This window comes from Hyperoodon ampullatus (genome assembly GCF_949752795.1).
Source record: "Hyperoodon ampullatus genome assembly, chromosome: 18".
NCBI classification, from domain to species: domain Eukaryota; kingdom Metazoa; phylum Chordata; class Mammalia; order Artiodactyla; family Ziphiidae; genus Hyperoodon; species Hyperoodon ampullatus.
Genome location: NC_136931.1, coordinates 42,012,896 through 42,076,454, shown reverse-complemented (window position 1 = coordinate 42,076,454; position 63,559 = coordinate 42,012,896). Strand labels below are relative to the sequence as shown.

General features: G+C 51.1%; 1 protein-coding gene across 1 annotated transcript; it reads right to left on the bottom strand.

Annotated features, from left to right (window-relative positions):
• Nucleotides 1-4,792: 4,792 nt before the first annotated feature.
• On the bottom strand, nucleotides 4,793-29,953 carry VSTM2B (V-set and transmembrane domain containing 2B; the record flags this gene model as incomplete). The annotated part of the gene is made up of 5 exons (XM_079723592.1): nucleotides 4,793-4,881; nucleotides 26,361-26,835; nucleotides 28,095-28,124; nucleotides 29,135-29,319; nucleotides 29,872-29,953. The coding sequence occupies 5 exons, from the start codon at nucleotides 29,951-29,953 to the stop codon at nucleotides 4,793-4,795; spliced, it is 861 nt and encodes a 286-aa protein (XP_079579718.1).
• Between the last annotated feature and the right edge of the window lie 33,606 nt (nucleotides 29,954-63,559).

Below are 63,559 nucleotides of genomic sequence, written 5' to 3'. Positions count from 1 at the left end.
ATTCATCACTCCCTTACTTTCCTTTTTAGATTCTTTATCTCTTGGTTTTAGCTGGATTTTAACTTTATAAAAAGAGTATTATACTATATGTAATCTTTTGTAATTTATTTTTTTCAACTAATAGATGCTGAGATGTAGTTCATCCACTTTGGCTCTTGTGTAATATGCCATCAGCGTGTTCTACAGCAGATTCAGCCATTCTCCTGCCTGTGGGGACTCGTCTGTTTCCAGGTTATGTGAATGAGTCTGCCGTGTACTTTTGTTTACATCTTCCCTGAGCCTATAAACCTGAGCGAGAGTTTTTGCCACTTAGGAGTGGAACTCCTGGGCCACAAGGTATGTGGATGTTCAGTTTTAAGAATTAGTGCCAAAGTGTTTTCCAGTGACGTTAGACCAATTTACCCTCCTACAATCAATGAGTAAGAGATCTTGTGATCCACATCCTCTCTAACACTTGGTACTGTCAAACTTTTTAAATTGTTGATAATTGAGTGGGCATAATCATTGTGGCTTTGATTCACATTTCTCTTATCACTTTGAGGTTGAACACCTTTTTATATATTTTCTGGCTGTATTTTCTCTTCCATGATATGGTGGTTCATGTCTCCTGTCTAATTTCCCATTGTATTATTTGTTCTTTTTTATTGATTTCTAGGAGTTCTTTATACATGCTTGATACTAATCCTTTGTTGGTTGTATTTCATAAATCCTTTCCACTTTCTTTACGGTGGCTTTTGAGAAATGTTCTTAATTAGAATGCAGTCAAATTTATCCATCTTATCTCTTATAGTGACCACTTTTGATGTCTTATTTAAGAAATCCTCCCTGACTTCAAAATCTAAAAGATATATCATCTATATTTTCCAAGAGTATTACTTAGTGATAAGAGCTATCACTTATCACTTCCCCCTTAAAAAAATTAGATCCAGGGAACAAATCTGATTTTTGTTGGTTTTTTTGCTAGTTGCTGGCAGATTAGACTTGGTGTGAAGTCATATTTTCTGACTTGAAATGTATTTTTAGTACTCCATGGCTCTTTCTCATTTAAAAGGGGTCACTGCCAGTGTTGTTTCTAGACTTTACCTCGTGCTGTGTTTGCAGCCACAAAATAGGATGGGTCCCTCCTAAAGGACATGGGTTTTCCATGCATTCTAGGGCCCCTGGAGTCCCAGGGACGAGATAAAGTTTCTTCTGGGCTGAGGAAGGCAGGGAGCTCTGCAGGGCAGCAGCATCACTGTGCAGCCAGGTTGGCTGAATTGGTGCACAGGGTGGGTCACTCCACTGCTGCATCCTTTCCTTCCTCCCTCTGGAAGGAAAGTGTTTAGAGCAGCAGACTGCTAAGCAGTCACGTGCATGGACACAGGGAGCAGATGCACTGAGCTTCTTGCCTCTTGTTATCCAGAAAAAGAAGGGGTTGCATTCTCTGAACCCTGGCAAAATGGATGCCAATGTTGTCTGATGTGGAGGTGGGCCTGTATGGGGAAGCAGTGCAAAGATAAGTAAGAACGGGTACCCCTGCCTGCCTGTGTAAGAAGCACCTTAGCTACAAGCTCAGCTCACAAATGGCTTGATTTGTTATACTCCAACCAAGGCCAGTCTTGAATCAGTCAGACAGAGCTCTTTGTTCTGACTCAGAGCTGTAACTAAGATTGTGGGGTGGCGATAGAATCAAAACTCAGAATGCCACTGGCTCTGGTCACATCATCTCCTGTCAGACTGAGAGTTCCTGTCCCTCCCCCAAGGCTGTGCCCTGAAATGCTGCCTGCTGTCTGAAGGGCCCATGAGGGTCAGCAACAGGAGGTGCTGTCACAGCTGTAGATGCGGGGACTGCTCCCCAACTTGCCTGGCTCCCCCCTCACCTCCCCTACTGCCCTCCTCCCCGCTCTCGCTCTGCCTCCGGCTGGGGTGGAGTTTGCCCTGCCATCACCTCCCTCTTCCCTCCTGCCTCCACGCCCTCATTTTGGTGTTGGTTGCAATGCTGACAGTCCCTTCAAGCAGCGTGGGTAGTCCTCACAGGCTGGGACCATAGGTCCTGAATCACCCACAGTGTGTCCTTCCCAAACTGAAATAAATTGCCTTGTCCTTGGACCCCTATCTGTCCTGGGCTGGAACCAAAATCCAAAGGAAAAGGTGGTTTGGGTGGTGAGTCCAATCCCACCTTTTCCCTTTTCAGTGGTGCTTGGCTCTCCTGGTTTGTATGCATCCCATAAAATTCAATGCAGGCTATCCAGTCTTTGTCCTTATCTTGGAGGGCGGCATAAAGGACCCCAGTGAGCATGTGCCCAGATCTCCATCTGTCTGCTTTGTGGATCTGCAGGGGCACACTTCACTTCTCCCTCCTTTGAGTCCAGGGCACTAAACTAGCAGGGATGCTGGGCCATGGGTGTCCCAGGGTCAGAGGGATTTGCTGTTGCCTCCTATGGACACTCATTCCTCCTTAGTCTGACTTCCATTTTCATCTATGGGGGGGCAGTTAAGCTCCCACTTTAGGGAACTTGCCAAGCCCCATCATGACTTCCTTCCCAGAAGTCCTTGATCGCCAAGGAGAGACTTAAGGGCTTGTTCCTCTGGGTGCGAGACACTGCCTCTCTGTGCTGAAAAGGGGCAGCCCGTGCAAGCAGTTCCCCAAAGCACACCTGCCTCCTCTTTCCCACATGCATCACACCAGGACCAGTTGCTTCCAGGCAGGAACCTGGCTGATTGCACGTAAGCAGAGGGATCTGGTTTTGGTGATGGAAAATGGCTCCCTGGCTCCTGGCTCCTAGCGTGATCTGGCACAACATCAGCCCATCACTGACACATTGCTTCCATTCAACCTGGCCTCCAGGAAGTTCCTTTTTCTTTGTAAGCACAGAGGGCCTGTATTTAACATGACAGCCCGCTGCAGTATTGAGTTAACTATAAACAGAGATGATCCTTCTGGACAGAATCACTACCCGCCAGACAAAATGATTACATTTACAGCTCAACTGGTGCTGATCAATATAAATGAAATGTGAAACAGCTTAATGTAGCCACCAGAAACAGCTGGCCCAAGGTTGTCTTCTCACAGGTATCCCAGTATGTCAGCTCCACACTGGGGCTCTCTGCATATGTAGGATTGTCCAAACTTACTTTTATTTTCTCTCTCCTCTCAAATAAATATGGCAGTACCTTGCCAAATCAGTAGGGCTAGGCTTATGCTGCAATAACAAACAACTCCAAAGCTCAGTGGCTTGAAACAGCCAAGGTTGATACCGCATCGTGCTGCATTTCCAGTGCTGGCCAGCAGAGGAGGCTCTGCCCATCATAGAAACTTGGGACCTTGGCTGGCAGAGCATTTACTGTCTTGAAAGTTGCCCGTCACCCTATCAGAGTAAAAGAATGCTTCTTGCATTAGCAAACCGATGTCTGGGACTGGAAATCATGCATGCCCCTTCTGTTCACAACTCGCTGGCCAGAGCTGGTGACACGGCCCCACCTTCTTGGTATCCCATGCAGGATACCAAGAAGCACAGTCCTAATCACGTGCCAGCCAGTGAAGAGATAGAAATGTTTGGTGAGCAACATCAGTGACAAGCACATTTGTTTAAAAACTGGCTAGGTTTTAAACGAATCCATGGGATCTGGCGATTTAATGTGATCTTGTCATGGAATGACGAATAACAGCCCCCAGGGCTTGTCTATTTCTTTAAGACATGTGTAACCTGCCCCAAACACACACATTTCAGAGGCTCAAAGCAATCTCTGGATGCATAAAGAAAGAGTGTGGAATGCCCCACCTTCTCCCCAGATTCTCTCCTCAAACTAGCAGTGAGTCCAACAACAGTAATCACACCTGGGTGCATAAGCTCTAACTGGGCAAATGCATTTGCACAAAGAGTTAAGCCAAAAGGGAAAAGAGTGGTTCTTGATCTATGTCACACCTCTTCCCAGGAGCTCCTTTCCTTCAGGACCCAGGCTGGGGGTGCCTTTCACTCCTGGTTCCATGAGGTTCCCTGTGCCTAGCAAAGGCTGGGCAAGCACTCCGGTCTACTCAGTGTGGCCTTGGCCAGGTGCCCTGAGCTGTCCTCCAGGCTGGGCCACAGCCAGCCGAGCGTGCAGCTGGCATCAAAGACCATGAGGTCACGGCATTCAGCATTCGGGCTGCTTTGGGCACCAAGGCTTAACATTCATACATGTCTGTAGAAAGGTTATTTCAAAGTTGTTTTTTATTCAACTGTTATTCAGCATTATACAATACAGTTTATAAACAAGGGTCTGACCTTGCTTCCAATCTTTATTTAAAAATAAATATTATTGACAGTGAATTTTAATTATGATAAGATGTATCTTTTTTTTAATCAAAATGTCTCAAAAGAAATAATTTACTTTAATAAAAAAAGAGAAAAGCCCCCAAAGGAAAAAGTAAATTAAAAATTTCCTAAACACAATAATCTACTAAAAATATTTTGCTTTGTCAGAAAGGCTTTGACCCAACATTTTTACATAGTATCCTAAAGATAACTGCTCGACAGTTCGTGCAAAATGAAGACTTGGAGGAAAAGTTTAGAAAAGAAAAATACATTAAAATAGAGAAATCATTGATCCCATGCATACTGCATGGTGCAAACTCCATCTTATTTGGAAACTAGATGCATTATTTTAGGTGGTCTACATTTGTGTAACTTCCCCCAAAATATGATTTATTTATTTTCCACATGGACTTGGTCATGCTTCTCTGAGTCTGTCTGTGACTATCTGGCGACGCAGTCCTCACCCAGGGACTGGGCAGCCACGAGGGCCCACTCAGGAGTGCAGGACGGCGAGTCTGTCAGGGGCCCACCAGCAGGCGGAGGAACTTATGTACAGCTAACAGGAGCAGGGACAGGAGCGGGTCTGTGGCGTAGTTAGGGCCGGTGCCTGCAGGGGACGAGAGAGGCACAGGGTTAACACTTGATTCACCAGAACCCAGCGGTCTACGCACAGACGGGGAAGGATAAACCCTCCCCCGGCTGGGCTCTTGATGTCAGCACCCAGCTGGTACTCAGCTGGCACGCAGCTGCTCTGCGCTCTCTTCCTATTTACCGACCGCACAGGAGCTCACCATGGTCAGACACAGGGGTGCCCCTGCCTCAAGGGCGTGCACTAGATAGTAGATCCAAAACCCAAACATTATTTTAGTTGAATAGGAAGACACTATGCTCCCTCTCCACCCCCACCCGCAAGACTACGCTGCAAAGTGGCCTCAGTGTTTAAGGCCCAGCTCCCCACTCCTCTAGAGAGACTCCATGGTTGCACACAACTCCAGCCCCTCCAACTCCTGCCTGAACTGCACAGTTTTGCATTCACAAACATCCCGCTTGAGGCATCCTGATGTCTGTGCGTGAGTCCTCTCCACAAACAGTCAGTCCAGCCCTTGGGGTCACAGTGGGGCGCTCAGCAATCACTGGCTGGTGGAGGTGGGTGGGCCAGGGCCCCCCAGGAGTGACCCAAGCACTGTCCTGGTGGGAGGTCACTCCCATCTGCTCCTTCAGTGTGGCCTCTAACCCAAGCCTCTGGCCCACGACTGGGACGGTAACATCGTGTCTTCATCCTCCTCACCTGGGCTGCCTGCTCAGCTCCCCATCTGTCTGTCATAAGGTCTTCATCTGGTTGGAAGGCCTCCTGTGTAACTGGGCGAAAGCCTACCCATGAACTCCAGGCTTCTCACCTGGGAGTGGGATGATCCCTCCAGGGTTACTGAGAGGAGCCGGTGTAGAAGCACTGTGCACACCCCAGGTACTGCCCAAACCCTGGGGACATCACTACTAACTTGCATAGAATTGGGCTGCCTCCGTGCCCCGCCCTGCTCACCTGCAACGTATGGAGGCCTCTCCTCCCTTCACCCCACCTAGCCAGCTGGGCTGGAGCTCCGTACCTGGGAGGAGAGACACAGGAGGCCCTTCCCTGTGCCAAGCAGATGGTACAGAGGTTGTGGCCACTTCCACTTAGCCGCCTGCAGGAGCTGCTGCCAGGCCGGCCAGATTTGTGGCTTCTCTGACAAGGCTGGGACTGAACCCACAACTTCCTCCCCTTTCCAGGTGGAAGAGCCATTTGTCTTTTCTATCCAAGGTGTTTCCCTCAATCCCAAGTCATTCTTGTGTCCTGGGCCCCAGTCTCCCCTCTGTACAAGGAGGGGGTTGGACCAATGATCCAGGACCATTCTGGCTTGAGATGCCAGGATTCCATCTGTTCCTTTTCAAAAAACAAGGGTTGTGTTTGAAGATCCGAAATAAAAGAGGGCATAGGCCATCCGCTGTGCCTGTCTTATCCAAGGTCAATCATTTCTGCACATAGTTCTGAGCCCCCACTGAGAAGCACAAGGACAGGAGAATCCAAACGTGCTACCTTCCCTTGGGGTATTAATTTTTCACACAGTCGTCACTCCTGGCCCTCCGTGCAGCTTGGCCCGAGTTGACATCCTGCCTGTTGCCATCTGTCACGGGGGAGGACCATGGTGTGGTTACTCCAAAGACCTGGGTCTTCTTTTGCTGTTCTTCCCTGACACGTGTCTCTGGGAAGGATGAGGATGGCTGCAGTGACAGACTAGTTGATGGAAGGCCAGATGCCTGGGTGGATTCACCGAGGCTCAGATGCATGCAAACAGGGATGCAGCCGGCAGAGCACTGGCTCCTGGGCACACAGGGCTCACGTGGCCAGACCGGGCCCACTGGCTTCCACATCTCCTGGTGCCGATCTTTTTGCTCCTGCAAACCCTGACACTCAGGCCCGTGCAAGCGAGACAGAAACAAGCACGTGAGGCATTTAAAAGCAGATGTATGTGTGCAATAGAACTCCAGATCCTCAAGGCACTCAGGGGCAGGAGGCATGGCAAATGGGCTGCGAGCCAGGCAAGGTGAACACTGCAGAACCGTGGGCACAGGAAAAGGGAGGAGAAATTTTAACTTGCCTCCAAATACTGTTGACTTGTCTTTCCCACTATTACAATCTCACCTACTCACATTTAAAATTTTTAAAAATTGCACAAGACTTTTAAAAGACCCTGGATTGAAACAACCAGCCTGCCACTGTGCTGGGCCAAGGGGGAAGCAGCCGGGGCTTGGAGGATGGGACTGGTAGCTCCCAGAGGCCAATATCTGGGGAGGGTGGACACCAGGGTCTTCAGTGTCTCTGCTGGTGGATGTCTGGGGGTGGGGGGAGCTAGGTTTGGCTCCTGGGTGGTACTTCATTCTCTCTGTGACCCAGCATCGCCATAGAGGGGACTAAGGGAGGTGGTGTGGGGCAGTGGGCTGGCACCAGGACAGCTTCCAGGCCAGGTTGCTGTGTGACCTGGGCAACACCCTTCACCTCTCTGGGTCCTGTGGCACACTCCATAAAATGGGCATGTGCATATGCATGGCTCCATGAAACGAGTATGTGCAGGGCATGTCTCACCAGGTTGGGGTCCAGATTAGCAAGATCGCAGTGGCAGACTGGAAAAATGGCTACAAATGCCCCATCCTCCCTCAGCTACTTGCCCCCAGTGTCCACACTCTATGATAATGCCCTCACACACTCACGCTGGGGCTGGCCACAGGACTTGCTTTGGCCAATGAATAGTTTCAAATGTGAAACAAGCAAAGGCTTGAAAAGTGCACTGAGGCTTCCCCTTTCTCTGTGGCTCTTGGAACCCACTGCCATGTGAAGAAGACTGGGCTGGCTTGCTGCAGTATAAGAGCTAGGAGATATCCTAGCAGAGGTCCCTCTAGACCAACCAGCCCCCAAATGAAAGGGCAGATGACCACAGATGCATGAATGAGCCTGACAGACACCAGCAGGAGAAACACCCAGCTGACCCACAGAATCATGACCTAAACAGATGACTGTGGTGTCACACCAAAGCCACCAAGGTTTAGGTCTTGTGTTACACAACAAAAGCTCATTGATAGATACAATCATGTAAACAAAAGGGCCTCAAACAGCCTGGAAGTGAATAAAATGTCAATGAAACAGGCAACACAGTTCCTTTTCTGAAAAGTGTGGGAGAAGAACCACTTTTGAGGGTTGTCCTCCTTTTAAGAGAAACATTTTCCAAGATAGAATAAGCAGGGGAAACTATCTCCGCAAGCATTTGTTTTCAAGACCGACCGGCATGCCTGGACCTCAGGGCAAAGGAGGACTCAGGTTTTGGAACCTCTTGCTACATCACTCATCGGATACCCAAATGAGCCAGGACAGACCAAGGAAGACAGGCTTCCAGGCTGCTCCTGGAGGAAGAGGGGTCTTCACATCAGAATGGGTTAGCATGCAGGAGTCTGGCAGCCCACTGTCCCCCTCCGCACATACTATCCACTTGGAGGGCCAGTGACAATTGTCTAGCACCTGGCTGTTCCCCCCACCCCTCAGCATCTGCTGCCCTCGTCCCTGTTCTCACTGTTTCTTGGAGCAAGCTAGGACTGCCCACTGCTGTCCAGGGCTCACCTCGACCCTCCAGGGCAGGGGCCAGGAGGGTGCCTTTGGCTCCTCAGTTGAGGCAGGACCTCCTATCTTGGCCTCTTTTATCAGGCGGTATGGAGAGGTCTGTGTTCCTGGTGTTCCTAAGGACATGGAGGCTGCTGTGATGACTGGTTGCTAACAATATATCTATTGCCTCCTTCCCTAAGGAGTACTGGGGGCAGCTCTACAACACGCAGAAGCTTGCTTATGTCACGGTTAAGCTGGAAAATCAGGCTGCTTGAGAGGTAAGGGAAGCACCTGATGGAGTAGTAGCTGATTCACTCTTTATATGAAACAAATATCACCATGTTGTTAAGCATTCTTAAAGAAATCAAAGCTGCTCTGTGAATATTAACTTTTATCATGTGGATGGTGAGTGGGAGAAGACTCACGGCAGAGCCATTTAAAAGGAGCTCCCCAAAATGTGGGCTCACCCAGACCCATGGGCACAGCAAAGGCGCCAGTCCAAGCAGCGTCCACTGGAATATCCTGCTTCTCTATTTACCCAGCAATGGCAAAACTCCAAAGACCATGTTAGAAAACAACAGGGAACCTCTGGGGCCATTTATCACCTAGTGATGAAAGTGAAGGAGGAGGCTTGGCTCCAGCCACCCTCTGGGATCCTCACTTTGCCCACATTGTCTGGAGGCCAAGCCTGTGAGTCTGGTTCCTGGGGGGATGCAGAGGTGGTAGTTGGACACACCCACTCTGGCCTGGACTCCTACAGGCCTGGGGGCACTGAGGGGACCACTCCCACTCTGCAGGCATCAGGATCATGGTGGGCTGCTCCCCAGCTGACCAGTGGGGATGGCTAGCCAGGACAGACACTGCCCTCCCTCCACCTGCCCAGCCCACGCTTCTAGGATCATGGATGGTTCTCTTGGTCTCAAGGGTAACTCTGTCCCGGCTGTGGTCTGCAGCACCTGTCATGCAGACTGTGGATAGGAGAGAGCTGTAACCTCTCCGCTTCCCCACTGCAGGCCTGGGAGCTGCAGCCGAGGGGCCACTCTGGGTCAGGAGTTTGAAAACAGTGCCCCTCAGAGTCTGGTGTTGCTCAAAGCCTGTATTTTTTTGTTTTGTTTGTTTTAGCTATAGCTTAAAAACTAAAAATTGATTTCAGGTTTGAGAAGAGTAATTAAAACTAAGACACATCTGAGGTTTGGTTCTACATGCAAGAATGGCTCACAGGCTGATTCTGCTCTTGTGACCTAAGCAAATTTGGAGGTTCACTCTGTGGGTTTGCCCTTGTCCCCTCCAGCGCTGCTCTAGGATATTCCCATGTTGAGTACAGGTAGCCAGAAAAGAACTAGCCCAGTCTCAGTGGACAAAGCCACTCCACCGGTTAGCATGGATTTCCTAACATCAGGACTATTATGAGGGTCTGGAGGACAGATCCCTCCTCTGTGTCAAGAAGAGCAAGCCCACTTATGTCCATTCAGCATTTTGTGCTGTCATGACATGTCTTTTGAATAAGGGCTTTTTGGCTAAAAATGCTAGAAAACCAAGTGGAGTGCCCTAGATGAGGTTCTTTCAGCGTGGATGTTGGACTCTATTCCTTTCCCCCTTTGCTGCCATCTGAGAATGAGAGAAGATGGCCACCTCCCAAGCGGCAACAGTCTGAGCTTGGCTGGCCTTTATGGGGTGGACTTGGACATCCACTTACCATGGAGACCACGGTTTGTCTGCCTGGGGCAGCTGGGAACAGACCAGCTCTTACACCCTGTTCCCATCACTGGCCCTGCACCCCCAGCCCTGACCCAGCTCCATCCTGGACCCACACTGTGAGTGTGGTGGTGGCCAAGCCCAGCCAAAGAGGAAGGCTCCCCTTGGAGCTTCCTGGGGCCAGGGTACAAGGAGTCTCTCTGTGCGTTTGCAGGGGCTTGTGGAGTAGAACAGAGAGAGCTCTTAGGAGTCATCTTGGCTATGGTTAAGCACCATGCCGTTATCTGCAGGGGAGATGCGTAAGGTCACAGAGCCCAGGGGCAAGAGAAAGGCACCAAGTCGCCACTTGAGGATTCAATCTGGACTGCAGAAGGGTCTGACTTGGTGCACACAGAGCTCTAAAAATTGTAAATTATAATCCAACATGTAAAATGTGGGAGACTTCTACCTAAAAGCACAGATCCGAATGTCTACTGGAAAGGCCCAAGACACAGCAGCTCTGGGTCTGCTTAGTCACCAAGCTACACGACAAGCAGCTGTCTTCTCTGCAGGAATCTCCTTCTCACTGCTCTCTCCTGACCCCCAGCTGGGCACAGGGAGGCTGCCAGTTACCTCCCTGGCCCCCTGTGCAGTCGGGCTTCCCTTCCCAACCCGCCTCACTCACCTCCATCCCCCACACTTGGCCCTTTGTGGCTGACTGAGTTTGCAACCTCTGAGCCAGCTCTGGTGTGGGATCCAGGGGGCCTGGCTTTCAGCCGACTTCATCCCTACACCACTGTGTGATGACGGGGAGCTAGCCCTCCTTGCCCTGACATTCCTGGCTTCCTGATGGCCACCTGCACCCATCCTACTCTGGCTCTCTGCCGTCCCCTGGATGCTGTGCTGGTTAGGCCAGGTGGCCCAGCCACAGCTGGGTGGGAAGATGCCACCTTGCAAGAGGCTACTTCCATTGTTGATGTTTTAATTTAAGCCTCTTCATGGATATTTATTCAAAGGGAGTCAGCAAGGAATAATCAAGCACTAACGGAATTAGACAGAATTAATTTCTGCCATAAGATTAATGTGCGCTGGTAACTAGGGCAGAAACTAGGAGCAACAAATGGCCTTGGGTTTTAAAGGAAATTGGAAGTGTGGGATGTGGAGATGCAAGAGAAGGGATGAGATGTGGGTCCCTCAGTCCTGTGTTGACCCTGCTCTGCTGGCCTGTCCTACCCCAGCCTTAGGCAGCTGGCTCCTGGGTTTGAGAACAAGCTGTCCTCCTGGTGGGTGACAGCATGTCTACTGGGAGTGATGCCCACAGGGCAGCCTCCTTGTCTGGGCAGTGGGAGGAGCCTGAGTGCTCCCGGGCTGAAAGGGGGCAGACACAGGGGTCGCGCCTATTTTAGCCACGCCTCACTGTACCCTCTCCCCTGCCATGGCCCCAGTGCAGCAGTGACCTCTTAAAGTGTTTTCCTGCCTCAACTGACACCCCGTGCCTATCTCCCACCTTCTGACGCACCTCGATAACTATCCTTAAGGGGCAAACCTTCAGTGGGTTATCTCTGCCCTCAGGAGAAAGTGCTACCATGTCAGTGCCACAGCTGGGGCTGCTTCGTAATCCTCCCCAGCAACCTCACCCCCACTGCTCCTCTGCCACCAGTCCTGCGCTCTGATCCACTGTTCCCTGCCAGCACCTCGAGTGCACTCCAGGCTCACCCTGCAGAACCACTGAGTCCTCCTTTTCCTCTGTCTGGGTCTGACCTGTACCTCAAGCCTGGAACAAGTGCGCCTCCTCCAGGCAGCCCTCTCTGAGCACCCAGACACGGAGGGCTTGGCACAAATGAATGTCTGTGTTCATGTGGCCCTTGCCCGTGTCCCCTTCTCCCCCAGCCCCATAAACGGCTTCCTCACATATCCTACCTCTCCAGCCATGGTGGAAGCACACATGCCAGAGGGCTGGCCCCAGGCCCCCTCCCCTCCTCTGCCCCCAGCAAGCAGCCCCACCCACATCCAAGGCTCAAGTAGACCAAGCCAAGCACTTTCAGGATAATGATAGCAAACCTGACTAGCTCCTGATAGGGCCAGGCACTGTGGCAAGCATGTTACTTGAAATCCCATTCTCTTTACTGCAGGAATTACTATTTTATCCCTATTTTACAGATGTGAAAACTGAGATCCAGAGAGGTAAACTGACTTGCCCAAAGCCTAGGGTTGATAGATAAAATACAGGATGCCCAGTTAAATTTGAATTTCAGATAAACAACTGATAATTTAAGTATATGTTAATCCCAAATATTGCATGGGACATATTTATACTAAAACGCTATTGACTGTTTATCTGAAATTCAAATTTAACCGGGTGTCCTATAGTTTTATTTGCTAAATCTAGCAGCACTACCAAGGCCACACTAAAATAAATGGCAGATTTGCAACATGAACCCAGACAATCTGGCTTCTGTCCACATACCTAACTACCACACACACCAACTCTCAGGGATGAAGAGCCAGAACTCTTCTTCCCACAGTGCCTCAGCTAGACCACAGCTCCAGGCTGCTTCTAAGGGAGAGAGCATGGGAATGAGATTTTTTTTTTGTATTTTAATATTTATAATGGCTTTTTAATGTGGTCAGCTTTGTTGCTAGCTCCTTTCCAGCTTCTTAATTCCTTTGAAATGAAGTCTTGCCCCAGATGATCCTTTAATTGTGTCACTTAATGAAAATGGTTCACAGGCCTTTCCCTACAGTTAGGCGGCTGGTGTCTGCAGGGCCAGGGGCAGCCCTGACCATAGTATCAGGGTACTTCCCAGGCAGGGATGGTGTGGGGTGTCTCTCTCAGTTCTGAGCCTCGTCTTCAGGGAAGGATCTCCCACCTGCCCATTCATATTCTTTAAACTTTGAGGCTGCGGGATGCAAATAGGCCTGTGGTTCTTGGTGCCAAGAGAATTCTTTCTTTTAACCCTCTCAGGAGGCTTTGGGAGGTAGGAACCACTATGCCCTTCCACAGGTGAGACAGAGAGGTAAAGTGACTTGCCTAAGGTTGCACAGCTGGTAGGCAGTAGAGGAGTTATCTCTAGTTTACTCCCTGGTATTTTTGAATCAAGTCCAGGATGCCTTCCTGACCCTACCCTCGGGGAAAGTTCTGCCTCACCTGCCTCCACACTTGCCTCAGGTGCCCCAAGCTCCAGGCAAACTGGGCTGCTGCACAGAGGCCACATGTGCCCTCACTTTCGTGCCCCCCAGGCCTTTGTTGGTGCTGATAGCCCTTTCCCATTCCCTCCTGCCCAGAGCCCACCCATCCTCCGAGGCTCAGCCCAGAGACACCCACAAGGTGACCTCCAAGACAGCTCTTAATCTGTCGGCTTCTCACCACCCCCACCGACCCACATTGCCCCAGGCCCACCCCTGCCCTGGTCCTCTAACCCTCCCTCTTACCACATCAGCGCTCAGGTGGGCAGCGCAGTACTCCTGACTGGCTTCTCCACAGCCACTAACCCAACTAGCCAGGCAACTGCTTAGCCAGAGGCCAGAGTGCCCTTTTCAAATGCCAAGTACACATCATACCCCCACCCCGCCAAACCCCTACAGGCTTCATCTAGGCTGATGACCTAATTCCTCACTGGGTCCCTCCTCAGCATCCCCTGCACCCTTACTTCTCCCTTCCGGGTCCAGCATCCTTCCACACTGCTTACCCACTGTCCTCTTATTCACCACCTGCCTCTCCCCTCCATTGGGCTCCCTCAGACACCACGTCCTCTTTGGCCCTGCTGGAGGCTCCCTTTGTCCCATGGGCTCTGGAGCAAGTCACATTTATGCTGGGCTGTGTTTGGGCAGCCACTGCGGCTTACCTTTCGACTCCTGTCTCCTCTGCCAGTGGGTAAACCCATCATCACCTAGTACTCTGCCCACACCTGCAGTGCTCACAAAGTGTTTGTTGAACGAATGAATGGGAGTCTTTCTTAGACTCCCCCAGCAGTCTAAGCAGGCATGATGTGCGCCAGGCATCAGCCAAATGTTTCATGTTTGTCATCTTAAACACAAGCTGTATCTTCAAATACACACTGGGGCTGGAGGCCCATCGCTATCTGACCTTTCAACTGCCCAAGACTGTGTGCACACATCTCTTTGTCTACCTTTTCTCAAATGAATTTCACCATTTTCCCTTTATTCCAATTTGCTCATTAAATAATTTTTGTTCTATTATGCCACGTGCAGCTTTATAAACCACTTCAAATTTTTCCCTTAGGAGAAAAAAATTACATAAAAATGTATTTGTATATTTTGTATAATTATATTTGTATAATTTTGTATAATTTATATATTTATCTATATGCATGTATGTGTATATATATATATATATATATATATATATAAATATTTGGTGTAAATCAGGTGTTTTAAAATCTTTTAAAGCAGTAGAACTCCTGGGGCTTCCCTGGTAGCACAGTGGTTGAGAGTCCGCCTGCCGATGCAGGGGACACGGGTTCGTGCCCCAGCCCGGGAAGATCCCACATGCTGCAGAGCGGCTGGGCCCATGAGCCATGGCCGCTGAGCCTGCGCGTCTGGAGCCTGTGCTCCGCAACGGGAGAGGCCACAGCAGTGAGAGGCCCACGTACCGGAAAAAAAACAAAAAAACAAAAAAAAACAGTGGAACTCCTTTTTCAAGCTAAATGCTGCATGGAACCCCAATATTTAAAACCATTAGAGGGGGAACTTCCCTGGCGGTCCAGTGATTAAGACTCTGTGCTTCCAGTGCAGGGGGTGTGGGCTCAATCCCTGGTTGAGGAATTAAGATCCCATATGCCGGGCGGTGTGGAAAAATACCCACACAACAGGCCCCCCCCAAAAAAAATAGAGGCAGAACTGCTCTGGTTGAAGCTGGAGGTAGGGCTGGGGGCCCAGGGTTCCAAGGAACAAAGTTTGGGAACCACTCATTAGAGATTCTCCAGGGCCCCTTCCAGACCTAAAACTCATGGACTTGTAGATGCTGGAGTGCTGGTGTGCCCATTACACAGATGGGGAAAGGGAGACCTGTCAGGGCTTCAAGTGAGTGGTCCCTTCCCCTCTTTGGGGCATTGCAGCCCTGTTTAAATCCCACTTGTCCCCTCCATAGCCTTTATGTCCCTCGAGGCAGAGTGTGCCCCAAATTCCCCAGGTCAGGCAAACAGTGAACACTCAATTAATGCCTGCTCAGTGAAGCCTTCTCTCTGCGTGGGTCCAGGCCTCAGACTCCCTTGTCCCACTCGGTGGAGCTGGGCCTGGCCAAGAAAAAAGCAGGAATGACAGACTGGAAGCCCAAGGCTAGGGGAGAAGGGCTGCAGGTCCCTGAGGCCAGCACAGCAAGGACACAACAGCAGTTCCTTCCTCTAGCTTCCACCTCGGTGACACCTGGATATTTCTTTCTGTTTCACACTGAGGACTTTTCTTCGGAAACACAATTTAACTGAAAAGGTTAACACATTTTAATTACCCAGGGATAGTGCTCTGAAAATTCTATAACGTGTGCTCATTAAATAAAATTAGCACAGAGGAGCTGCCCAGGATATGTCACGCATTAAAATATGACTCTGTAGAATAGAATGCATTATGAATTATTGCCTTGTGTATTTTTTGTTACATTAGTCTTTAACATGACTACAGTTATTCATCTGCCCACCTGGAGATATGATTTTTTAAATGCTTGAAAAAATATATCTATATTAACTTTTACATGGCCAATAATCATCAAGTCTTGGCCAGGCTACATCCACCAGAGTGCCCGGTGTCCAGCAGAAGGAGGGGTCCCCTGCTCCTGCCCCTCACCAGCGTGTGACAGAGGTACCTTCTGAAGATTGAGGGATTCGGGGACCTGGGGCAGGCTGGGGACTGGCTGTGTCCCCTTGCTCTACCCATCCTTTCTGTGGCCTGGGACGGCAGGCAGAAGCATGACCTGGCATGAAATTCTGGGCCTAGCCAGTCTGTGCCATGCCACCACCTGGGACCTTTCTCCTTGTGGCCTCCCATTCCTGGAGGACGTGGACTGAGTGTGCAGGGTGCAGGTGCGGGAAATGTGAGCCCTAGGCGCGTCTGCAGCCCCAGCCCCACTCCTCCTGCAAGGCCCATCTTGCATGCCGCATGCACTCAACTTCCCATCCGTGTTTCATGCACATATCCACTCATCCTTCTTTCTATCCCCCATTTACCCATCCATCCACCCAGTCACACCCTTTTCCCACACATTCCTTCCATCCATCCACCCATCCACATGTCCATTCATCCTTCCTCCCACCCACCCCCAACCTCAGTCATCCAGTCACACATCCTTCCCTTCACTCACTCATCAGATACTTGTTTTGCTATCCATCCATCCATCCCGTCACTCAGCCATCCAAACGTTTAGTCCAAGCCCTGCCATCTCTTGGCTGGATCACTGGCTCTAAAGTGGTCTCCCCACATCCACTCTGCTCCTACCTCTCCATTCTCCACAACTGCAGCTAGGGTGTCATTTCAAAAAGCATCATGCCCTGCCAGCCACTTGCTCCCCATCCATTGCCAAAAGCCAAAGCCTCCATCTCCATGGGGTTTGACCCCCGAACTACTCTTGACTTTAATTTCCCCCTGCAACCCTTCTTGCTCTCTCTGCCTTAGCCATAGTAACTCTTCGTCAGGCCTTGCCACAGGATCTTTGCACATGCTGTCCCCTCTTCCTGGAAGGCCCTACTCTCTCTCTTTCTCAAGCCAACTCTTAATCATCTCCCAGATTATGGCTTAAGTGTCATTCCCTCAGGGACCCTTTCCTGACTGGGTCACGTCCCCCTATTCTTAGTTCCCATAGCCCATGGGTCCCTCATTTAGAGTGCCAGCAACAGCTGCAAATTTTTACTTGCTATGTGACTGTTTGATCAATGTCTGTCTCTCCGTCTTCTGACTCCCAGGACCTTGTTGGTCTTTTTCACATTGTGTTCTCAGTGCCTAGCATATTTCTTGCACATAAGATGCTCAATGGACATTTTCTGAATGAACGAGTAAATGAATGATTGAACAAACCAGTGCCAGGCCCAGTGGATGTGAATGTGGGGTGGTAGGGATACGGACATGAGAAAGAATTGGGCCTGCCTTCCCAAGGCATCAGTCTGGATGGGGTGCTCAGTCAGGCACTGACTCCAGGACAGGAGGGAAACGTTGGGGGCCTAAGAGAGCAGTGGGGCCCTTCTGAGTGCTCAGGTTGGATGAGACCCCTTGGGCTGCAGGGTCAGGAAGACTTCCTCCCTCTGTGGAGTGATCCCCCACTACCAACCCACCCTGGCTGCACCTTTTCTGAGCCCCTTTTGTGTCCCAGCTGAGCCCTGAGTTCATTCTCAGAGTACCTGCTGCTCAGTCTGGCCACCACTGTTGGGCCATCAGCTCCTCCCTGAGGCAGAGGTGGGCTCTACCTGATGCCTTGGGCAGCCCCCACCCCTTGGCCCTAGCCAGACCAGATATAGTTAGCTAGGAACCCCTACCCCAGCTCAGAATGAGCCGTGGAACTATGTCAGCTCCATCTCCCCGGGGGTTTATTAAGGATCTTTTCTCTGGGCTAAGCGGCATTTGTGTGATAATCAATTGTAATAAGAGTCACTGTACCGGGACTGACATTGCAGCTGGGCTTTCCTGGCTTAACGAAAACAGAGACCTTCCTGAGGAGAGCCGAAGGGTGGGGGCGGTGGTGGGGGGCAGGAGAGGGAGGGGCTCTGGATCTTTGGCTCTATGCATCGGTTAAAAGCAGGCAGACCTCCTTCTTGATGAGCCTGCAGTGCTGCGTGGGAGGGAGGCTCATGTGGGGCCTGAAGGGGTCCTGGCCTCCTGGTTCTGCATGCAGCCCGCTCTTCATCCTACCCTCTCCCCATTGGTCCCTGGGTGCCAAGCAGCACCTTTATTGGCAGTCATCAGGCTGTGAGCCACAGCGAAGGGATCCAGGAAGGTATGGATATGAAAGACAAAATGCCAGAGCACGTGGAAGACAGTGCAGGCTTGAGCCTGCAACAGTGGCCCGAGCCCCGTCACTTGACACGCCCATCCCTGCGGGGCACCCGGCCTCCCCACACAAGTGGCTCCATCTCGTCCCAGTGAGGAGGACCCTGGGCACCTCCTCTCCACTTAGGCCAGCCCTGGAGGCTCTTTGGCTGCTTGACCATCACTAGGGGGCCAGGTGCACAGATGTGATGGTGCAATGTGCAGGTGGGACACGAGGAACCATAGTGAACCTGTCCTTGCTCACCAAGGAGCTCCTGACTCATGCAAAATAGCCGCAACCAGACAAGGATGAGGACGTGGCATCATCCCCATTTCCTTTCCTCCCCCCTCCAAATGGCACGGAGAGAGAAAGGACAAAAATAGCACCTCACTGAGCCACTGGCAATCTGAGGACATTTTCTGTTCTGAAGCTCCATCAGCTCCTCTCCTCACCTTTAGCCCCATGACATGTACAGTGCATGGAGGGAGACTCGTCTCAGAGCGAAGTCTCAAGATCGGAGCCCCCAGGCCAGCCCTCAGGCCTCATGAAATGACCCTGGACAGTCAGTGCCATTCCCACGAATAATGCTGATAATAAGAATCAGCATCTACTGAGCATTTTCTAGGTGCCAGGCCCTGTGCTAAGCTCCACTCTTTCTGTGGATTACCTCCTCTGATCCTGCCCCTCGCCTTCTGGCATGGGGCACTGGTGCCATCCAGATGATAACGGACGTGAGAACTTGCACGTGGGAGGCAAGAAGCGTTGGATCAGGATTCGAATGCAAGCAGCTGGACTCACGTGGAAAATGAGAAGCATAGTACTTACGAAGGGTGAGAGAATGAGGCATGTACTGTGACTTCTGGGTGGCTGGAGCTCTGTAAGTCCCAGAAATAGGGAGATGGGTTGGCCTTCAAACCCTGGCTTGCCTACTAGCCAGCTAGCTGAACAGCTAGCTGAATGTGTGAAATGCAGAGGAAGAATTAAGCGGTTGGAAAAGTGGTAACACTTTCTCCTGAACTCTTGTCAGCCTCTCTCAGGTTTGTTTTGTTTTTTCCACCATAATGGGTGGCTCCTTTAAGAGACCTTGTCTAGGCCCTGACTGACCACGGTCTCCCCCCTTAACAGTGCTGGGTGTCCAGCTGGGTGCACTCGGGAGGTGCTCTGTTCACAGCTGGCCTTCACACATGAGTAGCCCTCTGGAAGGGTGGTCACTTCTGAGATGGACGGAGCCGAGCCCGAGGGCGTGGTTGAGTGGGTGAATGGTGGGCCCCCCAAAACATTCTCCTTGAACCACAAAGACCAGAAGCCAGTCCAGAGTAGCTTTGATATTTCAGCCTGGGGGATGGTAACGATGGAATGGAACAACCAGTACTTTCCAGAAATAGCCTCACCCAGGATTGCCGATGCAGGGACAAGGCTTCACACGGCCTGCCTCTCAAGGGCTGTCTCATGGAGGGCGTGGCGTGAGAGGAGGCCCGAGTAAGGTCCCGGCCGGCCTCACACCCTCGCTGCTGCTCAGCACCCCTTGCAGCTGCTTGCACGGCTCTCTGTTCAATGGCAGCTAAACCCTAACCCAGAGGAGGCCGAACTGGGTAATCCATGTTGTATTTATAGCACACCTTCCCTGAGAACACCAAAACCACCAACAAGCAGGCTGTTTCCCCCAGAAGCTACATCCCAGGGGAGGAGGTTTGCCATTCTTCATAGGAAAAGGTAGGGATCAGTAGTTGCAGGTGCTTGGCCTGTTTGCTTGTAATCTAAACTCTCCTGCAGCCCTTACCTAAGACAAAGTGAAGCTTCTCACTGCTTTGGAGTTTCCAAGAGATGCCTAGTAACAGTCAGCAAAGCATGGGGGAATAGAAAAGATGATGCTTTTTTTTTTTCTTGTGCTGCAAAGGTGTCTTAAAACCAAGTCGGCATCTGCCGTAAAGCCTAGAAGTTTAGCCCACAGCCAAGCCCTTGCCTCTGTCCACATGGGGCAGAAGTAATCAATATCATATTACAAAAGCTCTTGACCTCATTTATTCCCATGGATGCTTGGGGAATCCTTAATATTCAGAGCTTTTAAAATGTGTGCCTGGCATATTTAATGAGAAGCTCCTTGGTGGGTTCGGTTCCCAGTGACATTTAGAAAGCCTGGCTCTCCGCCCTTCCCGTGGGGCTGCCACCCTGGCTGAGGAAAGGGTCTGGGCTCTGGGGAGGGGACTGTTGGATGAAGTGGTGCAGAAAGAGTCATGGGGAACTGCAGAAAGGGGGGACATCAGTGAGACGTGTGCGTGGCATACACTAAGTACTCAGTGAAAGGCAAGTAATATTTATCATTATTACAATCCTTAGTGCAGCTGTTCCATCCTTAATTTGGGGTCTCCCTGATGCTGAGAGAACAGCTGCACAGTGAGCCGACTCACTGCTCGGTGATGCACAAAGGCCCTTCCATTTGGTGTGACTTTCTCAATCCATGGGCCACAGGGTGGGGAGGAAAAGAGAGGCCCCCAGAAACTTCCCCACGACTGACCTAAGCAGGAGGACAAAGCCCCAGGAGCTCCTTTCAAGCCTGAAATCACACACTGCCTACAGGAGGCCTCCTCTGATTGCCTCAGCTGGATTGGGGCTATCGTCCCTCAGGACTTCCACTGACACAGACAGCTTTGTCCTGGAGTTCCATGGGTGCCCTTGATGCCCTGAGCTGAGTCTGTGGCTGCCATCACTGGTTCCTGCTCATGGCAACCATGGGACTGGCTGATGAGGGAGGGGATGCCATGTAGTTGATAATCACACACGTTTGCCACTGATGTGGGTGCCTCCTGTCAGCTGTGAGGCTCAGCCATTTCCTTTATGAAATCCTTTAATTTTCTCTCTCAGGATGCTCAGAGAGCCTCACTTTCTCTTCTCTGGGACAACTTTTGCCACATTTATTTTCTCTTTAATTATGATCCTTGAGTCACATCAGAGCTTGAGGGAAGAGTGGATTGTTTATTTAAGGTGATGGTTTTCAGGTCCTTGTGGGCCTAGGGAGATGGGAAGACCAGGTGACTGTCGCCTGGCTTGCTGGCCTAGTTGGAGATTCTCCCTGGTCACGCTGGCATTGTTTCCGCCAGCTTTGTTATCCACCAGGGGCATGGGTCGAGAGTAAGTGCCTTCACCTTATCCACAGTCCCCTTCGGTCATGGTTTACGGTTGCCATGGCCACACCCAAGGATGCTCCTCTTGATGGCTCCCAGCAGTAACAGTTTCTCTAAAGCCACCACACCTATGGCCTTGGTTGTCTTTCTCTCATTATTAATTGAAATATTGAGAGCCGGTTCTCTGTGTGGGCACCAGGCAGCAGTTTGCCACATCCAGCTGGTTTTCTGTAGGGGCCATGGTGGCTCTTCTCGAAGCCGGAGCTCCAAGGCTAATTAGAGGTTCACACACCACAGAGCTGATCCCCAGGTCCCTGCAGAGGGGAACCTCTTGCCAACATACAAGCCATTTCAGTTGCAAACTGTATTCTATTAAGGTCACACTTGGCTTCACTGTGGCAACTTTCCAGCTAGAAGGGTTTATCTGGGAGATACCATTTTGTTTTCTCTCTTTCTTTCCCTCTATTTCTTTCTTTCTTTCTTTTTTTTCCTGGAATTGGCAGCCAGCAACAAAGTGTTCATGAAATATTTTCAGTGTTCAGATTAATTAGGAGTCAGATTTATGAACATGGCTAAGAAGGAGCCCAATCTCCTCTGCTGGCTCTGCTGTGCTAATCTAGCCCATGTTATTTTTAAGCACAAATATCAAAATATCTTTTGACAAATGAGATGTGAAATGAAAGAGTTTTTCACATAAACTTTTAGTGCAAATATGTATTTGGCTACATTGGGCATGTATGGAGCATAGGAAGGCTTTTCTGGCCTGGCTGTGCAGTAGCTAAAGTATGAAGTTCTGAGTAAGTACCCTCATCCCTTTCCTAGCATTAGTAAAGAGGCTTGCTTAAAAAACACAGCAACACAGTGTTGTCTGGGGCTTCTGACTTTCTCCCAGGAGCAATTGCTTAACAGGTGACTGTCTGGGGAGGCGGGCTGGGACCATCTCTGAGGTTGCCAATCTGAAACAGCTAGTGTATCCACTCAACCCAGGCCTTATGTGACCTCTTTAATTAGAAACTCAGCTCTGGGTTTGTCTTGGAGTTGGGGTGGGGCAGAATTCATCTTCCTCCCTTGAGAGCTGAGTTATTCCCTTTGTCCCTCCAGATCCACCCGTCGGCTTTCTCCACTCTGCTTTGAGCCCCTGGAAGCTGGCCTGTAGAGCCTGCATCACCTGGTACCCTTACCCTCCGTGCCCAGGAAGGTTTGGCCAATGGGAGGCCCTGACAGGGAACTGGAGGGCAGGAGAAGAGCGAGGTTCTTGCTGGGCTACTGTGGGTCGGCTGTGTCCCTCTCCCAAGGCCTCAGCCCTTTCAGGGAGGCCTCTCCGTCCAGCTAACCTCTCTGGTTCTGCTAATCGCTCCCTCCCCTTGCCTCTTTCAGGCCCTTTTAGGCCAGTGGCTCTCAGTGCTACTAGCCCCGGGGACAAGTTCTCATCCTTAGCTGTCCTAACCTTGTTCACACCTTTAAAAAATACTCTCACGGCCTCTCCTCCATGACTCTGCTTGAGTGTGCCATCTGCTTTGCCAGCATCCTCACTGCTATACTCTGCAAACACCCTTGCCTGGTAACCAAGTGGCAATAGTCCTTCCTCGTCCCCTCCCCTCCAAGCTGCCAAGAACTGAGAGTGGGATGAGGAGAGTGGGGACAGTCGGGGGGAGGGAGCAAGCCTGAGGTCACCGCCTCGAGCTCCCTTTCTGACTCACGTTGGTGGTGGCTCTGAGTGACTGGCTGGCCTGCTGCATCCCAGGGAGGCTCGGGAGGCCCAAGCGCTGCTCAACAACACAGCCCTATAGAAAGGTTACTAATGCTGTGACTCATAACACAGTCTGCAGTCTTCATTCCGTCCACAGCTCACAGGCTTGGCAGCCTTGAGTGGTGAGGTGAGATGGGGCACTTAAGATGGTATGGGTCCCTCCTTGGGATCAAGCCATTCAGGTATGTTTGTGGATTAGAAGTCCTCTAATCCACTTCTCCATGCCCAGAGTGGGACACAGAGGGGCCCACAACACAATGATTCTCCCAAGAGCTCACCTGGAGAGTGGAGGTTACAAGCCTTTTGGTCTTCCAGCTGAAGGCCCCACCTTACTGGCCTTCCAAACTGGAGGTGGAGAGAAATTTGGGGTTCTTTCTGAGATATGTCTGCATGGTTACTGGCCTGTTCAGGAGCTAGCAATGGTTTTGGGGCAACAGAGACCTTGGGGGCCACCATACCCCTATCGTAGTTGCGCTGCCCTGTCAGCCCTGGTGGGAGCCCAGCTGGCTGTGCTTTCTGGAGGGAAATGAACACTCCTTCCCACTCCAGGGAGGGCAGAGGAGTCCCCTGCCTGGGCTGCTGCCCTTATCCGTGTGGGCATTAATATGCTGTCCTGTGGCTGGCAGGTGCCATCAGAACTGGGCTAACCTGAGGACCTTCCAGAAAGAAGGGCACTGTCCATGCCACCTTCCATGGCTGGGTTCCTGCTATAGTGATGAGTTACCGTGGAGCCTCCTTGTGGTCGAGCCCAGAGACTGGACATCTGACCAGCCATGGCAGGCACAGTCAGGTCAGCCTTGGTTAGGCTCAGGGGGTCAAGCTCTGGCCAGGGGGCAAGGGAGATTCAAGCAGGAATGATCTCTTTTCACATAGCGTGTCCTTGACCAAAGGCTTTAATGATCCCTGTTGCTCCACTCAGCATTCAAGGCCCTCCACAGCTTGCCAACCACCAGCCACTCAGCTTCATCTCCCTCAACCTCTCCTCTTTGGCCAGAGCAGATAATGGCCTTGGTGATAACAATGAACCTTATACAGCAATTTCCATTCTGAGTTCCCTCTGAGGTCAGGGATTACTAAAGTATTTCTGAAAGAAGTACTTTCAGAGATGGTAAGCCACTTGCCTAAAGTCACACAGCCAGTAAATGAAGGAGCCAGAACGCATATCTGGGCTTCTGGCCTCCCAAATCCTCTGCTTTGCCGCTCTACTCATGGTCTATGGGATATCCCAGAGGAATATTCCAGCTCAAGACACACATGTTTACTTGCTAGTGCCCAAGGGGACGGGGCAGAAGGGTGTTTTCTTCATCAACTAAGCCAGTCACCCTGCAAGTGAGTAAGCGCTTTTCCAGTATACGTACTGTGTGCTAGTCAGAGGTGGCTACGTACCCCGTGATTCAGGCTCTTCTTCCACCCTGAAGAGATGAGGCTGGATAACAGTTGCCAAGCCAAGGACATTTTCTAGCCTGCCTTGCATCTGTTGAACAATCTGACTGAGTTCTGGCCAATGGATGAGGGTGGAATTAACATTTACCACTTCTAGGCCTGGCCTTTAAAAACTTCCTTTGCCGTTCTCCATATCAGCTTTTCTCTTGAGAGAATTAAGCCCTACCAAAATGATCTGAGTGGCCATTTTCTCAGTCTTACAAGAATGACAGATAACTAGATCCATTCTAAATGCATAAGAAAGAAGTCAATTCATCACATGCAATGTGTGCCTTAGAGCCCCAGGGCCTGGTTTGCTCAGGGAACTGGGTTACGAAGGGCTGCTTCCATTCTCTTTTCCCTTGTTTGTGGGCTGTATGTTGATGCCCAGAGTGAGCTTGGAAGCCGCCTCTTAAAGATGGTAGAGTTTCTGTCAGCCTGAGTCCCTGAATGACTGCATGGAACAGAGCCACTCCTCCCACCCCTCCCCCTCCCAGTGATGTAAACCAGAAATAATACATTTGAATTGTGTTAAGCCTCTGGCATTTTGAGGTTTTGCACAGCAACTGGTATTATCTTAAATTAATATGGGGGAAAGCTCCAAGACAGGTGGGGGAGTTTGGGGAGAGGACCTCCACAGGTTCCCAGCTGACCCACCTTCCCCCACAGTCTGGGGGAAGGTCTTGTGGGTAGCCATGTGGAGCCTAAGAGGGACGAGGCTTCCAGATGTAGCCAGCAGTCTGAGCCACATGGAGAAGCTCCCACAGGGAGTATAACTTAGTGAGAAACAACTGAACTGATGTGGAAGACAACTGGCAGGGTCTGAACTGCTTGAAGGCTTAAGAATCAGCCAGGGAGGGAGGCTAGGATGCCTGTCTCCTCGGATTCAGCAGGAGAGCCCAGGAGCCTGCATCCTTATAAAGTGCTGATGCTGGTGGCAGGTGGTCTGCACTTTAAGAACCATGAGAGTAGGGCATGACAGTGTGCTCCCCGCCCCCCAGTAGGTTTATATACGACTGTCCCAGAGCCCAGCCTCCCAGTGACACAAGGACAGTAGAGATGCTCTCTATGGGACTATGCATCACACAAGACTGAGAGGGAGTGATGAGCCTAAAGTCAGACACAGAGAGTGAGCACTGGGGCTGAGCTCATCTCTGAGGCCCCATCTTTGAGTTGGAGAGGGGGATGCCTTGGGAGGAAGGGCACATTGGGAAGTAGGCCCTTGCACCCTCCATAAAACCCCACCACTGCTAAGCAGCCCCTCCTTCTCCAGAGCTGCCTGCTCTGCAGTCAGTCCATTGTCCTTACTCTCTGTTCTCTGACTCCCATCTCACCACCACTCCCTTCCCCTGCCCCCAACCCTCTCAGCTCCCAGGAGAGCAGGCCTTAACCTCTGGGTGCCCTTCTAACAATAGTAGGGCTCCATCCTCACCCCCAACCCCCCACCACGAGGGCCTAAAGCAGACTGGAGTGGCGATTTATAGCAGAGCTTGTGTCTAGGAAACGCCTGGAGGTAGCCAAGGAGAGCAGAGCCTACACAGCCAGGCCACCCGTGTTGGTTTGAACAAAGTCTGTCTGTTCAGTCCAGTCAGGCAGCAGCCGGACTTACAAGACCTGAGTTGTAACCACCTCCTCTCACTCTAGACTGGGTGCTAGTGCCCACCCTTTAGGCGCTAAGGGTTCCAGGAGAAAAGCAGGCCCACCGCCGTCGGAGTGCAGCTCGCGGGGGTTCAGTTCTCCCAACGCAAGGAGGGCTCCCCTCCCTCCAGCCCGTGTGTAGCGGGAAGGCGCCGGCTGGGCAGCCCGCACACTCATAAACACACGTCCTGAATGCTCCAAGCTGCCAACAGTGAAGACAGGAAAACAGCAGCAAGAGCGCAGAAGCGAGGCTGCGGAAAACACTCCCGGGCGCACCCAGATGAACCACCAACGACTGTGCATCCGCAAACGACCCGAGCTGGACCGCCCCTCCGGCGAGAGCCACCCCCGCGCGAGCGCGCCCTCTCGGCGCCGCCCTTACCGGAGCCGTGCCTCTGGCGCAGAAGGACCGCCTCACGGGGTGGCGGCGACGCTGACGAAGCAGCGGTCGCGGCCGCGACGGTGGTGGCGGCTGCTGCGTGGGCCGCGGAGTTGGCGGCGGCCTCGGGGACTCCGGGACCCGGGGCGGCGGTAGGGCTCCCGGGAGGCGGGCTCTTGTCGCCATGGCCGGGCTCCGAGGTGGCGCGGCCCGCGGCGCCGACGTTGTTGGCACTGGCGGCGCTGGCGGGACCGTGGCGACGCGGGCCGCCGCTCTGAATGTGGGACACGGCTTCGGCGGCCTGCATGTTGGGCGGCGCGAAGCGCGAGAGCACGCGCAGCAGCGCCTGGGCCTTGTGTTCCTGCGTGTCGCCGTCGCCATAGTCCGACACGCGGCACTCGTAGACGCCCTCGTCCTGACGCCGCACGGCCGACAGCCGCAGCCGGTGCGAGATGTCATTGCCCTGGACGCGCACGGTCTGCAAGAGAGCGGGGGCTGGGGTCAGAGGCCGGGATGGGCAGGCCCGCAATCCGCGCTCCTGGCCAGCGTAGTGCAGCTGTGCCCAGCCCCGCAGGGCGCCCCCAGGCCACAGCACCCCAACACCTCTCAGACCCGGCTCTGCCCATCATCACGATTCAGGTTTCCTTCACCCCCGTGGCTCCCCAGTGGTATGGAGCTCCCAACTCTGAGTGGACCCTCGGTGGCCCTGCCCATTGCATCGAGTCTCCAGCTGCCCCATATCTTAAAGGAGTGCCTCAGGTTGCACCCACTGCTCATACAAACCTACCTTCGCGTCTTCCCATAACTTTCCCTTCAGAGCCGCAGAACCCACCCCTTCTTCCTCCCTCTGGCACCTTGGAGAAACCTCAGGCTCGGCCCTGCATCCACTGTGAGGCATGGCGTTACGTCCGGTCCTCCACATCTACTCGCACTAACGTTCCTTAATTCTAGAATCCGGTGGACCGGGGTGGTGTCCGTAGGAAAGCCGCCTTGCCCTCAGAGTGCGCATATATACCTGCTCCCGGATCCAGCCCTTCTCAGCTAACCCTCCGCCCTCCCAAGGAGGCAGGTGATGCAGAGGCTGCTGCGGGACCCGCTCAGTCCCTGCTACTTATGAACTTGCCTCTCCGCAGCAGCATGAAGCTCCGGACAAAGCTCATCTCCCTGCGGCCTGGTGGAGACGCCGGGGAGCAACAGCTCTGTAGCCCTCACCGAGCTCCAGAGAACCATCACCTCTGAACCGAGCATAAGACCTGGTCGTCTCCAGGCCCTGATACTTCCACGCTCCAGCTGGGAAAGCTTGGGCACGTCTCCTCCCCAACACTGGCAAGACTCCTCCCCCTACCACAACTCCCCAAGCCAGCCCACAACACCCGGCACCGAGACCCGCAACCCAGGCGGAGGAGACGGCTGCAGCGGAGGGCGCCGCCTGGGCGCCGGGTGTGTGCGGGGCACGACTGGGGGCCACAAGCCTGAGCACCGGTCGCGGCTAGGGCAAGGAGACTGAAGGAGAGTTTTACAGGTGAATGTACAGAGGAGGAAGGAGATTCAGGCCTGGAACCCTTGATTTACACGAAAGAGAACCCTATCCGCTACCGGTGACAGATGGCGCCTCGACACGCCAAGCAGCCGGCCCTACACCGCACAGCCGCTGAGCCTTTCTAAAAGGGAGGAAGCTGCGGGGCGCAAAGCGGCCAGAAGGGGTCTCCCGCGGCCCGCGCTGGGCTCCACACTTACGCTGATTTTAGTTGCATCCTTATTTGTTACCTAAAATGCAAAGAGGGAGAGAGAGATATTAGGCTGTCGGCCTTCAGGCTCAGGGAACTCAGATGAGCCTCCTGCAAGAGGATCCTCCGCAGGCGGGCTGGGACTCGAAACCGCTCGGAAGGTAGCCACAGCTGAGGGCACGAAGGACATCAGGATTTTCAGTTTAACCCCGAAGGAAGCAGGGCTTGCAGCTAGCATGGCGCCCGGCCAAGGAGGGGCTGCCCTAGCACACCTGCCTGCCAAAGAGGGGAGGCTGGATTGCCACCCGGTGGGAAGAAAGGCCAATTTCCCTCCGGAGGAGCATCCTCATTCCCTGTCGTGTTTCTCTAAACCCCTTGAAAAGCTGGATGGAGGGGCCGGTGTGTCTGGACAGGACCCAGTGGGAGACGTGAGCAGTAACTAAGGGTGGGACTCTGGGTAGAGGGTAGGTAGGTGGTGTGTGTGTGTGTGTGTGTGTGTGTGTGTGAGAGAGAGAGAGAGAGAGAGAGAGAGAGAGAGAGAGAGAGAGAGAGAGCGCCAGTGCTAGAGACTGTGGTTTAAGAGGCAGATGGGCAGTGTGGGAAGTCCCTCTGATCCTGCGGGAGCTGGAGGTAACCTGTACACCGTGCTCTGCCGGCCTCTGGAACGCAGCCCAGAGGAGCTTAACTCCTTCCCCTGTGCCCTGGGGACCTCAAAGTGGCAGAGGGCAGGGAAAGCCCGGCCCCAGCAAGGGGTCTTCTTTCAACACCCAGCACCCATCAGCCTCTGGGCCCGCAGCCAGCAAGAGCAGGCGAACTAGATGAGGTGCGGCTTCTTAGGGGCTAGGCGTGGAGTTCGGGGAGGTTTCTGGCGAAGGAAGTGAATTAACGGGATCTGGGGGTAACAAATGCGGCTGTTGAAGGTGCTGTGGGCATGGGGAGGGTAGGAAATGGGTTGCACCACAGGGCGGCGCCCTGCCTTCCTCGCCCGGGTTACCCCAGCCGCCCGACACGAGCCGGATGAGCACTGGCGCCGCGTGGGCGGCCGGTTACCTTGCTCCGGGCGCCGGGCACGCTAAGCGCCAGCTCGTGCAGCAGCTCCCGGGGCGGCTCCTTGAGGTACCACCACTGAATCTCCAGCGAATACGAGGTGGCTCCGCTAGCCCGGAACGCGCAGGGCATTTCGATGTCGTCTCCCTCCCGTACTGTCACATCTTTGGGGACTTCAGTAAATGTAGCTGGGGGCGGGGGAAGAGAGAGGCGTGACCAGCTGTGGGGCGGAGGCCTGGGGCAACCCCAGGCGAGACGGTCGGTCCCCGGCTCGCTTGGCCGTGTGCTTCCCACCCCCCAGCTACTCGTGTGGCCCAGGCGCTGGCAAAGTTCGGTCGAGCAGCTGCCGGGCCGCAGGGGAAACCGGCTACCGCTGCAGGCTGCTTCCCTCCAGATCGCGAGGGGCAGCAGGGGCGGCTTAAGCTTCTTCCCCGCGCCTGGCCGCACTACCAGAGCCAGGCTGGGGCGCGCCAGCTCCCGGCACCCCGCAAGCCGCCTGTCCGCAGTTGGAGCCCCTGTCCGGCTCCGAACGACCCGGGCGCGGGCGCCAGCGATGCGGCGACCCTTCGCCTCTCTCCACCCCCTACCCCGCCGGGCCCGGGCTGCACACCGGGATTGCTGGAGACTGTGAAGCCTTCCCCTTCTCTTCCTCCTCCTCCTCGGCGACAAGGGCAGGCTGGCTCTGGCGGCCCCGGCAAGGACCCCCGAGCCCCCAGCGGCAGCAAAGTTCCCGCGCTCACCGTCGGCAACGAAGAGCAGCAGGGCGTGCAGCAACAACGGCGGCAGGTATCCGGGGGCACCGAGCCGTTTCCTCTGTTCCATCTCCCGCAGGGGGCGCGGCGGCGACGGGAGAGCGGGCGCGGAGAGGCGGCTGTGGCGGCAGCTCGGGCTCGGCTCAGGCTCGGGCTCGGGCTAGGACGCCTCCGAGCCTGCCATGGCCCCGCGCGGCGCCCCCTCCCCCGGCCGCCGGCGGCCGCCAATCAGCCCCGCTCCCTCGCCGGCTTGCCCGGCGCGGCTCCGGCTGGGGGCGCTGCTCGGGGTGCGCAGAACGCGAGGTCCCGCCGGGAGGCTACTGGCGATCGGTCCGTGCCTGCCTCTCTCTGGTTATACACTAGACCGATGGGGACCCGCAATTCAGTCTCTGCCCGGCGGGCCGGTCAGGGGCTGGGCCGCCCCGGGACCCATCCCTGGGCAAGAGAGTGTGCGCCTCGGAGCCGAGAGCTTCTGCCTCTCAGTTTCCTTCTGGTTTGACTCCCGACTGCCACCTCCTCCGGCTCCCGCCCAGCCCTCCCGCTGTCGCCTTCGCCGGTCCCTCCTCGGCTCTTTCCGCAAGGCAAGTGGGCGCTCAGCCGCGGCGCGCAGACCTGGCGTCCGACCCAGCGCAGCGCCGGGGAGAGAGGGTCCGGCGTGGCCGACCCAGAGCCGGAGAGAGGCAGGAGTGGGGGAGGGGAAGGAGAAAGGGAGGGGGCTGTCGGTGGCTGGGCACTGTGCCACCTCCACCGCTGCATCACTCCTCCCCTCCCCTCCCTTCCCCTCCCCTCCCCTCCCCTCCCTTCCCCTCTCCTCCCTTTCTCTCCCCTTCCACAGCCGGCACCGCCCCCGCCCCGGAGCGCCCACCCCCCACCCCGGTCGCTTGGAGGGACCACAGTCTCTCTGGTTGGAGCGCAGCTGCGCCCCGCACCCGCTTTGGCTGGGGGTCCTCCCACCAAAACTCTCCCTTGCTTCTTTCCAGCCTCCACAGCCGGAGACGGCCGCTTATCCCTGCGCCTCGCGCGTCCCGAGGCCCTCTCCGCAGACCCCCGCCCTAAACTTCTTACCCCGGTTTGGGCAATAAGCTGCACCGCTCTTTGTCCCAGGCCCAGGCCATGGCGGGTGGGTGGGCGCCGTGGGCCGGGGAGAAGGGCGGAGCGCTGTTCTGGGCCAGGGACTAGGCTGGGTGACGGCGGCAGCGCCGGGAGTCTGCAGTGTGCGAACGAGAAGTGAGGGCAGAGCGCCCGGCGAGCAGGTGCCAGTGGCGCGGAGAGCGCAAGAGCGAGCCAGAGAGCAGCAGCCGTGAGTGACGGCAGAGGCGGCGGGGGTGGGGTGGGGGTGGGGGTGGGGGAGCGCCCGGCACGACTCAAGGCCCCGGAGGTTTCCGGGCGGGGGTGGGGTTCCTGCACCTTGATCGCTGGCCCCTGCGTCCCTACTTGTTCTTCGCGGGTCGCGGCCCTCGCTTTACCAGGAGCAGGGGGGTATCCGAAGAGCCAGGAGGCAAAGGTCGGGTCCACAGCCGCGTTCCGGAGCCCATCCCCCGGCTTCGCATCCCCCCGCAACCCGTACCTCTCACAGCTTTCACCCGGAGCCTTCTCCCTCCCCAGCCCTCTGCGGGGGTGCAGTCTGGTCCCCAAAGGGAAACGTGGGGCGGGCTTGTGGTTTGGAGGGGCACGCTGCTGTAGGGGCGACTCCCACACCTCGGCTTGGCTCTCTCTTGCTTCCCTTCCTCAAGGGAGACCCCAGTCCGTGGATTTCAGTATCTCTGTCACTATCCGTGGTCTCTAACCTCTTATCTCTGACCTAAGGTTGGGGTGAGAGGAGTCCCTGCAGATTCACGAGGCTGCTATCCCTGCTCACTAACCTTCCTGGAGGCTCTGCCAGAGGGCTCCCCAAGAACTAAGGAGAAGGAAAACGACTGGGCAAATACTTACCAGCAGCTGACCTGGTCCAGGATGCTCACGGGGGGGGGGGGCGGGGGGTGGGGGTGGGGAAGAAGCCGCGGGCCCTTTCTAAGCTATGTCTTTACCAGCGGGGTGGCCTGGGCAAGGCCATTTACCCCTCCTAGGCCTGGGTTTCAGCATCTCATCTGTGGCCAAGGAGTCATTCCTACCTCCTCAGGCCGCTGTGGCTCATCTATTGAGCCCTTGTTAGCCAAGGTCTCTGGCCAGGAAGGGAGGAATGTCTAGGGTCTTCCTTTTCTTCCTACAGTTTCTCTCCAGGTGCCCCAAGGAAGCAGTTGCCAGCTGCCTTCTGCCCTTTCAACTCCCCCCCTCCCAACCCCAAGAGGGGACTTTCCCTTGATAATTCCACCTTCCTTTAGAAACTACCCTTGGATCGCTTAACGTAAAACCCTGCAGGGCCCCATTGCTGTCCTCAACTTCTAAAGGGAGGGGGCAGACTTGCACTGTACTACACAGACTCAGGACACCAGTGGGATTCTAGGAAAGCAGATTCATTTGGGGGCTGATTCCAAGCAGGGTTATGTTGGCAAGAGCTGCCTACCGTGCGGTGGCCCGCCTGGAGATGCAGCCATCTCCTGTCCTGGTACCAGCTCCAAGTCAGGCTGGATGGCCAGTGATCAGGGATGCACGTGGGGAGAATTCCTGCAGCTAGAGGGAGTTATACCTTGCTTACTTTGTTCGTGAATCTTGTAAACCTGTACCACGGTGTGGGGTAAGGTGTTTCTTTCCCACTGCATGAGTTGGTGTTATTATTAATAAGAATAATAGCTATACTTTTTTACATACTCTTCATGTACCAGGCGCTTTCCATGCATTAGTTGTCAACATGACAACCGAGCAATCCTTCTCAAACAGAATTCAGATGATTCTTCCTCTGCTCAAAACCCTGCAGTGGCTCCCTTTTCATTCAGGACAAATATCAGTGATCTTGCAGTGGCTGATAAGGTCAAACCATCTGCCTTCCACCTCCACCTCCTCTGTCTTCCACCTCCACCTCCTCTGTCTTCATCTCATGTTTTCTGTCTTTTTCCTGATCACACTCTTCTAGCCGCACTGGCCTCCTTCCTACAATACCACTCCCATGGTGTATTCCCACCCCCAGGGCCTTTGCACCAGGTGTTTCGTCTGACTGGGATGATCCTTCCTCTGATACCTGGTTCACTAACTGTCACGTTCTTCTGATTTTTGTTAAGAAGTCACCTCTCAATGAGGCCCACTGGGACCACCATTTTAATATTGCAATTTGCACTCTTTCACCCCCCACCTCCAGCACTCCCAATCCCTCACTTTGCTCTTCTTTTTCTCCTTTCCTTAGCACTAACTTCCTTCCAACATACGATCCAATATCCTTATTTATAGTGTTTCTTGTTTGTGGTCTGTAGATTCTACTCAGGCGGGGCTCTTTGATTGCTTTGTTCCCTGATGTATGTCCAGCACCTAGAATAGGCTCTGGCATACAGTAGGCACTCAATAAATAGTTGTGGAGTGAATGAATGAGCTCATTGAAACCCTATAACAGTGGGTAGACACTGTGATTTTACCCATCTTAGAGATGTGGTGGCTGAGCTCAGAGAGCTTGAGGAATTAGCCCAAAGTCACACAGCTAAGTAAGGCCTCAACCCAGGTCTGTCTTACTCTGGGGTCCTAATTCTTAACCCAAACACCCCTACCCCAGGTGAGACTGTGGTCCGTGTACCTGGAGTTGCTATAGAAGGTAAGGCCCCTCTGCCTTGACTGATGGCAGCCTGGTGAGGCCTGAGCTAGTTGTGCATCTTCTTCCCTGCTTTTCAGAGGTGCACAGCAGCTCTGTATCGAAAGGGTCTGTTTGCTCTTCTGTCCTGTCTCGTAGACTGTGAGGCCACGGCTGCATCTTTCTTCTCTGTGTCTTTAACTCCCAGCTGGGGCTGACCCACACGTAGGGCTCCGTCAATGTAGGAACTAGGAGCACTGTTAGGAAGTGTCAAGAAGGGGTGCTTTGCTCCTCCTTTCCTGGGGCTTTCCTGATGGGCAGGGCAGGGACTTCTGTCTCTTTCACCTAGCCCTTTGGCCATTTGGAGGATCGGTGAGCTGAAACCAGGCGACAGCCCCCACCAGTCCTTGCTGATGTCTGGCTGGCCCCTGCTCCTGCACGGAAGCCCGTTCCTTCTCACTGAGTCATGGTGGGATGTGGTCTCAGTTGGAAGCTCTAAGGAAGGCATCTGTGATGGAGCATGTGTGTTGCTTCTCCAAAGGAAAACTACTGTCTGGGGACACAGCTACTCAACCCTACCAACTGCCAGTGTCCCTTGCGTTTCCACAAAGATGCCCTGTTTGGAGGGAATATTGGCCATGTGAAATGAAGCTGGTTTCCCACGGATGGATCTGTGAGAGAGCATTTCAGAACCGTTGCATCGCCAGTCCTGAGTGCTCATCAGTAGGTAGTGACAACCATCCTTTGGGCTACAAGGTTTTTCCCTCCCTCTCTCCATCCACAGGCTCTGAAATGCCTGCAGAATCGCTGTGTATAGGGACTTGGAGGTGAGCCCTCCTGTAATGTGATCAATAGGCACTCAACCCACCTGACCCACGGTCTGGCAGTGCCGGGGGGCTTGCTTGTGCCCATCCTCAGCTCTCTAACTCACGCCCACTGTCAGCACACGCTGTTCTGATCGGGCCGTGACTTGAGGTATGCAGTACTTGTCAATACCATTTTGTGGATGAATTCACCGGACTCTCAAAGATACTTCAAAAGTGCTAGTTAGAAAGACTGCCCAGCCTCTCATGAAAGCGCCCTTAAATTACAGCCCTGAGTAAATGGTTTTCCTGGAACTCACTTTCAAAATTTATTTCAATGTTCAGGCCCTCTTGGAGTTTTGGTTTCGACAGTCTTCTCTCGGCTGACCTTTCCTGTCCTCCCCATACCACGTACAGCAACATTGATTTTGCGTAATGTATTTTGATTTTAAGATGCAGTCCATCCATAAACTTTTCTATCAATAATCCAGGCCACACTCTGTGTACCCTACAGCTTAAAGGAAAAGATCAGATTTATGGGGACTTTTATTTTGGGCCAGTTTAGTCATTCACTTGCCATTAGTGTCAGGGGATAAAGGCCTGAAGTCTAGCCCCAGGAGACTCCCCTCCAAGGGCACGCCTCAGGTCAGCTGCTTCAGCTGAGGGGTGGTGGGGGTGGCAGCGGCGTGGCCCTCTCTGTGCCCTGGTGGTCTCTGTCCTGGATGATGAGAGGGAGCTGATGATGGAGTGCCTCCGAGGTGGGGAGGGCAAGTGGGGAAGCTCGCAGTTCGGGTTCCTGTTGTCCTCTTTTGCCCTGCATTCCAGGAGAAAGACAGTGGGGCGTCAGCCCCTGCATGGCACAGAGGCAAGAGAGGGCCTTCTGCTCTCACAGGCCTCATGGCCACCAGGGAGGTGAGCCCGCCCCTGCCTGTGTGCACACCGCAAAGTGGACCTGACTTGCAGTCAGCCTGTGCTGGGTCAGCAGCAGTTGGGGACCCATAGCTATCAGGCCCCAGGGTCTGGCCCATGAATGCTGTGTCAGTGTCACCAGGCTGCGTTCCCTGAGCCTGGGGCTATTTGTTTGCTTGTCAGAGACAGGATTGCTGGGATTTGGAGACTGTCTGGAGAGATGGAATAAGGGAGAGAAACTCCAGGCAGAGCCTGTTTCACCTCAAACATTTATTTAGCCAACGTGTCCTGAGAAGCTCATCATTCATTTATCCAGTGCATATCTGTGGGCACCAACTTTACCGTGTGCCCAGTGCTGGAGAGCCCACAGCAACCTGCCGACAAAGAATCTGCATTTCAGCCCAGAAGGGGGCAGAGACACACCCACAAAGAGGAAACAAAAACTAAGCCTGATCCTCTCAGCCAGTGATGTGTAACGTGCAGCCCACAGCCCGCACACGAACATGCTCACACACACAGACACACACAGTGGGAGTCCTGGTGGTCAGGGAAGATGTGAAGTGTCAGCCAGGCAAAGACCTGGGAGAGGAAGGGTGCCGTAGGCAGAAGGCATGGCAAATGCCGAGGCCAAGGGTAGGTAAAGGGGGTTGGAGGGTATGAGGCAGCAGAGCGTGGTGAATGAGGGGCTCAGGTGGGTCTAGGAGGCGGGGCAGGCAGGTGAGGGCATGCGGGGCCTTGTAGCCACAGTAAGGATTTCTGGGCCTAGAAGAGTGGGGCTCAGAGCCCAATGGGAATACAAATCCAGTCCAGAGTGACCCCAGCCCTGGCAGGGGACCTTCAGGGAGGTGGCAGGTGGATCCCACCTGGGAAGACTTCCTGAACTCCTCGGCCCTGAGCGCAGAGCAGGATTTTGACTGAGTGTGGGGGCAGGGTTTGGGTGCGTCAGCATCCCAAAGTAGCTGCCTATGCAAGGGTGGGAGGTGACAGGTCTGGGGACAAAGAGAAGAGTCCAGTGACAGTATCATCAGGTGGAGTTGAGGGACAGGACAGGCTAAGGCTTTGTGCTTGGAGGTGACAAGGAGGAAATCTGACCCTGATGGCAGCATGAGGTAGGGATGGGAGCAGGGAAACTGGAGGTCCCAAAGATGGACAAGGTCTGGAAGCTGGGAGCAGGTGCAAGGCAATTGCCACAGACCGCTCCTTGTTTGGACGCAGCTCCAAGGAGAGGCCTTTGATGAGTCCTCACCTGTCACTGTTCTCTTCTCTCCACTCCCTTTGCACTTGAGAGCTGGCTCTGACAAAACAGCAACACACCTGTCCCAAAAAAGGTGTGAGGGTTTCAGGTGAACCACACGGTGCCCGAGTCCCCAACAGAGTGCCTCACCCTATCCTTCCAGGGTCCTTGACCTGCTGAGGTCTTTGGACCTCTGGGCTTGGTTGGGAAAGCCCTCAAGCCTCAGGCTCTCCAACTGCAATATGGGTTCTAATTTCTGCCCTATCTGCTCTCTCTCCCCCACCTTCCATGGAGATGCCCATGGTGCTAGGCCAGGGTTGGCAGGAATAGTAGTATGTGGGCAGGCTCTGGGGCCTCTAGATACCATCTCTGATGAGCATCATCCTCATGGCCTGGGCTATCCATTGCTCAATGGAAAATTAAGACAAATGCAAAACAAAACAAAGCAGAGCAAGGTGGTGTCCAGGGCTATGGAGTCAGATGGACTTTGGTTCAGATCCTGGTCTTGCCTTGGCCTCTCAGAACCTCAGTTTTCCCATCTGTAAAAAGGGTATACCAGCTGTACTGACTGCAGAGGGTGAATAGAAAGATTGATTTTAAGATAAAGTGTTTACAACAGATCACTCAGCACCTGGGATGTAGTACTAATGGCAGCAGTTCACATTTTAAAGTGCATGCCTATCTGACTTTGGTGTTATGACGATGTTGGATGGGGGATTTCAGGGTCTTGACTGGCTCTCCTTGAGCCTGGGCACTTGGGAGGGATGGTGTTATTGGGGGAGGTGATAAGTAGAGCTGAGTGTCCTCTAATGGATTTTATTGTAGCCTCTGTGTGTGTTATGTACATAATTATTTGCCGGAGTAAATCTTACAGACCCATGGAGAGTTGTGTGTTTTTTAATATTTGCAATACACTTGGGGTTTTATTTCCTACTGGATCTATTAGTTTAATTTAGTACAGGACAGACTGTATACTTAACCAAAAGTTGCGTTGACATTATGGAGAATTAAGAGGCTGGGGCAGATGGACCTGAGTGGATCGATCTGCTGAGATAAAACGCTCATTTCCCCATGAGTGTTCTTCACCTTGATGGTGAGGATGGTGATTAGAAAACATGGCGCTGGCTAATGATGACCAGGGGCCGGCCAGGTCTCTGGCTCCAATGCTTTCTCTAGACCCATGAGAATCTCTCCCTTGGCGAGATGTTGTTTGATGGTTCTCCTGGAGATGCTGTTGGGGGCCAGAGGTGACCCCTCTGGTGACCTCCCAGTACCTTGGACCAGTCAGCCTTCTGAAGAGTCAGCGTCATGTGGTCAGGGAACCAAGGCAGGCACAGAGCCCAGAGGCCTGGGGCACAGTGCTATGGAGGCCGTGATGGGAGGGTCAAAGCTGGGAATCTTGGCTGTTTCTCTGCCATGCTGAGCTGAGCCTCAGCTCCCCCTGTCAGAGGGCACCAGGATCCCTACCTCCTGGGGCTGCTGTGGGAAGTGATGAACTGAAGTCTGGGAAGTAGCTTTGTGAATTGTCATGGTGGGGAATTCATGCTGATGATTATGGTCCTGTATCCTCTGCATTTCTGGGTCTCAGGAGCCACTCAGGAAATGCCAGTTGGGCTTACAGATGGCTTCATTTCCAGGTCCCTAAGGTTTTGGCATCTTTCCTTCCACATCCTTCTGAGCCACCACCTAGAAGTTCCAGCCCAGAGCATCCCTATGGGGGCCTTGGGGCCAATGAGAGGCACTGTGGCCCACAGGAGGCTCCCGGGCGCTTGGTGGCTCCCTCTCCCTCCCTGCAGGGTGGGCTGAAGTGGTGCTGGACTTGGGGTCGTGACTGGCTCTGAAGGGTGAGGGGAGGCAGCAGGGCTCTCCGTCCACTGAGACCGTCCTGGGCTGAGGCGGCCCCTGCAGGTCTGGGGGAAGGCTCACTTCTGGCCCCGCCTAGAAGCCCCAAGGCTGAGCTCAGGATGCTGACTCGGGTCCCATTTCACAGCCCGCTGTGGTCCTGCCAGAGCAGTTCAGGCTTGCTCACCTGCCTGTCCACCCCACTCTTCTGGCTGATTCCAGCCAGCCAGACCCTCTTCCTCCAGTAAGCCTTCTTCATGGTCTCTTCCTCCCCCTTGGCTGCCCTTGTGTTTTGTCCTACACTCGGAGCGGCCTTCGTGCCTGGGTTAAGCTCTCTTCTCAGCAAGGCCTACACCTGCTCTCATCTCACAGGCTGACTCCTGTGAGGTGGTGGTGCCTGCTGGGGCTCTAGTTGAGGAGAGCAGGGGTGCACAGCCGGGTTCTGCAGGGAAGCGTGCTGTCATGGATTGGTGACGTCTGCCAACAGCATGGGGGCGCTGAGAGGGAGCAGGGGATATGCCACCTCTGGAGTGGATTCCTGGGCTCCCTGATCTCTGGACAGAGTTTCCCCTTCTTGCTTCCCCTCAAGGCCAGCACACGAAGGTCTGTGCCTGGGGGTGGCAGAGCCTGGGAGTGAACCGGAGGGCTCACTGTAGCGGCAGGGACAGGTGCCAGGGTCCTGGTGGCACCATATTTCAGCCTGCCTCCCTGCTCCTGCCCAAGTGGAGTTATCTGCAGAAAAAGAACGCTTGTCTGTACCTGCCTGGACACTTAGCCTGGCATGTGGCAGGAAGCTCGGGCAGTTGCACGGCTCGCGGAGAGTTTCAGAGCCAGGCTGTTTTCGAAGGACCTTTCCCGGTTTCATACTAGATGGTGGCTCCTCCCCACTTTGGGGCTACAGTAGGTACAGTAGGGAACGGGCACAAGTTCTGAGTTCAACATCATCTTTGGTTTCAGAGCCTCAGAGCGTCTGGTCTGGGAGACTCTGGAGGTCAGCTCATGTCCCCTGCCCGGGTGCACCTGGGGAAGCGCACGGAGAGGGTCCAGAAGGGACAGATCTGTCACGCAGGGGCTCCCACCCTGGCCATCTAGGCCCCTGCCCCCTCGGTGCTAATGCCTGGGCCTGGGAGAGGCTCCACAGCACAGTGGTCACCTTCATGCCTGACTTGCCCCTTTAGAGTCCCTCCTGCCGTTAGACTGGCAGCTGCCAGTGCTGCTCGGTTTGTGAAATGTCAGTGGTTTAATATCAATTCTGGAGGTTTTATTGTCCCCCACCCCTGTTTTCCGATGGGATTTTGATCCAATCAAGACCAATCCAGATTGATGGTAGGTAGATTTGTGTTCCTGTCCGAAGTTGACAAAAGGACACCCTGCCTGGGGAGCCAGGGGCTGCCATGGCTTCGAACGTGTGTGATTACTTTTCTGTACCCCTGGGCTCTGGAGTCAGGCCACACTTTCCCCAGGAGAGCAGTTTCGGATGGGTGCGGCTGCTTCTCCCTGTGGGGACTCATGGCTGGGCCAAGGCGCCTGGGGGTTTAAACTCAGGCAGTGACCAGCCACAAAATGCCCTGGTTTTGTTTACAAAATGTCTTTGATGCTTCAGACCTGAATTAATTTTTCACAGTAATGTTTCAAAATGTCATTTTTCTCTTTCCAAAAAAACAAAACAAAACAAAACAAAACTGTTGAATGAGATTCTCGGTTTGGGAAGAGGTCTGAGTTGGGGGGACTCCAGGCCCCGACCCTCACTAGCCTGTGTCCCTCTCCTCCTCTCTCTGGCTTGGCCCCTGCCCTCTCCAGTCCTGCTCATTCCAGGGTGGAGTATGGGTGCAAGAATTGTTGTCAGGTTTTGATCTTGTGCCGTGGCCTTTAGAGAGATGGCATTTAGAGACTCAGCTCAGCCTGGCAAGCGTTTAGTGAGCACCTGCTGTGTGCATGGCCCAGTGAGGGAAAATCAAGGCTAGTCAAAGAGGAGCAGGCGCGGGGCCTCTGAGTATGTGTGGAGCTCCCTGGTGCGGGGACGGAGGGGTCTGGCCCCACGGGAGCACAGCAGCATCCACTGTGGACCTTCTCTGAGGTAGGAGGGCTTCCAGAGCCTACCGGCTGAGGGTGGTGGAGGGAGACTAGGGTGGCCAGGTTGAGGGGCTGGTACAGCTGTGAAAGGTGACAGCTGGCAGTGCTCCGTGGTAAGAAAGAATGGCAGCTTGCACCTGGAGTAACCCCGGGGGGGTGACGAAGGAACGTGGCTCTCCCCACACCTGCCTGCAGTCCTGGGCCTGGCCTTCAGACTGGGGCGGCAGCGCACCCCACGTCCGCCTTCAGCATGGCCAGGCCCTATCGCTTGTGGGCGTCCTCTCGCATCCTGCAGCCTCTCTCTCCACAAGTCTCCGATGGGCCCGATCTCTTACCCCAACCCTTCTTCCACGGACTGGAGTCCCAGGCTGCGCCCTCAGGACATGGGTGGTAGGCACGTGCTGAGTGTGTTTATGTGCAGGGTGGATGTGTGTGTATCTGTGTGTGTGGATGGGGCACTTGTGCACAGACAGCCTGCCCTCTGTGTGCACAGGCAGTGTTTGCCTGGATGAGTGACAGCTGGTGTGAGCAGACAGCATGGGTGTGTGTAAACGGTGTGCCTATGCCCAGAGAGTGTGTGCACAGTGTGTGCAAGTGGAGCATGTGTGTGGTACACACATAGGCAGGGAGGCAAGTTGTGGCCAGGGGGCTGGTGAACAGGAAGCAGGAGACTCTGCTCTCCTTGTCCTGCCTCCCCTCCCCCGCCCTCACTTCCTCCTCTTTCTCTCCCTCCCTTGACTCCAGCTCACTCCTTTCTTCCTTCCTCCTCTCCTTTTAATGGTTCTCCTCTCTCCAAGGACTGCAAATCTGAGCCAACTTCCCTTCCTCCTCCTTCCTCTGGGCCATTCCATCTTGTGCCTGGCTGCTCTGGTTGGGGGAGTGGATGGGGACTCTGGACAGGCTCGGGGTGGCCAGAAGAGGGCCCACCTGCCCGCAGAGCATGGGTACTCCCTCATCCCTCATGCTGAGTCCCAGGCCTCTCTTGGAGGCCCGAAGCTCAGCATGTGGATTCTCCGGCCTGCGGGGCCAGGCAGACGTGTGAATGGGTGAGGCAGTGGCCCCAGAGGTGCTGGGGAGTACCCAGGACAGGGCAGCCCTCGCTGTCACATCCCACCGTGGGGGGGCACTGCTCAGTGCAGACCCTGAGAGGCCTGATGTTCTAGTGTTTTAGATGAAGCTGGAAATCCAGGTTTTTATGAAAAATCTAATTTTTAAAAGTTGATTTCACAACAAAAATAAACCGTACAGGGTCTTCAGGCTAAATTTGACCCCGGGGTCCAGTTTGCCTCATTAGCAGTCCCAGCCGAGGCCCCAGAGGCAAGACACTTTGGATGTGACCCTCACCCTCCCACTGAAACTGTGGAGACACTGACGCAGGACTGACACTGACACCCTTGTGCCAGCTGTGGGGACACTTGTGAGACCGGAGGTATCTATGAGGTACGGCACTCGTGGATTTTTCAGACTCACCTGAATTTTCTGTCCATTTCAAGTTCAGGTGAGAATGTTATTCTTGAATCGGGCTTTTTTATTTTTCCAGTTGCTGAGGTCTCTTACCTGTGCTGGCGCCAGAGTGTTTGAGCCCAAAGACTGTCTGGGGAGGTGCTGGCTGCAGGGAAGCAGTGGCCTTGGAGGGGTGGGAAGTGCAGCTGGTGCCAGTCGGGCTCTGTTCCCTTGTTTCACCCTCCCAGCAACCCTGTGTCTAGAATTCCTGTCCCTTTTACAGATGAGGAAGCTGGGTTCACACACAGAAACTTGGCCTATAGGTCCTGCACTGCCTGCTTTGTCCCCCCGCTCCTGGGATGGAAGGTCTCAGGCTAGGGAGGGCAGATGGTATGTCTTGTTCCTAGGCCTTTCTGCAGAGGCCCACAGAGGCCGCCATCCACCTCTCTTCCCTTCCTTGGGGCAGCTCTGTGTCTGTGTCCGTGCTTCTCAGCATGGCCTCACCTCCTTCCTTCATTGCAATGGCTCCCAAAAAGGTACCTCAGTGCCTCAAAATTCTCCAGTGTAAGGGACACTGTTTAGTCCTAATCTGGACCTTCTAGCACATTCAGCATGGTTGGGCATGCTCTTCTCCCTGAAGCACTTGCTCCCTTGGCTTCTGCGACACCATCTCTTGGCTTCCCTCCCACTGCTCTGGCCACACCCCCTCCGTCTCCTTGTTGGCTGCTCATCTTTGCCAAGCTGCTGAGCTGGAGTCCTCACAACTTGGTCCCAGGCCCTCTTCTCTGGCCCAGATGGAGGTGGTCCTTTGTCTTTGTGGGCTTCCATGTAGATGTCACAAAGGATCCTCATGATGTCCACCTGAGGCTCATGACTTCCCTCCACACGCCTGGTCTGCTGCAAACCTGGTGGTCATCTCTGTCTCAGTAACTGGCCTGGCCATCCCTGGACCATGCTGAGGTCTCCCGCACCTAGCATTTGCCTCTAATGTGAAAGAAGCTCTGTGAAGTTGCTGGGTCTTTGTGCTGAAGGGTGGGCCTCTGGCTCTTTCCTGCAAGGCTCCGTCAGTCCTGAGATGTGCTGTCACTTAGGACTGAGAGGCACCCACCAGCCTGGTCTGTCGGGAAGTCCAGTGTGTTTCCTTCTTTTCCTCATAATCATTCTTACCATTTATTGAGTACCAACAGAGAGTAGATCTGCAATAAATTCTTCCTGAACAAATAAATGAATGAAGGCATGAATGCGTTAACGCCCTATGGGAGAGTTACTATTACCATTCCCATTATGCAGATGAAAAGTATGAGTTCTGGAGTGATTTAGTAACATAAGCCAAGTGCACAGCTCTGGTATCCGGTAGAGCTGAGGGAAGCCTGTTCTGCCAGCAGAGGCCAGCAACTGGAGCTGTCCAGGGTCCCTGGCTCAGCTCCTCGTGTCCACGGTCTCCTCCTCCTTTCCCCGTTTGGGGGATTTCCCCTCTTAGTATCTCCAGTTGGGGGCTGTGTAGACGCAGCTACTGGGTTAGTCAGTGCAGACGTTGGTGAGCAACTCGGTAATTATTTCCAAAAATATTGACTTGTAATGTGAAGAAAGCTCTCCTCCATGCCACCCGTCAGCAGAAAATTGCCTTTGGTATTAACATTTCATCAACCGCATAATGTGAATTGATGTAAATGCATAATTAGAAATAATAGCCTGGGAAAATTTACTCTTATTTATAAAATTGGGCTTGTTAAATTAAAATGGGAGCTAACAACTTCCATCTCACTCTTAAAACATGTCCGATGCTTTGCCTGCCTTGCTTTGCAGCAACCCCACATCAGTGGGTGCCTGTGTGCCTCACCAGATCTGCAGGGAGACCCTGGAGAGGTGGTACTCTTTGAGGAGGCACGGGCACCACCTGTCCAAAAGGTGGCTCTCTAGTAACGTGAACGGGCCTCTCCAAGACATCTCAATCAGCACACAAAAAATGACAGTCCCTGAGGAAAGAAGGCTGGGTAATTTCCTCAGCCCTCATTCTTCTTGTGGAAAGGACGCCAGGCCAGCAGCCCCACCTGAGTCCCAGAGACACTGTGGGGGCTGGGGAAGATGCTGTATGTTCAGGTGCAATGAAATACATGAACATGTTCTACAAATTCTAGGAGTTTGCAGAGGACAGTGACAAAAATTTCATCATCATTAATAATATTTACTCATTTAACAAGCACTCTTTTTTTTTAAACATCTTTATTGGAGTATAATTACTTTACAATAGTGTGTTAGTTTCTGTTTTATAACAAACTGAATCAGCTATACATATACATATGTCCCCATATCTTTTCCCTCTTGCATCTCCCTTCCTCCCACCATCCCTATCCCAGCCCTCTAGGTGGTCACAAAGCACTGAGCTGATCTCCCTGTGCTATTTGGCTGCTTCCCATTAGCTATCTATTTTACGTTTGGTAGTGTATATATGTCCATGCCACTCTCTCACTTTGTCACAGCTTACCCTTCCCCCTCCCAGTGTCCTCATGTCCATTCTCTAGTAGGTCTGCATCTTTATTCCCATCTTGCCCCTTGGTTCTTCATGACCATTTTTTTTTTCTTAAATTCCATATATATGTGTTAGCATACGGTATTTGTTTTTCTCTTTCTGACTTACTTCACTCTGTATGACAGTCTCTAGGTCCATCCACCTCACTACAAATCACTCAGTTTTGTTCCTTTTTATGGCTGAGTAATATTCCATTGTATATATGTGCCACATCTTCTTTATCTATTCATCTGTTGATGGACACTTAGGTTGCTTCCATGTCCTGACTACTGTAAATAGAGCTGCAAAGAATATTTTCGTACATGACTCTTTTTGAATTATGGTTTCCTCAGGGTATATGCCCAGTAGTGGGATTGCTGGGTCATATGGTAGTTCTATCTGTAGTTTTTTAAGGAACCTCCATACTGTTCTCCATAGTGGCTGTATCAATTTACATTCCCACCAACAGTGCAAGAGGGTTCCCTTTTCTCCACACCCTCTCCAGCATTTATTGTTTCTAGATTTTTTGATGATGGCCATTCTGACTGGTGTGAGATGATATCTCATTGTAGTTTTGATTTGCATTTCTCTACTGATTAATGATGTTGAGCATTCTTTCATGTATCTGTTGGCATTCTGTATGTCTTCTTTGGAGAAATGTCTATTTAGGTCTTCTGCCCATTTTTGGATTGGGTTGTTTGTTTTTTTGCTATTGAGCTGCATGAGCTGCTTATAAATTTTTGAGATTAAGCCTTTGTCAGTTGCTTCATTTGCAAATATTTTCTCCCATTCTGAGGGTTGTCTTTTGGTCTTGTTTATGGTTTCCTTTGCTGTGCAAAAGCTTTTAAGTTTCATTAGGTCCCATTTGTTTATTTTTGTTTTTATTTCCATTTCTCTAGGAGGTGGGTCAAAAGGGATCTTGCTGTGATTTACGTCATAGAGTGTTCTGCTTATGTTTTCCTCTAAGAGTTGTATAGTGTCTGGCCTTACACTTAGGCCTTTTTTTTTTTTAAATTTATTTATTTATTTTTTATTAATTTCTGCTTTATAACAAAGTGAATCAGTCATACATACACATCTGTTCCCACATCCCTTCCCTATCGCGTCTCCCTCCCTCCCACCCTGCCTATCCCACCCCTCCAGGCGGTCACAAAGCACCGAGCTGATCTCCCTGTGCTCTGCGGCTGCTTCCCACTATCTATCCACCTTACGTTTGGTAGTGTATATATGTCCATGCCTCTCTCTCACTTTGTCACAGCTTACCCTTCACCCTCCCCATATCCTCAAGTCCGTTCTCAAGTAGGTCTGTGTCTTTATTCCCGTTTTACCCCTAGGTTCTTTATGACATTTTTTTTTTAATTCCATATATATGTGTTAGCATACGGTATTTGTCTTTCTCTTTCTGACTTACTTCACTCTGTATGACAGACTCTAGGTCTATCCACCTCATTACAAATAGCTCAGTTTCGTTCCTTTTTATGGCTGAGTAATATTCCATTGTATATATGTGCCACATCTTCTTTATCCATTCATCCGATGATGGACACTTAGGTTGTTTCCAGCTCCGGGCTATTGTGAATAGAGCTGCAATGAACATTTTGGTACATGTCTCTTTTTGAATTATGGTCTTCTCAGGGTATATGCCTAGTAGTGGGATTGCTGGGTCATATGGTAGTTCTATTTTTAGTTTTTTAAGGAACCTCCATACTGTTCTCCATAGTGGCTGTACCAATTCACATTCCCACCAGCAGTGCAAGAGTGTTCCCTTTTCTCCACACCCTCTCCAGCATTTATTGTTTGTAGATTTCTTGATGATGGCCATTCTGACTGGTGTGAGGTGATATCTCATTGTAGTTTTGATTTGCATTTCTCTAATGATTAATGATGTTGAGCATTCTTTCATGTGTTTGTTGGCAGTCTGTATATCTTCTTTGGAGAAATGCCTATTTAAGTCTTCTGCCCATTTTTGGATTGGGTTGTTTGTTTTTTTGCTATTGAGCTGCATGAGCTGTTTATAAATTTTGGAGATTAATCCTTTGTCAGTTGCTTCATTTGCAAATATTTTCTCCCATTCTGAGGGTTGTCTTTTGGTCTTGTTTATGGTTTCCTTTGCTGTGCAAAAGCTTTGAAGTTTCATTAGGTCCCATTTGTTTATCTTTGTTTTTAGTTCCATTTCTCTAGGAGGTGGGTCCAAAAGGATCTTGCTGTGATTTATGTCATAGAGTGTTCTACCTATGTTTTCCTCTAAGAGTTTGATAGTTTCTGGCCTTACATTTAGGTCTTTAATCCATTTTGAGCTTATCTTTGTGTATGGTGTTAGGGAATGATCTAATCTCATACTTTTACATGTCCCTGTCCAGTTTTCCCAGCACCACTTATTGAAGAGGCTGTCCTTTCTCCACTGTACATTCCTGCCTCCTTTATCAAAGATAAGTTGGCCATATGTGCGTGGGTTTATCTCTGGGCTTTCTATCCTGATCCACTGATCTATCTTTCTGTTTTTATGCCAGTACCACACTGTCTTAATTACTGTAGCTTTGTAGTATAGTCTGAAGTCAGGGAGCCTGATTCCTCCAGCTCCATTTTTCCTTCTCAAGATTGCTTTGGCTATTCGGGGTCTTTTGTTTTTCCAAACAAATTTTGAAATTTTTTGTTCTACTTCTGTGAAAAATGCCAGTGGTAGTTTGATAGGGATTGCATTGAATCTGTAGATTGCTTTGGGTAGTAGAGTCATTTTCACAATATTGATTCTTCCAATCCAGGAGCATGGTATATCTCTCCATCTATTTGTATCCTCTTTAATTTCTTTCATCAGTGTCTTATAATTTTCTGCATACATGTCTTTTGTCTCCTTAGGTAGGTTAATTCCTAGATATTTTATTCTTTTTGTTGCAATGGTAAATGAGAGTATTTTCTTAATTTCACTTTCAGATTTTTCATCATTAGTGTATAGGAATGCCAGAGATTTCTGTGCATTAATTTTGTATCCTGCTACTTTACCAAATTCATTGATTAGCTCTTGTAGTTTTCTGATAGCATCTTTAGGATTCTCTATGTAGAGTATCATGTCATCTGCAAACAGTGACAGCTTTACTTCTTCTTTTCCAGTTTGGATTCCCTTTATTTCTTTTTCTTCTCTGATTGCTGTGGCTAAAACTTCCTAAACTGTGTTGAATAATAGAGGTGAGAGTGGGCAACCTTGTCTTGTTCCTGATCTTAGTTGAAATGGTTTCAGTTTTTCACATTGAGGACGATGTTGGCTGTGGGTTTGTCCTATATGGCCTTTATTATGTTGAGGAAAGTTCCCTCTTATGCCTACTTTCTGCAGGGTTTTTATCATAAATGGGTGTTGAATTTTCTCAAAAGCTTTCTCTGCATCTATTGAGATGATTATATGTATTTTCTCCTTCAATTTGTTAATATGATGTATCACGTTGATTGATTTGTGTATGTTGAAGACTCCTTGCATTCCTGGGATAAACCCCACTTGATCATAGTGTATGATCCTTTTAATGTGCTTTTGGATTCTGTTTGCTAGTATTTTGTTGAGGATTTTTGCATCTATGTTCATCATTGATATTGGCCTGTAGTTTTCTTTCTTTGTGACATCTTTGTCTGATTTTGGTATCAGAGTGATGGTGGCCTTGTAGAATGAGATTGGAGGTGTTCGTGCCTCTGCTATATTTTGGAAGAGTTTGAGAAGGATAGGTATTAGCTCTTCTCTAAATGTTTGATAGAATTCACCTGTGAAGGCATCTGGTCCTGGGCTTTTGTTTGTTGGAAGATTTTTTATCAGTTTCAATTTCAGTGCTTGTGATTGGTCTGTTCATATTTTCTATTTCTTCCTGGTTCAGTCTCAGAAGGTTGTGCATTTCTAAGAATTTGTCCATTTCTTCCAGGTTGTCCATTTTGTTGGCATAGAATTGCTTGCAGTAATCTCTCATGATCCTTTGTATTTCTGCAGTGTCAGTTGTTACTTCTCCTTTTTCATTTCTAATTCTATTGATTTGAGTCTTCTCCCTTTTTTTCTTGATGAGTCTGGCTAGTGGTTTATCAATTTTGTTTATCTTCTCAAAGAACCAGCTTTTAGTTTTATTGAACTTTGCTATCGTTCACTTAATTTCTTTTTCATTTATTTCTGATCTGATCTTTATGATTTCTTTCTTTCTGCTCACTTTGGGGTTTTTTTGTTCTTCTTAATCTAATTTCTTTAGGTGCAAGGTTAGGTTGTTTATTTGAGATGTTTCTTGTTTCTTAAGGTAGGATCATATTGCTATAAACTACCCTCTTAGAACTGCTTTTGCTGCATCCCATAGGTTTTGGGTCGTTGTGTTTTCATTGTTATTTGTTTCTATGTATTTTTTGATTTCCTCTTTGATTTCCCCAGTGATATTTTGGTTATTAAGTAGTGTGTTGTTTAGCCTCCATGTGTTTGTATTACTTACAGATTTTTTCCTGTAACTGATATCTAGTCTCATAGTGTTGTGGTCAAAAAAGATACTTGATATGATTTCAATTTTCTTAAATTTACCATGGCTTGATTTGTGATCCAAGATATGATCTGTCCTGCAAAATATTCCATGAGCACTTGAGAAGAATCTGTATTCTGTTGTTTTTGGATGGAATGTCCTATAAATATCAATTAAGTCCATCTTGTTTAATGTATCATTTAAAGCTTGTGTTTCCTTATTTATTTTCATTTTGGATGATCTGTCCATTGGTGAAAGTGGGGTGTTAAAGTCCCCTGCTATGATTGTGTTACTGTTGATTTCCCCTTTTATGGCTGTTAGTATTTGCCTTATGTACTGAGGTGCTCCTCTGTTGGGTGCATAAATATTTACAATTATTATATCTTCTTGGATTGATCCCTTGATCATTATGTAGTGTCCTTCTTTGTCTCTTGTAACAGTCTTTGTTTTAAAGTCTATTTTGTCTGATATGAGAATTGCTACTCCAGCTTTCTTTTGGTTTCCATTTGCATGGAATATCTTTTTCCATCCCCTCACTTTCAGTCTGTATGTGTCCCTAGGTCTGAAGTGGGTCTCTTTTAGACAGCATATATACGGGTCTTGTTTTTGTATCCATTCAGCCAATCTCTGTCTTTTGGTTGGAGCATTTAATCCATTTACATTTAAGGTAATTATCGATATGTATGTTCCTGTTCCCATTTTCTTAGTTGTCTTGGGTTTATTATTGTAGGTCTTTTCCTTCTCTTGTGTTTCCTGCCTAGAGAAGTTCCTTTAGCATTTGTTTTAAAGCTGGTTTGGTGGTGCTGAATTCTCTTAGCTGTTGCTTGTCTGTAAAGGTTTTAATTTCTCCGTCAAGTCTGATTGTGATCCTTGCTGGGTAGAGTAATCTTGGTTGTAAGTTTTTCTCCTTCATCACTTTAAATTGCTGCCACTCCCTTCTGGCTTGCAGAGTTTCTCCTGAAAGATCAGCTGTTAACCTTATGGGGATTCACTTATGTGTTATTTGTTGTTTTTCCCTTGCTGCTTTTAATATTTGTTCTTTGTATTTAATTTTTGATAGTTTGATTAACATGTGTCTTGGTGTGTTTTTCCTTGGATTTATCCTGTATGGGACTCTGTGCTTCCTGGAGTTGATTAACTATTTCCTTTCCCATATTAGGGAAGTTTTCAACTATAATCTCTTCAAATATTTTCTCAGTCACTTTCTTTTTCTCTTCTTCTTCTGGGACCCCTATAATTCGAATGTTGGTGCATTTAATGTTGCCCCAGAGTTCTCTGAGACTGTCCTCAACTCTTTTCATTCTTTTTTCTTTATTCTGCTGTGTGTAGGTATTTCCACTATTTTATCTTCCAGGTCACTTATCCGTTCTTCTGCCTCAGTTATTCTGGTATTGATTCCTTCTAGAGAATTTTTTTTTTTTTTTTCGGTACGCGGACCTCTCAGTGCTGTGGCTTCTCCCGTTGCGGAGCACAGGCTCCAGACGCGCAGGCTCAGCGGCCATGGCTCACGGACCCAGCCGCTCCTTGGCATGTGGGATCTTCCCAGACCGGGGCACGAACCCGTGTCCCCTGCATCGGCAGGCGGACTCTCAACCACTGCGCCACCAGGGAAGCCCTGAGAATTTTTAATTTCATTTATTGTGTTGTCCATCACTGTTTGTTTGCTCTTTAGTTCTTCTAGGTCCTTGTTAATTGTTTCTTGTATTTTCTCCATTCTATTTCCAAGATTTTGGATCATCTTTACTATCATTATTCTGAATTCTTTTTCAGGTAGACTGCCTATTTCCTCTTCATTTTTTAAGTCTGGTGGGTTTTTGCCTTGCTCCTTCATCTGCTGTATGTTTTTTTGTCTTCTCCTTTTGCTTAACTTACTGTGTTTGGGATCTCCTTTTCGCAGGCTGCAGGTTTGTAGTTTCTGTCGTTTTTGGTGTCTGTCCCCAGTGGCTAAGGTTGGTTCAGTGGGTTGTGTAGGCTTCCTGGTGGAGGGGACTATTGCCTGTGTTCTGGTAGATGAGGCTGGATCTTGTCTTTCTGATGGGCAGGTCCACGTCTGGTGGTGTGTTTTGGGGCATCTGTGGCCTTATTATGATTTTAGGCAGCCTCTCTGCTAATGGATGGGGTTGTGTTCCTGTCTTGCTAGTTGTTTGGCATAGGGTGTCCAGCATTGTAGTTTGCTGGTCGTTGAGTGGAGCTGGTGTTGGTGTTGAGATGGAGATCTCTGGGAGATTTTCACCGTTTGATATTACATGGAGCTGGGTGGTCTCTTGTGGACCAGTGTCCTGAAGTTGGCTGTCCCATCTCAGAAGCACAGGCCTGACGCCTGGCTGGAGCACCAAGAGCCTGTCATCCACATGGCTACTATCCGGAGTCGGGTCCCCAGTGCTTCTCCCGCCGTTAGAGGGAGGTGTCCAAGCTAGGCTGCCCTGTGTTGAGAAGCCCGAAGGCCGGCGGAGCCCATGGGAGAGGAGGTGGGGCAACAAATTGGGAAGCCAATAGCTATTTTTAAAAATGAAACAAACAGGGACTTCCCTGGCAGTCCAGTTGTTAAGATTCCACGCTCTCAGTGCAGGTGTCCCAGGTTTGATCCCTGGTCAGGGAGCTAGATCCCACATAGCGCAACGAAGAGCCCACATGCCTCAACTGAAGATCCCACAGGCGGCAACGAAGATCCCATGTGCCGCAACTGCTGGTCTCGGAAGCTCTCCAGGTGGGTCAGGGAGATTTGGGCTCATCCTGGGAGCAGCCATATTTGGGAGCTCCTTCCACTGAGGGAGGCTGATGCTGGCCTCCAGCTGCTTAGCGACAAGACCTGGCGTTGCCCAACAGCCTGCTGGGGCCAGTCCAACAAGCACTCTTTAAGCATCTACTCAATGTCAAACCCTGTGCTTGGTGGTGGGTGTACAGAGATGGAGAAGGTATGGTGTCTTGTCTGATCTCTTGGAGCTCATCATCTAGATGGGAGGAGTAGGCATTTAAACATACTTTCATTTTGGTTGCAAGTGACAGAAAAACAATTCACACTATTTAAAACAAACAAGCAAACAAAACGAAATCTATTGACTCACATAACTGGCATGGCTTTCAGGCAGAGCTTGATTGAGGGACACAAATGAATTTATCAGGACTCTTGTCTGTTTTCTCTAGGCTCTTTCTCTGCATGTTAGCCTCATTCCCTCTACTCTTGCAGGTTGCACCCCCCCAACCCCTCCCCCTCCATGTGGGGAAGGGTGATATTGGCATGCTGTTCACATTTATAGCCAATGGCTGATTTTTTAAAGGAAAAAGCCTGCAGCTTTTCCACATGGAGATAACCCCTTCTTGCATGGCCTATCCTTATTGGATGCGTGGAGTTAACCTCATTCCTCAGCTTCAGAGGTAGAAATGTGACTCAGATCTTGCCAATCAGAACACTCTGGCTCCTGACCACAAGATTAGGTCCAGGGATGCACAGGACCCTAGCTGGAGGTAATGTCCATGTCATGACAAGGAGTCTGGCCAGAGTTACTGGGAGGGCAGCACTCCTTGGTCTCCAGAATGGTGGGCTGTGACGATGGCCAGAGCCACCTCCCTCTGGGGGAAGGCAGAGCAGACACCCAGCTGATCCTACGAAGTTGCTCGAGTCCCTGGTGCAGCCACACTTGGAAGGAGGTGCACCCCGGACTCCTCCGTTCCATGACCATTACCCTCCTTTGTACACTCCAGTTGGAGTGCAGTTTTCTGTCAGTTCCTACTGGAAGAGTTCTGGCAGTATCTGTCCAGGTCTTTATCCCCAATTAAAAATTACTCATTAAATAGAAGCTACTGCTGTTTTTAATAAGGCCCAGCATAAATGAGCCCCCCCTTCTAGAAGCCCTTGCTTGTTTGCTCACAGTTTCATCTTTCAACCCTGTTGGCATGCTGTCTGTCCCCCTTTTATGGCCCCTGTCAGGGCTGAGCCCACGGCTGTGAGGAGGCTGGGAAGCTTGCTCAGGACCCCTGCTGCCTTCCCCTACCTGGCCCTGCTCCAGGGCACAGTGGGGACCCCAGGGGATGTTTACAGCCCCGCCTGGGTCTGCCCTGGCCCCTTCCCTTCTGCTCCCCTCCTTCCCCCAGGGACACAGGTTCTCTTTTCATGTGGAAAGAAAGCTGCCTGCTTGTCTCCAGGAACAGCTGGGCCTTGTCCCCTCAGCTGTGGCTCGGCGCCTGCAGCAGGCCAGACAATCCTGGCTGTGTCCTGGGGAACCAGGGACCAACGGAAGTGCCTTGGCTCTGGCCCAGGACCTGTGGGGAGCTTTGGGCCTGGGAGGTTGGAGGCGGGGCCCTCAGGGAGTCCGTTTCTCCAGGGCCTCCACTTTCTCTCAGAGCCCTGCCCATGGGGAGCCAACACTGGCCAAGGGACAGGCCGTTGAGCCTCCTGAAAGGGATGCTGAAAGCTGTGTCTGAAGTGCTGGGCCTGGCTCCTTTCTCACTGGCCTCTGCACTCCTAGGGAATGTGAGCAGCAGATGAGACGGCTGTGGATTTGCTCCCCTTTAGCCACCTTCCCTGACTTTGATGCCACCAGTGGGCTTGAGGCTCTTCCAAGGGGTGGAAAGGAGGAGAAGTGTGGGAAACAGCTGACAGGGTCGGGGCTGGGTTCCCAGTCTGGGCTTCAGTGGTGGCATTGATTTCTGGCTCTTCTACCCTCAGCTCCACGGGCTGGGTAGCTCCTCCCACCGTGCTGTCCCCTCCACGCTGCCCAGCCCAGCCTCATCTCCCTCCACAGGGCAGGGCTCCTTGGGCACCCCCACTACTCACCATAGCCCCATAGGTGGAGAGTTTGTTTTGAATCGTCATTTTCTCAAATGCTCCCCAGACACCACATCACTCACAGCATTGGGAGGCATGTGCTGTTATTGTCCTCACTTTGCAGGTGCAGAAGCTGAGACTCAGGATGGTCAAGTAACTTGCCCAAGGCCACATAGCTGGCTAACCTGAATCTTTCTCATTTCAAAGCCTGTGCTCAGAATCAAAAGGCTCTACCGCTTTTCTGGGCGCTTTGGCTCCAGCTGCTGTTTGTTCTGCCTGGAAAGCTGTTTTCTTTATTCAAATGACAACCATTTATTGAGTTCTTACCCTGTGCTTATTCATGGTCTTACATCCTAGAGGGGGAGATAGATAATAAACACGTGAATAAAAAGGAAGAAAAATAAAGCAGATAGTGTTCACTGCTATAGAGAATTAAAAACAGAGAGGTTTGCCTGGGCATGACGGGGGGTGCCTTTTAGCAGGGAGCTTGGGGAAGGCTGCTTGTGGACCTGGGACCTGAAAGATGGGAAACTATTTCTACATAGCAATGTAGAAACTAGAGAAATTATGCTGTGTGGAGAGAAGGGCTGGCGATGTCCCTGGGTGGGAGTGAGCATGGCGTGAAGGGAAGGTGAGCTGCAGGTGTGGGACTGCAGGAGGGGTGCGGAGGGGGGATACATGAATACTCGGGGGTGCTGCCCAGAAATGAAGCAGAACCACCCTGTGGCTTTATGTCACTAGACTCAGTTGTCCTGTCTTGGCATTGGGTCCATAACAGCCCCCTGCTACCCAGGTATCAAAGCTGGAGAGGAGTTGTAGTGACAGGCAGACATCTCTCCTCAAATAGCTGAAGGACTATCATAGGAAGAATTGATCTGCTATACGTGGCCCCTGAGAGCAGAATTAGACCTACTGGCGGAGATGGATTTTAGGTGTGTTTAATAGTCGTAGATATTCAGGGATGAGAAGAATCACCCCGAGAAGCAATGAGCTGCCTGTTACTGGCAGAGTCCAAGGGGGGCTGTGCTCGGAGTCAGGATCTGGTGCACCAGCCGACCCTTGGTGATGGAACAGAGGGCTCTTGGGTACTGAAGGGGGTGGGACTTGCCAACACTGGGGTCTCCCTTAGTGGTCTCTGCACTGCTTGAGTGTGCAGGATGAAGGATGTTGGGCTGGAGAAAGGGTGCATGCTCCCTGCAGACCTGGGCTTTTGGATGGCTTGGGTCAGATTGCAGACAGCTCGGAGCTCTGGGCCACAGTGTGCCTGTTGCTTGATAAATTTCGTTGCTTGATTGATTGATTTCATCCGGGCCCTGGAGGAAACTGAAGAGAAGATTTCTTGATTTGAGAAGACCAAATTAGGAGCAGATGTCTTTTAAAGCTATTAATAGACAGTTGGGGAACATGGGGCTTATTTTTAAAGGAGCCCACAGCATGCTGGTTACCACTTGCCCTCCATTTGATTATTTTGTGTTGGAGCATTTCATATTCTTGGCGGTGGAGTGTCATTTGCAGGGAATGGCCTAGCCCCACTTTATGCTTGATTCAGGTCATGAGCCAGAGAGTCTAAATTTAACCTCTTCCCCCAAACTGTTCCACTTCCCAGTAAAGGTTCCCAGTACATCTCATGATTCTGAAAAATGGGTATATCACAGAATGATTTTCCAGAGAAGGGTTGGTGAGATGCACAAGACAGTCACTAAATGGCCCAAGTCATCTTTTTATTCTTCAGTATGGAAGTTTGGGGTTTGGTTTTTAGGCAAATGATTATGAACCACTGTGGAAGCCTTTAGTAGCATTATTCACAATCACAGTTGTTGAAAATTAAAATTGTCATTTACTCTGTGTGTGTGTGTGTGTTTTTTTTTTTTTTTTTTTGGCCTATGCGGGCCCCTCACTGTTGCGGCCTCTCCCATTGCGGAGCACAGGCTCCGGACGCGCAGGCTCAGCAGCCATGGCTCACGGGCCCAGCCGCTCCACGGCATGTGGGATCTTCCCGGACCGGGGCATGAACCTGTGTCCCCTGCATCGGCAGGCGGACTCTCAACCACTGCGCCACCAGGGAAGCCCTGTGTGTGTGTATTTTCTCTCTCACAATTTAAAAACTAGCACCACTTAGCTCATTAAAAATAAAACTAGGGAGGAAAATGGCTTTTCTTTAAAAAAAATCCCCAACATTTTGCCATAATGTGCTCCTCTGAAGAAAGTAAATTATGATGCAGACAAGAGAATTATCTGACTTGATTTAACTTGGTAGACTGAGTCTCTGTCCTGGTCCTGCTGTGTGCACAGACCCGGGAAAGGAAGAGACACTTATGAGCAGCCAACTTGAGCGCACGGCTTCCCACACTCGCATCAGGCGGGCAGGAGTCCTCGGAAGGTGCCCAGGTCCCCATGATGGCTTTTGGTCATTTTTGAACAAGGTCTGGGCTTGTCCATAGAGACTAAGCCCTGTGGGGTGCCTACCTTCTCCCCATAGAGGTGTCTGCTTGGATAGTGTAGTGACCAGCCAGTATCTCCTTGTCGCTCATGTTTGCTTTGCTCACCAGCAGCTTCTTGCTGTGGGTAACTGCCACTCTGCCTGCTTGTCCCTCTAGCCATGGAGCACGTGCCTGGAGATACACAGGAACTAATGCCCCCAGGAGCAGCCTTCAGCAATGACAAGTGGGCTTGATGGATGAACACCCCAGCTTCCTCACCTTTTGGGTAGGACAGCTCTGACATGTGGTCTGCAGTCTCCTAGTGGGCTGCCCACAGCAGCAGCCTGCTCACCACCACATCCTGCATTGCTCCCTGCCAGTCCCTAACGGAACTACTGGAGCTTAAGCCCTGGCTCAGGTCTGCTTCATGGGTGGTCAGAGTGTTGGAGAGGATGGAGGACAACTTGTAGGGTGGGCCCTGACCGCATGACCGTGTGCCTGGAAGTGTACTCAGAGGTGTACCTGCCCTCAGCCTGGTGTCAGGACTGGGAAGTGCCTGGGACTTGAAGGGCATAAGGAACACATTGCCTTCAGGCATCTTCCACTGCTCCCACTCATTTTGGTGCCCGGTATGCTGCTATGGACCCAACTGGGTCCCCCAGCTTCATATGTTGACGCTCTAATTCCCAATGCCCAATGTGACTGTATCTGGAGATAGGGTCTTTAGGAGGTCATAAGGTTAAATGAGGTCATAAGATTGGAGTCCTAATCCTGTAGGGCTGGTGGCCTTTTAAGAAGAGGAAAAGAGATCTCTTTCCCCACCCTAAGCACAGGGTAAAGACCACTTGAGCAAACACAGAGAAGGCAGCTGCCTATAAACCAAAAGAGGCCTCAGCATGAAACCTACCTTTCTGGCACCTTGATCTTGGACATCTGGCTTCCAGAGTTGTGAGAAAATAAATGTCTGTTACCCCCAGTCTGTGATATTTTGTCATGGTGGCTCCCGCTGGCGAATACACATGCTCAGCGAGCTGATTGTGTTTAGCTGACAGTAAAGCTTTGAGGGCCTTGTTCAGACCACATGGGGGGAGGGGAGCCCCACTACCCCCTCTCCACTGCTGCCAGTACCTCCACGGATTGGGATGGGCCAGGAAAAGCTCCTGGTCAGATAATAGAGGGTGTATAACTGACACCCAGGGCCAGCTCCTGCCAGTGTGGGAGCCCTGACGGAGCTGGTTCCTCAGCGTGCACTGGAGTCCGGTTCTCGTGGGCATCCTTCACTTTGCTTGGATGGATGGCACCTTTGCCTCTTTTCTAACAGTGGCACCTGTCCTCTTTGGGAGAACTTCTCCCCTCACTCCATCGTGCATTTCCTGGGTGAGGGTATGTGAACCAAGCCAGCAAGCCAGGAGGAATTTTCGATCTGGAGCCAAGGGAAGAGCCCCATCCCCACCCCGTCATCCCTACGAAAGCTGGGGGTTTGTGAGCCCGGAAGCTGTGGCTACCATGGTCCAGCCACGTGGAGGCTGCGTATCTGACAGAATGCTGCTCACCTGGGAAGAGCCAGAGTGAGAGAAGGAACAGAGTCTTGAGGACCCAGGTCATCCCCCTCTGGACTCACACCCTTCCTGGGGTTTGCCGTTGAGCCCACACATCCTCCCTCTTTGCCGGATCTGGCTTGGATTGTGTTTCTGTCACTTGTCACCCTGGGTCCTGTCAACCCACATTGAGACATCTTCGTCCAGCCACCGAGGCTCCCCTGCTCATTGTGCCCCTGATGGCTGCAGCAGCATTGCAGCCCGTCCTTTGGCAGATCTGCTCCAATTCAACCATTCAAGGAACATCATTTATGACCAAAGGGCTCTGACTGAGGCAGCTCCCAATCCAATCAAGGACTGAGGCAGTCCTCAGGGAAACCAGGCTGAAAAGAGAGCGAAAGGGACAAGAGGTGTGGCCCCTTCAACTGCCGCGGGACACGTGGTTAGAGGAAATGGTGTCGGGGGGAGCCGTCGGTTAACCTTCCGTGGCACCCATTCAGCACCGTCTGGGAGAGGAGACCCTGATCTGGACAGAGGGAGGAGCTGGGACCGCGGGGTGGGGATGCTCTGTGTGCCCGGCCAGCAAATGTCACTGACACGCAGGGAAGCTGGAGCACACAGTGCTGTATGGGGCATGGCTGCCAGGTGGTCCATGGCTGTGATGAGGACACCCACGGGCCAGAATTCCCTTGATTTGAAATCTGCCCCTTGCTCCCCATTCACACACACCTTGCCATTATCACACTTAAGTGCCCATTAAGGTCTGGAGCGTGTGTCCTGCAGCTGGGACTTCTGGAGCCACCTTGGCCCATTTCCCAAGCCCAGGTGGTTCACTGGTGAGTCTGTGAGTTCTCAGGTCCTTTCTAACCATTCCCTCTGCCCGAGTTCCCAGAGCTGGCTTCTGATTGTATACCTGCCGAGCCAGCCTTCCAGGAAGACTTGGCTTCTAATTGCCCTGGGAGGCCATCGTGTGCAGTTCCCCAGCCCTGGGCTAATGGGCATTCACATTGATCAGCCTCACTGGATTTCTTATTCCTGAACTCCACGTGTCTTTACTGAGGAAGTCTCTCCTGCTGTCTGACCACATGCCATCCTGCTTCAAAATGTGTTGAATGTGTTATAATGTGTTGTTTTGGGGCTGAGGATTTTAAAGAAGGAAGAGTCATTCAGAAAAGGCCTAATCTCACTAATTTTGTTTTTAACAATCAAAGGATTTCTCTTGACCAGAAACCGATCTTTTCCCTTTCCATCTTTCTACGCTTCTGTGGGGCTATCGTTCCTCAATCTGATTGCATCAGGCTTCTCTGCTGTCTGGAATCTCGAGTAGTTCCCTGGAGACAGTTGACATTGATTTTGCATTTGTTCCACTGTGCCTGTCTCTCACGAAATATTAACATCAGTTTCTGACATGGAGCTCCTGAAAATAAATATCAGAAACAATTTGATCTGTGACTTTAAAAATTTGGTAACATGTTAGGCATGGGGAAATTTTAGAGAAAGGAGTATTTTTCAAATAACTAGAGAATTTTAGAGAATCACCAAATTTTGCTACTTTTTGCATGTAATCTTCTTGCCTCTTCTTGCACCTGACATATATATATATTTTTTTTTGTGGTACGCGGGCCTCTCACTGCTGTGGCCTCTCCCGTTGCGGAGCACAGGCTCCGGATGCGCAGGCTCAGCAGCCATGGCTCACGGGCCCAGCTGCTCCGCGTCATGTGGAATCCTCCCGGACCGGGGCACGAACCTGTGTCCCCTGCATCGGCAGGTGGGCTCTCAACCACTGTGCCACCAGGGAAGCCCGCACAACTCACTTTTTAAAGGGGAGGGTCGGCCAGCTGTCTCTCTCTCTCTCTGGATAGACATAGAAATTCCTTGAACTTATTTGACCTTGAACACCTGAGTGGCCCTCTTATCATACAAACAGAGAATGAGGGGGATGCTATGTCCCTGCAGAAGGGGTCCCTCAGGACCTGCTCCTCTGGCCTCATAGCCCCAGGGCTGGTTGCTGGGGAAAAGGGGACTTATTTGAATAACCCCCCCCAGCCCTAACCCCCTGAAGTGTCACACCCAAGTCTGGCCATAGCAATGGGTTCTAGATTCCAATAAAATGGATCATGACACTCATCTCCACATGAGGACTCTATGGAAAAGCCCATTGCTGAAACAGACAGTTGAGACCAGATTGAATTGTCACCATAGGAGCTCAGGAAAGGAGAGGGTTGCTTCCTCCTGGGCTCCTGTCCTCAAGTCTCTTCCCTCTGTTTCCCTGCGTCAGCTCTGCTGCTCAGGGAAAGCTGCCCCTGTCTCCTTGGGCAGACACTTGAAGAAATTGGCTTGGACGGGAGACATTTGGCACTAGTGAGAAGGTTGGGCAGTTCTCACTGGCAGAGACTGCCCAAGGCGGTCTGAGTCCCCAACACCAGGCTTCTGTCCAGATGGCCTCTTTCTCTCAGTTAGACGTGTGATCTGAAAGAATGTGAGCACCATGGAGCAGGGACCCTGCCTGCTTTAAACTTCTGGAGTCTCCAGAGCCAAGAATAGTGCCAGGTACACAGAACCTGCTTCATTCATTCACTCATTCATTTATTCATTCAGTTCTGAACACTGGGCTAGGCCGGGGTCTAGGCTGAAGGTGTTCCGAGATTTCAGCTCTTTACTCCGAGGTAGAGGTAGGCCCCTATGACAAGTCAAGGAAAGCAGGAAGGGAGGCAGGAATTGCAGTGTGGGGCTCGGCAGGCCACGATAGGAAGTTCAGGCTGGTGCCTCTCACCTGCACCCCCCTCCTCATTTTCTGGGACCTTTGGGAGCCTCGAGCTCCTAACTCACTGTCCTCACCAAGAGCAGCCTTTGCGGCTGACAGCACACAACACTCCCACAGGAGCATCTTCCTTGGGGAAGTCAGCCTGCATCTTTATCAAAGTCACCTTCAAACTGATGCTTGGCCTAAATTCCTCCTGCTTTCCACCCCAGAATTTTCTTCCTGGAAATTGGTGAGAGAGCTGAAGTCCTCCCTTGAAGTTCTTTTGAAGCGGAGTAAGGCCTGCCAGGGCAGTGTCTAGATGAGGCTGGTGAGTGGTGTCTTGGTCATGTGGGAACTGTCACATGCAGCCTCCTGTTCCACCTCAGTGTCAGCTCAGTGGGCCGCTGCCACTTGCTACTGCTTTACTTGACAATTAGCCTTGGGAACAGGATGTGCAGCTGAGACTTAATCAGGAGTACTGTCAGGAGCTTATCAGGGAGGTGTTTATAGGATAAAGGGATTCCCAAATCTAAACTAGGAGGGCCTTCGGAGGCTGCTTTTCTGGAATGCTTGCAGTTGTACACAGTAGAAAATCATTATATACCTGGATTAGGCAAAGAGGGCAATTTGTTGACTCAGTAACCAGAAGGCTTAGGTTTCAGGCATGGCTTGATCCAGGGGCTCAACTACTGTCTATATTTATGTGTTTATCTGCCTTCCTCTCTCTGAGCTTAGTCCCCTTACATGCTCCTCCATGTGGATGCCCGCTTTGTCTATGTGCTGTCATCTGAGCAGTTTAGCTGCTCAAGCAGAAAGAGACCCCCTTCCCCTTCCCCAGTGGTTCTAGCAGTACTTGTAGGAGTGAGTGCCATCAACCAATTTGAGTCACGTTTCTATACCTGAACCCTTCCTCCCGTCCCCCTTGCCTGCCTTCCCCCCTCTTTCTCTCTTGCTTTCTTTCCTTTAAAAATAATGGCTTTATTGATTTCACAAAGATAATGCATGATCACAAACAATTCAAGCAAAAGAGAGAGGCAAAAAAAAAAAAAAAAAAAAAAAAAGAAGAGGAAAAGAGAAGTCCTGTTTGTGAACTAACGTCTCTCCATCCAGGCATAACTGTTAAAATTAGGTGGTGGTCCTTCTAGATATCTCTCTAGGTACATGTACAGATTCATAAATAGAGTTTGATAAAATGAGATTATTTCAACATGCTATTTAAAAATAAAATTGTCAGATTTTACTTGAATTTAATAGCAGCAATGAAGAACCTGAAGTGAAATGGAAACAATATTTCTTTATCTCATAATCCATCATTCCTAAAAGAGTACCTCAGATTAAGAAAAAAAAGTTATGAAAAACAATATAAGCTGGGAGCCATTTTATTTTAAAGATGTTTCAGTTCTAGACAATTTGAGCTGCCTTTGGATTCTAAAAGATGAGGAAATTACCAGGTTTTGTTTTCTTCTGAAGATTCTCTGCCAATTTTTATTCACAAAGTTATTCTTTTACTTTGTCTATGCTTATAACTTTTTTTTTTTTTGCGGTACGCGGGCCTCTCACTGCTGTGGCCTCTCCCGTTGCGGAGCACAGGCTCCATACACGCAGGCTCAGCGGACATGGCTCACGGGCCCAGCCGCGCTGCGGCATGTGGGATCTTCCCGGACCGGGGCACGAACCCGTGTCCCCTGCATTGGCAGGTGGACTCCCAACCACTGCGCCACCAGGGAAGCCCAATGCTTATAACTTTTGAATTCTCTTCTACAGGGTTTCTTCTTTCTATATTTTATTATATTCAGTGCTTGTCATTTTTTCATTATTTTTCCATTAAAATTTTTTTCTATTTTGATATTCTATTTTATTGTGAAATAGCTTGTTTTTTTCTTTTCAAGAATCATTGGTGCTGTGTTGCCTGAGTTCTCCATGCTAAGAAATGCCTGTCTCTTGATTTTATATTTCAAGGACAACCTGAAACATATACAGTCTTGCCTTTAAAGCTGCCTTTCCTCAGCTATGCTCTAGAGACTCCCAGGTTACACCAAACCCCCTCCACCTCTCTATTTGTTTCCCCTAATATCACGATTTCTCCAGTTTCCTTTTCCTTTGGATATACTTTGCCTATATATAACTGTCAATTAGATATTTAAAGAAAAGTTCCTGGGTGCTATATTTACTGAGTCCCTTCATGTTCTTTCATAATGTTTGTTACTCTTTTTGCTCAAATGACAAATTGAATGGTCATAGCATTTTAGGTTCACATTTTCACTGCAGTTTGTAGACATTTCTCTCTTATCCACTGGATTGAAAATTGCTGAGGAAAATTCTGAACCCAGTATGATTTCATGAACCTCTCTCCTTCTGAAAATGACTTTTTCCTCTATGAATGCACAAAGAATTATTTCTCTTTATTAACTATTCTGTTTCTTGAAATCTATCACTTTTAACACAATTTTTCCTGAACATGTTGTGCCTTTTGGGTGCAAAAATTAAGTTCTTCATCTTGAGGAAAATATCTTGTGTCACATATTTGAATATCTCTCTTCTTTCATTTTTCACTCAAGTGCTCAGGCTGGGCAGGAAGGAAGTGGGTGTGAGAAAAGTGGGAAGGTTCCCAAGCTTAGCTTACAAGGTGAGTCTATTCCAGGCACCAACATCAGACACAGGCAGCAAAAGAAAACTGTAGATGAACCTCATTTAGAAACAAGTTACCTACAAAATATTACTATATCATCAAATCAAGAATGAGATCATAAGAAACATATAGTGTGTTCAACTATGGCTTATTCTGGCAACAAGGGACCATTCAACATTGGGAAATATACTAATGTAATTACTTCACTGGCAGATTAAATCATGTGAGTCTCTTAATACAGGTTGAAGCAACATTTGATGTAATTCACCACTCATTACTGATCCCGAAGAAAAGATGATTAGCCATGTTAGCAAACACCAAACTTAATGTCCATTTGGGAGGGAGCCTTGATAAGTCACAGTGGCTGAAAGAGCAATTTGGAGGGTGACCAAGTGTTCCAGTTTGCCCAGGACAGAGGGGTTTCTGGGATGTGGGACTTTTAGTCCTAAAACTGGTGAACCAGGATGGTGGTCACCATTTACAGAGGGTGTTAGCAGCAGCTCAGGCAACAGAAGAATAAAAGAATGATTAAGCTGTTCTACAGAAGAAAATGAAAATTGTTTTTTTCCAGAGAGGGAGGGGAAATAGCAGAAAGAGGGTCAGAAAACAGGAGTAAAGGGGCAGGAGGGTATGATGGTGGAGTCGTG